Here is a 72,089-nt window from a genome sequence, read left to right as displayed (position 1 = left end):
CTAACTCATAGCGAAGAACAGACAGAAGAGCATGCAAGAGGTAACAGTTGCAATCATGCGCAGAACATGCAAGGGGTACCAGCTGCAATCACGAACTCATACCAGTGATGGCTGTCTGCACTGAGTCTGCACCACAGCGGCCCATCAGTGGTCAGGCTGAATGAGGGAGGAGCTCAGAGGTCAGCCCTCGTAATTGAACATAGGGTTAGGGTAGGTTCCAGAAGACAAGCATTATTTCCTTCAGTTGTCTAGGCATCAGTGAGCCCACTGTAGTCCAATGGTTTTTTCCAAATTGTGACCAGGTAGACAGCCCTGGTTAAGCACAGTGTGTCATAAAATGAATAAAGGAGATGGAAATCTGAGAAAGGGAGATGCAGGGAGGAGGGGGGAGTTTGTAGGGATGGGAGGGGATAAAGGAGCGTAAACAGAATGCATTATATACATGTATAGCATTGTCTAGGAATAAGCTTAATTAGTAAAAAACTAAAATGAGGAGCAATGCTGGTCTAGTTTGGGAGGTGTTTTATAGAACATTGGAGCACACAGGAGATTTAGCAAGAGGTCCCTTCAAGCCAAGATGTACAAATAAGAAAGAGGCAAAGACAGAAACAGCTCATTACAAAATGAAAAGCTATCGTTGGGGAACAATGAGGTTCCAATACACAGGGTAACAGGCCAAATCCTAGATGCAGCTTTGATTAAACAGGTCCTGAAACTACTAGGCAAGTAGAGCTATATGAGGAAGGGAAATGTGTGGGTAAAAGTGACGGGAGAGCGTTCCATTCATGTCCTATAGAAGAAAACCAGCCGATGAACTCTAAAAGAAAGACACAGAGAAATGTTGACTGAATGGAAGGAAACAGGCCAAGTTGAAAGTGATCAACTTGGAGGCCTTAGAAACTTGATTGGAGATATGGATTACAGAGAAATTGGATGCTCAGATTATAAAGTTTCCAGGGTTTTCATTTACTTCTTGGGAAATGGGGGTGGGCGCTGGAGAGATTGCTCTGGAATTTAGAATGCTGCACTACGATAAGCAAGTGCATGGTAAAGGGACCACCAAGATGTCCACTCCATAATTTGGTGGGAAAAGTTTTATTGGAGGTACGAGAGGGAGACCATCCAGAGGCGTCTGGAAGAGTCCAGAGTAGAGAGAAAAAGAAACAGACTGGACAGGGACAAGGCTATCTGTGAGAATAGTAGAGAATAGCAAGAACGAGAATCGGGGGAGGGGGGAAATTCTTATCATTTTAAAGAGAGTAGGAAGTGAGCTATAATCTAGAAGACGTAGTTTATTGGAGGAGGAGATAAGAAGGACCAGGAGGCCAGCAGGGGCTGGAAGACGCGTAACAAGTACAAGTGAATACAGATTTGGTATGTGTCAATAGGGAGCAAGATGCCTCATCTACCAGAGAAAGGAAAAGAACAGGGAAGTGGCTCTTCCAGGCAGACAGAAACCCATTTCCCAGGTTCCTGAGGAATGCTTCAAGTATTCTCCAGCAATCCCATAGTCCAGTGTGCGCTGAGCCAAGACTGCTATTTCTAGACATATGCACTGCCCTTTGGAGTGTGAGACCTAGCAATAACCAGCCAGGTGTGGTTCCATACAGGTGTGTAAACCAGCGCTGAGGGAGGTAAGGACAAGAGGGTCACTGAGCCTTACTGGTTTTTAGTCCAGATCGGGGGAAGAAAAGAAACAAACTGTGAGCTTCAAGTTCTGGGGGAGATCCCGCCTCAAAGCAACAAGACAAAGTGAAAGAGGAAGACACCTGAAGCCATCCCAAGCCATCCTCTGGTCTCTCAGAATATAGAGCTACACCCACCGATATATACCACACATAGATAAACACACATGCACCCACATAAACTGTACTTACACAGATACAGATACATGCCCACACATACACATGCACAAAATAAAGAAATAAATTAGGGGCCGAGAGAGGACTCAGCAGTTATGAGCAGCTGTTGGTAGGGGACCTAGGTCAGTTCCCAAGCACCTATCTGGTGGCTTGAAACCATTTGTAACCCCACTTCCAGGGGATCTGAGGCTCTCTTCTAACTCCTGAGGGTTCCAGACCCACATATGGTGCACATACATACATACATGCAGGCAAAACACCCACACACATAAAACAAAATGCATAATTTTTTAAATTTTTAGTTAAAGAAATAGTACTGAATGAAAATAAAATAGAATAAAAGGAGAAGTATTGCTGTGGAATAATCTTTTTGTACACTATGAAGATTTGTCACTCAGATTGGCTTTATAAAAAAAGCTGGATGGCCAATAGCTAGGCAGGATTTGGGGAGCAGAGAGAAATCTGGGAAGCAGGATGGAGACTCGAGAAATTGCCAGCCAAATGGAAAGGAAACCGTATGTTCAGAGTAAAGTTGATAAAGCCACGAGACAAAAGATAGATTGATAGAAATGGGTTAGTTCTGTCATAAGAGCTAGTTAGAACAAGCCTAAGCTATTGCCTGAGTTTTCATAATTAATAATAAGTCTCTGTGATGTGATTTGGGAGCTGGCAAGCAGGACAGAGAAAGACTAGCTATAGAGTATGGAGAAAACTTTTATTACAGATATAAAGGAGAAATAGCCAGCAGACTATACCAGACCATGAGAGGAGAGAGGTAGAGGGAGGGCAGGAGAGGAGCCGCCAACCAAGAGAGATGGCTTGGGCCAAGACAGCACAGTAGCCAAAATGGCTGAGTTACTTAGGGCACAGGCTGAAGGAAGGAAGCAGAAGACTATCCTTTAGGAGGGAGTGGTTTAGGGTAGGGGGCAGAGTGTGAGGAGTGTTGGGAGGAGCCACTGGTACTGAGTAGCACTGGGAGCTGGGAGGAGCCTCAGGCACTCAGTGAGACCTGTCCTGGGTTTGAGACCTAACAAATACCATGCACTATATTAAGAAAAATTTTAATTGAATCAAATAAAATGCAACGAGAAAGTTAATGAAATTGTCAGTGCTTGAAGGTTCTGTATGAGCAAAATTAAGAAAAGAACTATAGCATTCACAAATGCAAAGCACGAATATTCTTAAAATTGTTTAGGCAGGACCTGAGACCGCTCTTTAAGCCTGCATCAGAACCTTCGTTTTCCTTCCCACAATCCTCCCCTACTTAGATCTGAAGGTCCTTTTCCCACAGGAAAAGGACTGTGCTTCACAGTTTTGTGATGTCCTCACCAAAACAGACATTAGCAAATACTCAATGACCATCAGATGTGTTGTAATTGAGTGTCAAATAGCCATGGCGTGGTTGCCATTTGGTGTACATGCTACACTTGAAAAATCTAAAAAGTGCCATCTAAAAAAACAGGGATTGTGTGTTATGTATATTCTGCCCCGTGCAGAGTCTCAGTAGAAGAGTGGGCATCCCCACAGTTGACAGGGATCCTTAAACTCGCCTGTGCCACGTCTTCTTTTTCAAGGTCATTTCTCCCAGAAGAGTCCGATTTCTACCAGGCACAAATCGGAGATGCCATCTATTCTGCGGTCCTTACGATCTTCTTTTTCTACAAAGGCTTTTTAATTTGGCTTGGGGACTTAATAACATTTTATTGACGGATTGTTGTCACAGAGACAGTCGCTCTCCCTTTCCACTTTTATACTTTCTATTTTTTGAGTGCCTTGTCTCCGCCCCCACTTTATTTTGAAAGAGAAGCTCCTTGTGTTTATAACAGCAAAGAAAACCACCCAACGAAATGCAATGCTTTCCATAATAATCAGGGCACTCGAGCTTCTAAATTATGTAACTCGCCTTAACAGCATTTAGCATGCTGATGATAATTACCATAATAGTCCCAATTACTATTATAAGTATATCTTAAGAAGAGACCATCTTTGTGTTTATATCCTTGAGTCTGTATTACACTTATCGGCTAGAATAAGCATTTGTTGATGTCAGCTCTTTTCAGATTAGTCGTTTGAAGAGCCGCAGGCATGGCACTGCCAGCTTTTTTGGTTTGCATAGAATAGGTTTTTGTTTTCTTTGGCTCCTATGATCACCCCAAGGTTATAGTCTTAGCAGAAATTTGTGATGAAGTTCTCGCTAGCATGCCTGAAACCCACAGATGTGTCAAATGCACCGTTTTCTAGGTAGATCCTGTTTGAAAAAAAAAATTATTGAGGCATAATTTATATGCAACAAGTAACCATTTTTGATTGTACCGTTTGATTACTCTACCCTGGCTAAACCTGGGAACATTCTCATTCCCTAGGACCTTCTCTCAAGTCCTGATCTCTTATAAACAATCACATAGCTTTTGAATTTTCTAGCATAAAAATCTAGGAGCAAAATTACCAGGCCACAAGGCAGATATATGTTTAACTTTGTTGGATGTACTACCAAACTGGTTTTCCAAAATGGTTTTCTCATCTTCTTTTCTTTTTAAGATTTTTTTTTTTTAATTTTATGTGCACTCATGTTTTGCCTGCATATAGGTCTGCCAGATCCCCTGGAACTGGAGTTACAGACAGTTATGAGTGGGTGCTGGGAATTGAACCCAGGTCTTCTGGAAAAGCAGCCAGTGCTCTTAACTGCAGAGCCATCGCTCCAGCCCTGATTGTTTGTCTCACTTTTTATTCTCCATCAATAATAGATGAGAGCTTCATCCCAGTCAACTTTTTTTTCCATTCTAATCAATCATGTGTTTGTGTATGTGTATATGTGTGTACTGATGGAGACTGAAGCCAGGGCTTGCATGAAATAGAGAAACATTCCACCATTGAGCTACATCCCAGGCCCTTAATTTTTGAGACACAGTTTCACTGGGTAACTTAGGCTGGCCTCAAATTCAGACTCCTGCTAGCAGCCAGCTCCCAAGTGCTGGGATTTCAGGCATATATCACCACATCTAGCTTTACCGTCCATTTGTTTGAGTCTAGTTATTACAGTGTGTATGAATGGTATCAGCTTTGTGTTTTCTTGATATTAATGATGTTGCTCATCTCTTAATGTTCTTACTAGCATTTGCATATTTTCTTTGGAAAAATGTCTGCTCAAATTGTCACTTGAAAAGTGTCCATTTTTGTATTGGGTCATCTATTTATTGACTTGTGTTCCTGGGTAACAGCTGGTCTGAAAAGAAGTCAGTTGGAGTTCTAATTGCCGTCACGAGTTTATACTCTGCCGTTCCCTTCCTTTCCTGAGGACAGCTGGCTGATCTAAGCCTCGGTGGCAGCAGACGCTTGTTCACTGACTTTTGTCTTGGACACTTTGTTGAACGAAGAGATGAAAACTCTTCTTTGAGAGAGGTCAAAACAAAATTTAAGAGAAGGTAAATAAGTGGCTATGACATAAATTTAATGTAAAGGAGCCATAAGGAGATATTTAGAAAACCAAGGTACTAATTCTTGCTAATGTGGTTTAGCAATGACCTTATTAAAGGAGGTGGGCTTCAGAAGGGAGTGACGGTGCTTAGGTGAGGAAGGTCAAAGGGCACACTAGAAATCCATGACCACTAGGTACAAAACATAGCATTTGAAGGACTCTCTGAGATCACATTGTGGAGAACCTGATCAGATGAGGAAGAAGAGCTGGCTGCAGGGTGTCTGTGAGGACATTAGTTGTAGCCGAAGAACCCTTTACAGGGTGTGGCCCTCGTCAACTCACCCACACACCATCCTTTCTTTGCCTCTAACCCTGGCTTTATTAGTCCTAGGTATTCAGTTCTAGCTCTTCTGGATCTCCTAGCTTCTCATAAGGGACTGTACCTCCCTCAAAGGAGCGAACCTAGCTCTGAAAACCACATCGGCTTGGACCCCATCTTTCTTTCTGGGCTGCACAGAGGAACGCCTGTGGTAGTTGTCTTGGACAGAGGAGCCTCCTAGGGATTCAAGGTTAGAGGATGTTAATCTGACAGGCCTCTGTGCTTACTGACTGTGGCAGTGTTGCAAACCCAAGACCAACAGATCTGTTGCAGTGCCCGACTCAGGAGCCAAGTTGCTGAGGCAACGGCTCGAGTACCTCATGCCTCTTAAGACGCAGCCCCACCTTCATGGTCACAGCAAAGGCGCTGAAAGAGGCTCATGGAAGTCTTTGGAGAGCAAATATCAACAGTTAAACATCCTGCACTGTGTACTGGCTTCTGGACAAGATCCAGGGATGGACAACGTCAGCCCTAGGAATCTTCAGGTCAACTGGAGTGGTACTAGAAACTAAGGAGACTGAGTTTCCCCCAAACCCTCATTTATTAATGAGATCTCTTACTACTGTAGTCACTGACATGGGGAAAAAATTAATATATTAAATCACAGCAGTCTACAATGCTAGCATTGCTTTTTTTGTTTTTGTATTGCTTTTGGAGACAGGGTTTCTCTGTGTCACGGTCCTGGTTGTCCTGGAACTAGTTCTGTACAGCAAGCCGACCTCAAACTCACAGAGATCCACCTGCCTCTGCCTCACGAGTGCTAGGATTAAAGACGTGCACCACCACCACCCGCAACTTGCATTACTCTTTAACAACTATTGAGATATCATTCGCAAAGTGGACACTAGCTAGTGGCTTCCTTGAGAGAGGTGATGGAGTTAGTGTGAAGATTCTCAGAGTCAGACAAATACTTGTTTCTCTTTAATCAACTAAAAATATAACCATTCCCATTCTCCAAGAGGGGAGTTTTTGTTTTCTTGTTTGTTTTTTATCTTAAATAAAGAAAAAGTTCACTAAAATCTGGGGAATTACTGCCCTAAATCTAGAGATTCATTCAGAATAAATATATGCTAAATGCTAGAATAAGGTTTTAGCTCTAAGAAAATAATTTAAAAGTCATAAGCTCTCTTATAGCACAATTTAATCACAGTTTATTGTTCAAGTAAAGGGTGGTTCTGTGTTTGTCCTTTAGCATGTTAAAAAAAAAAACACAGTACAGCCAGGCAGTGATAGCACAAGCCAGGTGATGGTGGCACACACCTTTGATCCTAGTACTTAGGAGGCAGAGGCAGGCAGATCTCTGTGAGTTCGAGACCAGCCTGATCTACAGAGCTGGTTCCAGAACAGAGAAACCCTATCTTTAAAGAATGGGAAAAAAATGGAACATGAAAAGTTTTGTTGAATAAACCCCAGGAAAATAAAACTGGCAAAACATCCTAAATGTGAAAATGTCATATAGATTCATAGTTTATTAGTCAACATTTTTAAAGATTTATTTATTTATTATATATAGTGTTCTGGCTACATATATACCTACTCACCAGAAGAGGGCATCAGACCTCATTACCAATGGTTGTGTGACACCATGTGGTTGCTGGGAATTGGACTCAGGACCTCTGGAAGAGCAGCCAGAAGCCAGTGCTCTTAACCTCTGAGCCATCTCTCCAGCCCAAGTAGTCAGCATTTGTTTACCGTGATCTCTCCACAGTGATGAACCTGAAGAACAAACAGTACACTTATGTTTTTCCTTCCCCTGTTTCATATCTTTAAATACAAAGAAATCTTTTTGTGAATACCAGTGAGACTCTGCTAAATAGGCTTACACAAACTTTATTTTGTACTTTCAATTTCAAAATATGTATGGCCTTTCCATCACCATTCGTCTCATAAGTTTTGATTGTTTTATTCATATTGATTCAATGACTTATGTTTAAAAGAATTGAGGATGCACAGGACTTTGTAGCAAAGGCGAAAACAATCAAGCGAGTTACACTGTGCAACAGCATTTACTCAGGATACCACCATTAACCAGACAATCCTGGCAGCCGGCTAACTGACAGGAGAGGTGGGTCTATCCGGATATTATTATCTGTAATAATATTATTATTACAAATAAGCCACGAATGTAAGTACAACATGGAGGTTTTAGTTCATAGAATTATGCACATGATTTGCCCCATGCAAACATGGGTAAATGCCAACTTCTTTGTCTCTCTTACAGTTCTTTTCCTATACTAGTGGAAGGAAAAAGGAAGCTGTGGGCTTTCACGTGGGCACACTCTCTCTGACAGGACATAGAAATCCATCTTGTTCATTAAATTGTGACTCAGAGGCCCTGTGTTCTCATCTCCTTGTGGTAGGGCTCTTCTCTTGATTGATCCTCGCATGTGAGAAATCCTTCATTGTAAGGTCCCTAATGCAACAGGAAACTTCATGAGTTCTCATGGCACAAATTATGGAACCTGTGGGCTTTAACTGTCTGCTGAATGCGTAGTTGTAAGTAAGAAATTACACTAAGGAAATCTAGTATGCAAAGTGATCAAATTAAAAAAAATGGTGTAGGGAAGACAAGATACAGCTTCAAGTACAATAAAAGAATCCTAAGTTGTTAAGCTTGAGGATTTTCTTCAGACTAATGCTCTTTCTCCATCCACACCAGAGCCGGGAGGCTGTCTGCTCTAGCTCGGCATTTGGAGCATTGTCTAAGCTGTTGAAGAGTCCACATGCCCAGCAGAGTGGCGGCCAAAAGGAAAAGATGATAGGTTGAACCTATGCAAAGAAGACGGTAAGGGCGTGTCCACAGTCTGGAGAGTCACCAAAGAGAAAGGCAGGGGAGAGGGGAAGCAAAACACAGAGATCTCCCAGGGAAAGACAGAGGCAACAGTCTTGCTCTGCCCAAATCTGTGGTTTAGAGGTGATGTGTGTGACCTCTTGCTGTCCCCATGTTAGAGACAACATGGAACTAAACGAAGGAGGACTGGCTGAATGTGTCTGTCTAGTAACACTGACCCTCTGTGTTAGTTAGTTACTCTCTGTGTCGCTGAGAAAAAAAATCCCCTGACAAGCAACCTAGGGAGAGTTTACCGTATTGGCTCCTGGTTCAAGGGTATCCTCCATCATGGCAGGGAAGGCGTGGAGATGGAGGCGGCAGCTGGTCACACCGCATCTGTAGTCAGGAAGCAGACAGGGATGACTATATGTGCTCGGTGAGCTTTCTTGTTTTTCTTTGGTCCAGGATCCCATCCCATGGAATGGCTGGCTTTCTCACTTTTAGGATAGGATTTCTCACTTCATTTAACCCAAACTCAACAATCCCTCATAGGCATACACTCCCAGAGACTCATCTCGTCAGTGATTTAGATTCTGTCACGTTGACAGTCAGTATTGATCATCGTACTCCTTAACCCATTCATGCAAAATGCTGGCATCTTAACATAGCCTTATTAGAAGTTCAGAACTTTAGATTTCTCTTTTTTTTAGTCTCCTTTGTGAAGCAGTTAGAAAACAGGGAAACAAAAATTAAATTAAATTAAAATTTAAAAAAACAGGGAAGCAAAAAAGACACCATAACCTGACATTTTATAAATACAATATTTTCATTAATTCTTTGGCAATTTACTACACACATCCGATTTATTTTTTTATTCATTCCCCATTTCTCCCCCTAACTCTTCCCAGAAACCTCCCTTCTCCCTGCCTCCCTCCCAACTCAGTGTCCTTTTGTTTTTAAAAATAATCCAGCGAGCCCAATTCATGCTGCCAAAATATCCCTGCATGTGGGCCATTTGCTGGAGCGTGGAGATCTACCGAGGCCACACCCTTCCAGGGAACTGATTCTCCTCATTCCAAAGCCACCAAGTATCAGTATGTCATCAGCTGGTGTAGGGGCTCATGTGCCCCCCCCACCCCATGCTGAAATATAACCCTGACATTTTGGAGTCATCTTTCTTTGCAGCTGCCCGAAAACAAAGTCAGCTAGCGGCCAAGCTCACTTGTAAGTGTTAATGAGTAACCACGGGGCACCAGGGCAAAGAATGCTTCTACCAGGAGAGCTCAAAACCCAGGAAAACAAATGGGAAAGGAAGCCTGAAGAATCAGACCCTGCAGAGAACAGCAAGGCACTCACTTTTCACAGAGCAATAATTAGTGACCTGGTAGATCTGATAAGACATTTCATCCCCCACAACTCTATTGAGGACGCTGCTGCTAAGCGACCATTAGTAAATGAGGAAGTCAGAAATCATACCTGAATTTCAAACTTAATCCTCTGTATTTGTTCCTTTGCCTTCCTAAAATCCAGTGTGGTTATATCCACATTCATTAGCATTGCACTGGGTTTTGCAGGTCATCTTATTACCAGAAGAACGAAAGAACAAGAAAGGCTCAGAGAGGTTCTCTTGCACTTGACAAACCATATCGCAAGCCTGAAGTCTAAGTATCAAAAATACTGCTCTAAACAGGACAGAGTACAAGCTCTCTCAAAGCTAAAGTGAAAAACTCAGGGCAAGAGATGGGCAATATGGTGAAGGAATTCTACTAGAAGACTACAGAGAAGCAGGTGAGAATCACAAGAAAAGAAGGAAGTGTGTCTGGGGAATACAAGACGTTCCTTTTCCATTTCCTGGGAACTCCAGAAAGGAGGAAGAGAAAATGGGAAAAATGAGTCTTCCCAAGAAGAGTTCCCAGAGAAGAACATTTCCTAACGGTTCAGACTAAGCAGGATCCAAACCACTGTGTCTAGAAGAAAAAAAAATGGGAAGAAGATTCACAGGGTGGCACAGCTTTGAGAACTCTCACACTGAGGATAAAGAGAAGATTCTAAGGACTTCTGGAACGGGGGCTTAGAATGTCAACTGTAGAGGGTATAAAACTTGAGTTTAATCACCATCACGTACATATGGGCAAGTACACACACACACACACACACACACACACACACACACACACATAGAGGGGAAAGTGAGAGAGAGAGAGAGAGAGAGCAGACAGAGAGAGAAAGAGAGAGGGAGCAAGACAGACACACAGACTTAACGCTAGTCCAAATAATAGGAACTTGAATGGCATCCTATTTATGAAAAACAACAGTAGTGTTAGACTATAATAAGACAAGTAATTTCAATTTTGAAAGAGGGATTTTTTTAATAAAAGTTTGCAACCCAAAATACTAGCCAGGCAAAGAATGAGACCTACAAGCAAGCTGAAAATCTCTTTTCTAGCTGGTCTTTCTAAGAAGTTGTTTGAAAGTGTGGTCTAACTGAACGAGAGTGAATATCAAGACAGATGACAGAGTTTAGGGACAGTCTCCCTGTGGAGGGAAGGGCAATGCTCTTCTGAGCAGCTAAGTGTCCTGAAGGAACCATGACTTGCACGCTGCTGCAGCAGTGTGGTAAGATTATGTTTTTGGGAGAGCATCCTATTCTAAGTGTTAAGGCGGGGGGATCATTAGATTTCCAGGAGACCGTGACATTTTTGCAAAACTCAGATAAAATGTAGTTGAGACCTAAGCTATGGTGGTAGGAAGGGTCACTGTAGCACTATTAATAAAAATAAAGAGACCAATATTGGGGTTCAACCTGAAGGTCAGAAAAGCAACACAGCCAGACGGTGGCTCTTATCTCTACCTCAGTCAGATATGGTGATCCTGTCTTCAGGATCCTCAGAATGAGACTGTGTGTGAGAGCTGTCTCCTCCCATCTTATATTCCTCTCTAGTGCTGGGATTAAAGGCGTGAACCACTACCACCACTATGGCAAACTAGTGTGGTGACTGGGATTAAAAGTGTGTGCCACCACTGCCTGGTCTGTAAGGCTGGCCAGTGGGGCTGTTTTACTCTCTGATCTTCAGGCAAGCTTTATTTATTAAAATACAAATGAAATATCTCTACAGGTCACAAGTATATGGGCACATGGACAACTGGGCCGGTACCTGATGACTGGAGGGAGCTCAGTTTTATTTTACTATAGATCTTGAGGGCATGAATGTAGAACAAGGGTAAAGGAAACCACATGAAAGAACTGTAGCTTCAAACCCCGGAAGCTGGTGTATAAAAGGCAGGAAAGATTCCCTTTGATACCGGAAAGAAGGAAGGGATGATCCATTCCAGTCATACTATTTTGAGTAGAGATGACTTGTGGGGTCACCTGGGAAGTAGAAAGGGGCTGCTGCCTTTGTTTCTGATAACATTCTAGTGTCTGCTGAGAACTTCAGACCTTGGCAAGACAGGGTCAGTTTAAAGCACGGATGAGGAAAAGAACAACAAACCCCATTTGACTCTGACGACTTGACCCCGTGAGTGTGGATCAGAGTGGGCGAAACAACCTGCTTCAGGAGAGCCCCGCCAGGACACCTGAAGCACAGCATGGACAACAGATGCTCAGAGCTGCATCAAGGAGCCTTCCACTTCTGAGACCAAAGTTGGAGAGGTCATCAAGGACCAGAGCTGCGAGGCCTTGAGATAGAGCATGGATAGGACACTGGGGAACCACTGGGAAGTTAGGTGGGAGAGTGACATTACTTGATTCTCAAGACCGTTCTTGGTGGTGTCTGCAAACATATCAGAAGGAAAAAAGAGCAAATATGAAAGTGACTGCAGCTGGACTGAGAGGGCTGATATCTGAGAGGAGTTGATTATAGGATCCAATAAGAATATCAAAATTCAGACTGATCAAATCCCTCATATAAAGTGGCACTGTAGTTGCATTTAGCCCACATATGTCCTCCTTTATATTTTAAACAATCTCTAAATTGCTTATGCGACCTTATGCAAAGTAAACGCTATGCTCTAGCACCATAGTTTATTGGGGGAGTAACGATGAGAAAAACTCTATATATATTCAGTGCAGATGCAGCTTTCTTTTTTTTCTAAAGTTTTTGACATCAAGTTGGTTCAATGCAAGATGTAGACGCCAAAGGTACAAATTGCTGGACATACCTGGATCCGAGAACTTTTGAAGTTTAGCCCACAGCTCTTGGCTATGTTAAATCTTGAAGCTCGGCCTACTGGGGTTACTCCAAGTTTGAGCAACTGAGCTATAGGAGTACTGGGTACTCTGGCAGGGAAAATGGAGAATAAAGAGGAGGGGTCGCAGTAGCTAACCCCAAATTACTGCCACCCCTCAGTTTAGCTCTGTTTAACTGGAGATGTCTGCGAGGCATGCAGGGGAAGGCATCAAATGAGCGGCCACACAGACGACTTCAGCTCCAGGCTCGAGCTGTGTTGACCGCATCCTTTGCTTTGAGCTCAAAGTTGAAAAGGAGAATGAAGATTCATTGAGTTCCCGTAAATTCCAAACGCACATCATGCCGCAGAGGTTACTCATGCCCCAACACCAACTCTGTCCATGTCTGCTGTTAGAGTTACCATATGCTATGATGAAATATCATGACCAAAAGCAAGCTGGGGGGAGGGAGGATTTCTTTGACTTATGCTCCCATATTACTGTTCATCATAGAAGAGCGTCAGGACAGGAAGTCAAACAAGGAAGGAAACTGAAGGCAGAAGCTTAAGCAGAGGCCGTGGAGGGCTGCTGCTTACTGGCTTGCTCCTCCTCATGCCTTGCTCAACCTGCTTTCTTACAGAACCCAGCAGCACCAGGCCGGCGATGGCACCACCCACAATGCCAAACCAAGTCATAAATACAAAACAAAAAAAAGCACACATCTCATAATAGTTTCAGCCCATTTACAATGTTTGTGTGGGGCCACATTCACATGCTGTGCCAGTCACACTTGCCAGGAAGAGAGCAAGGCAGGGCAAAGGAACTAAAAGATGCTATCCTCCTTTAACATGACGGACAGACGGATGAACCACAGGGTAGAGATCCTAACTTGCTCCAAGACAAACTAGAACTGAAAGATGGCCTGACCTTGAAGATAGCATGGCGGGGGTGGGGGGGATGGAGGGTGGGGGAAGTAGGGAGTGAGGGGCATCCAAAGGATAGGAGAGACCACACTTCACAGCTGTTCTAAAGGCGCGTTCTCCTCCCTCTGCTCCTTCCCCAGCTGCAGGATTATTTATGCCAGTTTCCCAAACATCTTGCGCTGGTGTTAATCACCTGGAGAGCATTCAGGGACAAGTGCCAGAGTTCATTCTCGCTAACAGGCAAGGTTGGAAAACACAGAACCGTAGAATTTTAAATAGAAAACAAGCCAAAATAACTAATATGACACCTTCTCCCACAAGAATCGCAAGGATAATATATATGAGCTTTATATTTGTTTAAAAAAGAGGAAGAAGAAGAACAGGGGCTGGAGAGATGGCTCAGCAGTTAAGAGCACTGGCTGCTCTTCCAGAGGTCCTGAGTTCAATTCCCAACACCCACATGGTAGCTCACAACCGTCTGTAACTCCAGTTTCAGAACATATGACTCTCATACCAATGAAGATAATACATAAAATAATAATGTTAATAAAATAAATTTTAAGAAGAGAACAGTATCAAGTTCTGGCAGTCTGAAACCTTGATGATAAAATCCCAGCTAAATCCAATTGTAATGGAAGAGCTGACATTAGATTTTATTTGCTAAGCAGACACTACTAATTGTTTTTTCTTCTTGTTTTTCTGTAATTTTTTTGAGATTATAATATAATTACATCATTTCCCCTTTCCTTTCCTCCCTGCAGACCCTCACATATGCCCTTTCTTGCTCTTTCAAACTCGCGAGCTCTATTTTTCGTTCAGTATTGTTACACGCATATATGCACATGTATATACCTCTGCATTTGTAAACACAATTAACTGTAACTTGCTCCATCTCTAAACTGTCACTCATATGTATGTTTTTAGGGCTGGCTGTTTGCTATTAGATACCTAGTTGGTGTGTGTTTTCCTGGGGAAGATGACGTCTTCCACTCTCAGCTTTCCCTAGTTGCCTGTAGTTCTGTAGTTTTTGCTGGGGCCTATGGGCCTTCCCTGTACCAACATCAGCGTGTCTATTGTTGGTGTCCTTGTTGACCTCTCATTTAGGAAGGCACGATGGTGAGACTTCATGGGTGGACTTCCTGCTCCTCTCACTCGCAATCTCTCTGCTCCCTCTTCTGCAGTGATCCCTAAGCCTTGGGTTTAGGCATTGTTTTATAGATGTATATTTTGAGACTGGGCTTCACAACTCTGTCCTGTGACTGGTTGTGGTCTTCTGTGCTGGTTTCCATCTGTCGCAAAGAGAGGATTCCCTAGTGAGGAATAAGGACTAGACTTATCTGTGAGTGTAAGACGAATATTTAGAATGTAGTTATGGATAAGCTGGTTTAGTAAAGTGACGTTGTAGGTTCTCCTCCAAGGTCCATGACTGCACTAGCCCTGTTAGTTGGCTAGGTTTCCAGTAATGAGTATGGTTTCCCTCTTGTTAAGTCAGACTTAAGTTCTATTGGAGAGCTATTGGTTACCACATAGGTATATGGGCAGGGTTTCTTGTAGTCCAGGCTAGTTTGTATTCATTGTGTAGCCAAGGATGACCCACCTGCCTCCAAATTCCAAGTGCTGATGTTACATATGCCACCATGCCATGTTTATATTATTTTTTCAAAATATAGTTTTGCCTTTTCTTTTTGAGACAAGGTCTCACTATGTAGTCTTCGCTATCCTAAAACCTGCTATGCAAACCAGGCTGGCCTAGAACTCTTAGAGATCTACCTGCTTCTGCCTCCCTTGTACTATAATTAAAGGCATAAACCACCACACCCATATTATAATCAATATTCTAAAAATAAATATAAAAGCCTTGGATAGGGAATGCATGGTGACTATTTTAATTGATGAAAGTAAAAGAAGAGAGAAGGCAGGTTAAATATTCATTGCTTTATTTAAGCTATTTTTCAATGCAAGAAAAATCATCAACAAGACACACAGTCTCTACTCTGTATAGACATTATCTGTATATATATATGTGTGTGTGTGTGTGTGTGTGTGTGTGTGTGTGCGTGTGTACATCAACAAGACACACAGTCTCTACTCTGTATAGACATTATCTGTATATATATATATATGTGTGTGTGTGTGTGTGTGTACATCAACAAGACATAAAGTCTCTACTCTGTATAGACATTATCTGTATATATATCTGTATATACATCAACAAGACATACAGTCTCTACTCTGTATAGACATCATCTGTATATATATCTGTATATACATCAACAAGACATATAGTCTTTACTATGTATAGATATCATTTGTATGTATATATATATATGCATATTCATAAATAAGACATACAGTCTCTACTCTGTATAAGCATCATATATATATCTGTATATACATCAAGACATATAGTCTAGACTACATACTATATACTCTGTATAGACATCAACAAGATATATAGTCTATATCCTTTGGGACTAGAGAAGAGAGAATTGTTACTTAAAAGTAAAAAAAAAAACCATTCTACTTTAATAACTAGCATTAATATTAACAACCCCTAGCCCCACCACATCTCCCTCCCACAGTTTTCAGAAGTAATGTTAGAGTTAATAAAATAGTTGGCTTTTTAAAAATAGGAATATATTTACAGTTTTCTAAAAAAAAAAATTGTTTTGGGGAGAGTTCTCTTAGCCATGACTCACTATGTAACTATTGACCTCTTCAGTTCTGCATTTAATGGAGAGTATTTTCATAATATTGATGCTGATCCTACAAACAAGTAGTTTATGTGTCTCCAGACATAAGCCCCCACTCCCAGAAAGTGGTATGAAGTTCGGTGTCATTGACCTTATTTGATTTTTTTCTGGAGATCTTTTAATAGTTGTACCGTGTCATTTTACAAAATAACGTTCTTGTCCTCTCTGATTCCAAGAGTTTATCAAAAGAATAAAATATTTATGGAGTTATGCTGATTAAATACAAGACTTCCATGCAATAAAAAACAGCAGTTCTAGGCTGGTAAGACGGCTCACTAGGTAAAAAGCACTTGCCATCATAAGCACGAAGACCTGAGCTCCATCCCCAGGACCCACGTAAAGATGAAAGGAGAGAGCTAACTCCACAAATCTGCCCTCTGACTTCCACAAGCATACCATGACATGTGTGTACTGACACACACACAATATGCATACACACAACAAAGATTCATGAAAACTTAAAAAAAAAAACCAACAACCAGCAGTTTCTTGTAACCTTGACTTAGACACTCACATCTGCTCTGGACCAGTGGGTGCAGGTAATGAACTCAGATTACACAGTCCGTGTCATCCGGAAAGGAACGCGTTATCTCCCCATCAGTCTCAGGACTGTGCGGTTTGGGGGGCGAGGGGTGGCAGAGACTAAAAGGCCCTGGCTGCTCACTGCCTGTCTGTGTCGTTTTGTCCCCCGAATCCCAGAGATGTGTCTTCCACTAGTGTCACCGCCCTTCCCTCCAAAGGCCTGGAGCACCTGAAGGAACTGATCGCCAAAGACACTTGGACTCTCAAGAAGCTCCCTCTGTCCTTGAGTCTCCTCCACCTCACACGGGCTGACCTCTCTTACCCAAGCCACTGCTGTGCTTTTAAAAACCAGAAGAAAATCAGGGGGTAAGTAGCAGGGGCCTGGAAAGAGCAAGGAGAGGCCACGACGGGAGTTGGATTCGTTTTAGATTTGGAGACGAATGTGATTTAAAACCGAGGAGGGAAAGAACTGTAAGCTTCCCCACGAGCAGCCGGAAAGCCCCAGGCCTAATGGCTGTGGGAGCAAAGTGGGTGCAGATGAGAAGTAAGGCCAACACTGTTGGACTGCGGCGGGGGAGGGAAGACAATACGAAATGATGACGTGCAGATAGGGTTCACTGCGCGGCTACCTTGTGCAGTGTGCAGGAACCAAGAAGCAGGTTTGGCTTGCATCCCAACCCTATCAGCTTCTAGCTGTATCATCTCGGCGTTCGGGGTACTCATCCAACTACCCTGAGCTTCTAAGGTTCGAGATCATCACGTCGTCATCCATAGAGGTTTTGAGAAGATAAAGCAGTTTACTGGGAAAGACCTGGGATTGAATATCTGGCATGTCACAAGCAAAATGTACTAGCTATGACATGTATTATTTCAGTAGCTGGCTACTTGCAAGAGTGCCAAGGAGAGATACTCCTTCACGCTTCACACTTCAAGTTGTCCCTGATTCTGGCTCCGACCTATTTCCTCTTGGTCTTGTGCCACCTCCTGTTCTAACTCGGCCTTCGTTTGTCTATTTCCATCTCCTTTAGTTTCTACACAGGGATCTACTAGATGACTTTCTACACTCATAATTTTAACCAGGAAAAAAAAAATCAGGACCTAATCACAGAGGCAGATGCAAAGAGGAAGGTTGATGAGCTAGGTGAAGGGGACTGTCACAGCCATAATAGCTGCATGGGGCGCAGGGTGTTGCTACCTGGTGCTGTTCTAACACTACAGGGCACTGAGTGCAAAGGATCCTGGATGGAATGCATGGTTAGAGAGACCTCACTGGCAGATCTAGCTCTAGCGATGTAGTAAAAATGCAAATCCTTCCAGTTCCAACAGATCCATCTACAATATAACCCCTGCACCTAAGGCCTAGGGATCACTGAGGAAGAAAGGATGGAAAGATTATAAGAAACAGAGGAGCAGAGAGTCTGCTGTGAGACTGTATCTCCTAGGAATGGCAGACGCCACACCCATGGAGATTCACCAACACAACTACCAAAGCACGGGCTGAACAAGGACAGCAACAGACATGCTGATGTTGGTACAGGGAGGGCCTGTAGGCCTCAACCCTACACAAAGAACAATAGGCACCTAAGGGATGCTGCGAGCAAGAGCTAGTCTTCCCAGGGAAGAGCACACCAGTTTGCTCTCCAATAGCGAATGGTCAGCTCTGAAACCATAAACATACAAATACCCCTATACAGGCTGGAGAGGTTGTATTTATGTATTTAGGCATATACACACATAATAACAACTACAATTAATGAAAAAAGTCATGAATTTGAAAGAGAGGAAGGAGGGGTAAAATGGAGGGTTAGGAAGGAGAAAACAGGAAGGGGAGATGATGCGATTATATTATAATCTCAAAAAAATAAAAAATAAATTGAAAACGTAAATCTTATTTCTATGAGTATATCTGTGTGCTGTGGCCATTTATTAATTTGTGAGCAAATATCTGGTGAGCATCTCCTGTGTGCCTGGCATTCTCGTAGCCACAGCAGGAGCATGAGGAAGCTTTTTGCCCATAGTTTATAATCTACTGGAGGAAGTCAACAAACAGAGATGAAAATGTCAGTCAGGGCTGGAAAGGGGTGAAACAACAGGGTGGAATGGTTTATTTAATAGACCAGGAAAGACTCCCATGAAAAAAAGCGGCTATGTCTAAAATTGGATAACGAGTAAAGGTGGCCATGAGCTTCGAGGCAAAGGGAGTGTGGAGTCCTGGAACTGGGAACAGGGATAGTGTTTAACAGCAATCACAAACACATGCTCCCGGTTCTGCTGTAACAGCTCGGAAAAGCTACTCCTCTGTGCGTTCAGTGCTCTCATTCTGCTCACAAATGAACGAGTTTCATAGACCTACCCAACGTGGCACAGCCAGTAACCACAGGAGTCGTATTCTAAGTGGGTTCCCATGTCCATGATTTTTGATCATGATTTTTCTTCAAGTGGCTCAAGACGGTGAGAAATAAGATCAGTGTCCTTGGTCACAATAGGAGAGGTGAGGTCATATTAATGGACATGGCAGAGCATGGGAAAGAAGCTCAAAGAGGCCTGAGTTCCCATCCCCAGCAACCACATAGTGGGAGAAGAGAATCGACAACCACAAGTTGTCCTTTTGGAGAAAAGAAAAGAAAAAATAATAATAAGTATCATAGAGGATTTACCAATGTTTGCTGAGAAAATACTAAGCTACACAGAAGTAGAATTTACCTGAAAAAGTATTGCCTCCAACACAACTCTAAGACAAACAGCATGCTAACCAAACTTAGAAAGTATAAAATAAGGGAGGCAGAGCTGTACTAGTACAGTGAATTAGAATTCAGATTTCCCCAGGACGTGTTTCTTTAGAACTGGCTCATAGCGAGCCCCTCTTCTCATCAGCGAATGCAAAGAGAAAATGGCCTTGGCTGTCAGCTGTTCAGACAGCAAACCTTGTTTGTTTAACAGAGAGCTGCATCTTCGTTTTGGTTTTAGAAAACCCACCTAGTGAGCCGGGTGGTGGTGGTGCATGCCTTTAATCCTAGCATTCGGGAGGCAGAGGCAGGCAGATCTCTGTGAGTTTGAGGACAGCCTGGTCTACAAGAGCTAGTTCCAGGACAGGCTCCAAAGCTACAGAGAAACCCAGTCTCAAAAAAAAGAAAGAAAGAAAGAAAGGAAAGAAAAGAAAAGAAAACCCACTTAATTGCTCAGAAAATGTAGCTTGGAATGAGAGCTTAAAAAGCCCGCTGCAGATGAATGCCTATGTAAGGTTACTATGTTATAGCTCAAGATTCTGAGCTGTAGACGATTTCTGGTCATGGCCGGGGATCCCATAGACTTAGCCAGATTCTGGATGCATGCTTTTATGAAGGTGTTTTTGTTGATGTTTGAAGTGCTTGGAGTGATTTCTGACTAGGAAGGTTTAATTCTACCATTGCACTTTGAACTCCACACCGTGCTGTTGTGCATGCAGCCTAACAAACTAAGTCAATGTTTTAAGTGACGAGGCAGAGGCGGGCCCATCCAGATCATGAAGCATCGGTAGCACCGAAACATCAGAAGAAGTAACCTGCGTATCTTTCCAGGGCTTAAGGGGCTCCAAGGTGGACTTTAAGCAAGAGGTGACTCATATCTGTTGCCTTACAGAATCCTGGAGTCCTTGATGTGTAACGAGAGTAGCATCCGGAATCTGCGCCAGAGAAAATCGGTGAATGTGCTGAGAGGTCCCCTCTACCAGGAGTATGAGGAAGATCTGAGTGACAATGGTGTTGGGTACAAACAAAACCCCAAGTTCCAGGAGAGCTCGGGCAACTCTCATTACTACGTATTCTTTGAAGAACAAGAGGATGAGATCCTTGGTTTCGGCCAAGAGCTCAAAAATCCTCAGGAAGAGACTCTGCTAGCCTTCGACAGCCACTATGACTACACTGTGTGTGGGGACAATGAAGACATGGTGTGCACCCCCAAGTCGGATGAGTTTAACCCCTGTGAAGACATCATGGGTTACAAGTTCCTGAGAATCGTGGTGTGGTTTGTCAGTCTGCTGGCTCTCCTGGGCAACATCTTTGTCCTGTTCATTCTCCTGACCAGCCACTCCAAACTGACCGTGCCTCGCTTTCTTATGTGTAACTTGGCCTTTGCGGACTTCTGCATGGGGGTATACCTGCTTCTCATCGCCTCTGTGGACCTGTCCACGCAGTCTGAGTACTACAACCACGCCATCGACTGGCAGACTGGCCCTGGGTGCAACACGGCTGGCTTCTTCACCGTTTTTGCCAGCGAACTCTCGGTGTACACACTAACCGTCATCACCCTGGAGCGATGGTATGCCATCACCTTCGCCATGCGCCTGGACAGGAAGATCCGCCTCCGGCACGCGTACACCATCATGGCGGGGGGCTGGGTTTCCTGCTTCCTCCTGGCCCTGCTCCCCATGGTGGGAATAAGCAGCTATGCCAAGGTCAGCATCTGCCTGCCGATGGACACGGACACGCCTCTTGCTCTAGCCTACATTGCCCTCGTTCTGCTGCTCAACGTCGTTGCCTTTGTCATCGTCTGCTCCTGCTATGTGAAGATCTACATCACAGTCCGGAATCCTCAGTACAACCCTCGAGATAAAGACACCAAGATCGCCAAGAGGATGGCCGTGTTGATCTTCACCGACTTCATGTGCATGGCCCCAATCTCCTTCTACGCCCTGTCGGCTCTGATGAACAAGCCCCTTATCACCGTCACGAACTCCAAAATCTTGCTGGTTCTCTTCTACCCCCTCAACTCCTGCGCCAATCCATTCCTCTATGCCATTTTCACTAAGGCCTTCCAGAGGGATGTGTTCATCCTGCTCAGCAAGTTTGGCATCTGCAAACGCCGGGCCCAGGCATACCAGGGTCAGAGAGTGTGCCCAAACAACAGCACTGGTATTCCAATTCAAAAGGTTCCCCAGGACATGAGACAGAGTCTCCCCAACATGCAAGATACCTACGAACTCCTTGAAAACTCCCACCTAACTCCAAAAATACAGGGGCAAATCTCAGAAGAGTATAAGCAAACGGCCTTGTAAAGTGACTCTGCACTCTCCGCAGTGGGACTTTAAAAGCCTGGTTTCTTGAACGCACATTCTAATCTAGGATATATGGATGCGTAGCTTCAGGCAGGTGATGTTTCATAGGGACACAGTTGATCTCTAAAGAGTATTGTCTCCAAGAAGGGAGAGAAGCTAGCAGCCTATCCAAGTCCCAGGTAACATGGAAATAGCCCATGCTCTCCAGGGGACATGCTCGTCTTTGACACTGGGCGACATACTCCACAAATACCAACGAACTCTTCCCCAACTGCCTTCTCTGCTTATGTAGTGTTGTTTAATACTGAAGAGCCAATAGATCGCCAGAGTCCAGTTACTTAATCAGCTTCATGCTGGCTCCCCTGATATAACCAAAGAAAGTTTTTGTCCCTTAAAATTAAAATGCCACACTTGAGAGGTGGAGGCAGGGCAGATCCAAACTTCATCCTTAGCTACAGAGTGAGTTCCAAGCCTGTCTAGTCTACATGATAGCCCATCTCAAGACCCAAAGAACTCTGGAAAGCCAAATACGACTAGATGTTACATAATTGCTTCCACTAAACATGAAAAGGGGGAAGTTTAACTGTGAGAGGTTTTTTCTAGGCTCTGAAACAAGTGTCACTTCACCAGAATCTACCTGCTGTGACTGACCCAGCTGTCCTGCATTGGTTGGAGAACCTGCTGAGATTCCATCTTTTGTTGTTGAGCAATCTAAGAATTATCTTCTTGTAGAAGATGAGAGCTCCGGAAGACATTTCTAAGCAACATGTGGGAATGAGGTCAGACCACACTTAGTCACCTGTTGAACAATGTGACTACACACCAGTTAACTGCTGGGCTTTGAGCAAGTCCCTGGAATTTCAAATTGGATGGAGGCACTTGTTGCCTCTTCCATTTTAAAAATTCTAGGTATCGCTTGTCTTTAAAGATACATTTTTATGTATCTTTAAACCTGGTTTTTCTATTTTGCAGAGCTGCTGTCTACTTTTTGGAACCATGCTATGACCCAAGAAGATTTTCCTTTATTTTGTTTTATTTTGATTATATCTAAGCCAAAAATTCTTCTGAGTGACTATATGGAGACTGATTCTAATTATTCATCTAATTATTATGTCTATACTGCTGTTAAGTCCAACAGACTGACATTTATGCAATAGATTAATAATACAGCCTGGCGTGATGGCGCACACCTTTAATCCCAGCACTTGGGAGGCAGAGGCAGGTGGATCTCTGAGTTCAAGGCTACCCTGTTCTACAAAGCAAATTCCAAGACAGCCAGAGCTACACAGAGAAACCCTGTCTCAAAAAAACAAAACAACAAAATATAGACTAATAATGGAGTTATTATGCGACTGTGTAGACTCACTTCCAAGCATTTACCTCATCCTCACAGGTTGGTTACTTAGCACTCAGCAGTTCACACCATACTAGCATTGTCAAGAGAGAAACCTTTTCATCTGACGCTGCCAGATTCTTTCTAAGCCTGCCAGTCACTGACATAAAACATTTATGGCCAATAGTGAGCTTGCTTCAAACGGCCAGGAGTTCGTGTCTACAGGAGTACCTTCCAGGTTTCCTGACTGGAGAGCTCCTTACTACACTGTTCTACTGCCTCACCTCACCCGCTAAGCAGATCTGGCATTTGCTTCTCAGTGTTCACGACCCAAAGCATACATACAATAAAAGGGTTTTTGTCACTTTAAGTCTGCGAAGTAGGGTTTTGTGGGTCCTTATTTAACTGCCCTGGCATGTCGTCACAGTCCAAAAGCATTGGCTTTCCCGACAGTTCACTCGTAATTACTGAAGTTAAGCAAATGTGTTACCCATGACACGAGTTTCTCTCTCATGATGTCTTGGTACCACATCTGGAGTGATGATGTGCTTCATTTCGAGTAGCTGATCTAGCGCTTTGAAAACGAAGTCCTAGAGGAGTGACTCGAACAAGATTGTTACCAAAATTCACAAGGGCAAAATGAAATACATTTTTTTTCCTGTACTATGGTATATGGTATTTTTTTAATTTGTTGATTTCTTTTGAAATTAACATTATATGTGTATGTTAAAGTCAAAGAGGAGAAAACACTATGCACAGTTGCTGAGACAACCACATTGATTGATTAGCAACTCCAAGAATGTTAATTAGGATTCATTAGTGGGCGTCGATGGATAAGAATAGAAAGATAGTAAAACAAATACAGACTGGGATTTCAGCTCGTAGAGAGGTGGGAATTTTGTAGGTTCGGAGACTAATTGCTTAACTTGGGTTTAGCTTTAGCCCCTCTGGGACAGCCCTTCTTTGTCCCACTCTGTATCTGAACTAACTAACACCTTGTGGTAGGTAATAAATAAAAACCTCTTAGAGGTTTTAAAAACCTCTGCTGTTAACTTAGCAGAACACTAGCTTCCACCAATCCAAGAGCTAAGGCTACATCAGATGGCCTCTGTGGTCTCTAGAATAGCTCCCCTATCTCATTGCACCTCCCTCTCTGGTGGACCCACCAATGAATTTTTAATTTACCTTAATTTATGGTTTTCTTTGTTTGTAAAACTATAAAAAAAAAAGACTTTGTAAAACTGTTTTCATGTTGGAACATAGAATTTGCAATAACCTAAATAAGCCATGGTCACTCATAATGGCTCCAGAATAAACTATCTCTTAAACCCTATAAGATGAGAGCTACGGTTCTTATATAGGCAGGGGCTTGCTTACAGTTTCAGTGGGTTGGTCCATTATCATCATGGCAGGGAGCATGGCAGCAGAAAGGTAAGCATGATGCTGGAGAAGTAGCTAAGAGCTATATCCCGATCTGCAGGCAGAAAAAGAGACTGGGCTTGGCATGGGTTCTTCAAACTTAAAAGCCCGCCCCCCAGTGACACATTTCCTCCAACAAGTCCACACCTCCTAAACCTTCTAATCCTTTCAAACAGTTCCACTTCCTGGTGAGCATGCATTCAAATATATGAGTGGCTTATTCAAACCACTACAACTACCATGTGATCCAGAAACCTGTCTGTGGGTAAGAAACCCAGAATCCTTACGTGAGCAGAAGAACTAAGGCGCTGAAGGGATGGCTCCGTGGTTAAGAGTACATGCTGTTCTTGCAGAGGACTATGCACCAGTTCCTATGCCAGAGGCTCTCAAACCCCTGTAACTCCAGATCCAGGGGCTCAGATGCCCTCTTCTGCCCTCTGAGGGTACATGCACCCACATAGTGCACCCATGCACAGATACATGCATATATGGTCATCAATTCAAAATAAATCCTTTCTTTAAAAGATTTGCATTTTCATGTTCATTGCAGTATTATTTACAATGATGAGACCACACAGACGCCTAGTTAAGAAACATACTTTGAAAAAGCATATAGCTTTTAGGCAAGAAGGATTTTGACAAAAACCTAGCTGTAATTTATTCTTTCTTGAGATTCAATGTTCTAAAGACCCTAGATACTGCATCTACAGATCAACCTTAAGGGGAATTACAAAAACCCTCATTTTCTTATGATGCTTTTCAAGTTTTTCACCAAGATCCACATTAAAGAAATAAGGTGGTCCCCTCTCTGCCCATCAATGCCTGCGGCAGTTGGGAGAGTGGGCCCTGAGGTCAGAAGGGCTGAGAGCTGCTCTCGCCTGTCACCAGCTGCAACACTTGGAAGAGCAGGCCCCGCACCTTGCCTGGGCAGCACAGTAGAGCCAACCCCATTGGCAGAGGTGTGGGTGAGCCTGTCCTGATACTGTGAGCATGAAAGAGCTGTCCCCATTACTCACCTCTCCTGTGATGGCATGGGTGGGAGAGAGATCCCCCCACCTGCCCATCAATGCCGGAGGATAAAAGCTGGCCCTGAAGTCAAAGAGTGGTAGATCTAGCCCTGTCCCTCATCGGCTGCAGCACTCAGTAGAGCTGGTCCTGACGGTGTCGATGTGGGAGATGACACAACCCTGGGGACATGAAAGCAGAACCGGCCTCGCCCCTTGTTCATCATTGCAAAGAGCAAATTCGCCAAGGCAATGCAGGAGAGCTCAGTCTGGTGGTGAGGACAAGGGAGAGCTGGCAGGCTGACCACTATCCAGGCCCAAGCCACGGTTATGGGTTGGCCCACCCCAATATCCACCCTGCCTTGTGATCTGCTGGAGGAAGTGAAGGGACCGGTCCTATAGACCCGAAGCTGCAAGATCTCAACAACACAGGGCAGCAGCAGGATAGCCAAGGGGAGCTCCAGTAAGGGCCCAGCATGGATAGTGTAGCAGAATCTGGGGTGGGGGAGAGCTGCAAGGGCAGAGGGTGGATACGCAGGGACAGGAAACGAATGGGATCAAGATCCATGATGTGAAGAACACAATAAGAAGAAAGTCAAAACTATAACATCAACAAAAAAGAAAGGAGGTAAACTGTTGAGAAAAGCAAGACTATTTGCTTTTTTTTGTAGGTTTTGTAGGAAATCCAAATTTAAAATTTACTCCATTGGATCTCAGTTTCCTGACAGCAGGCTTTAGGATGATAAAGGTTATAATTAGAAACTCACAGTAGATATTGATAATTAGTCCATGGGTCTACGCAAACATGGGACTCACACAATCACATTCTATTTGCCGAGGTGCTCTTCTGCTTTCTCAAAGAGTTCCTTAAGCACTCAGACAGAAGCAGCACTAGGGTAAGTATTAATAGCTTCAACAAATGTCAGAGAAAAGGGATACCCTGCCAGTCAACGCCCTGATCCAGGGGAAAGAGGAGATGGCTCACATCGTGTCTGTTTTCACCATCTCAAAGCCAATTGTGGCGAACAAGAAAAGCTGACTATGGCTATGACACTCATAAGTCCTCCCAGACATGCACACTGATGCTTGGCTTCATTTTAGTTAGTACAGGGGAGCCAGTAGTGGGAGAGATACCTGAAATTCAAGCATGTCCTTCCATTTAACCGTTTGTCCATCTGATCCAGAGAGTAATCATTCTCTTCCAGCCTACTAACCCTCATCCTGTGCTACAAATGGAAAATGTGCACACTACACTAATCCTCCCAGAGTACACACGTCTGAATTATCCCTGCCAACCTATTCCATTATGCCTCTGTCCGTGTGTCTGTCCAAGTGGATGTACTGGGACCCCTTGCCCCAAAACCACCACAATGATTGAAGCTGTATCTAGAAGAAACTGTAAAACTTTGAAAGAATCATTCTAGGTGGCATTGGAAGCAGACAGAGAGTGTGTGCAGTGATCATGTGATAGGAATGCTTCAGCACTGGAGACCTTAATTATACCATGGTTAGTTTTAACTGTCAACCCGACAGAGCCTAGACTCACCTAGAAAGAATCTTAGTGAGGAACTGTCTAGAACAGGTTAGTCTAGAGCCATGTCTGTAGAGAAATGTCTTGGTATTTGATGCAGGAAGACCCAGCCCACATTGGATGGCACCATTGCCTAGGCAGGTGGGATGGGCTGGTGGTGGTGGTGGCAGTGGTGGTGGTGATACTATAAGAGTTACACTCTTATAGTAGTTGCCTTGTAGGAGCCATTTCCAGAGAATAATTCCTTAACTTTTTAGCAAGCTAACAGCCCAGCTAGCGGTGGGAAGAAATGCCCAGAAACATCTAGCCCATTTATTTCCAGAAGCAGTTCTCAATTTCATCCTTCACAAACTGAGGCAGGATAAAGAGATGGCATGGGGGAGGTAGCGTGTAAATGAGAAGCAGGAGAAGCCCTCCCTCTAGAGTCTGGTTGACGCCTCTTGCCAGCTGAGAATCAGCAATTTCAACACATTTAAGGACATTGGCTTTTCTCCCTTCACAGCTACAAACCTGTAAGCTCCTAGAATTCTCACCAGAAACCCCATCTATACTACTAAAAAGGTGGTCTACACCCCATGGGCAATGAGAATCCTGACAAATATACCGTCATCTAGCGAGGTCATCCTTTTCTGTGAGCAGCCCTGTTTGGTTCCTGAGGTCAACATTTCTTCCTCGTATGCATAATTTCAGAATATCACATCTCCAATCATTTTGGACACCTGCCTAGTCTTTGGAACGTGGTTTTACAAGCAAAGGCGTCATACACCTGCTTATAAGAGATCTCTCATCAATTAGAGGTTCCATACCTTTCAACGTCCCATTCAGTTGTCCAAATACATGCCTAGTGCCCGAGGAGCCAGAAGACAATATCAGATCCTCAGGAAGGATTTACAGAGTGTTGTGAGCCACCATGTGGGTGCTGGGAATTGCCCCAAGATCTGCTGAAAAACAGTCAATGCTTTTTTACCAAAGAGCCACCTCTCTGGTCCCTCCACAGAAAGAAAGAGAGAGAGAAGAAAAAAGAAACCAGAAAAACAATAGGATCTCTCATTGAGTCAATTAGGGTAGACCCAGTGACCATGAGCCCCAGTGATCCACCTGTCAGTGTTTCCCCGGTTCTGGCACACCCATGCCCTGCTTCTTATGTGGGTTAGGGAACTGGACTTGGGTTCTCCTGCTTGCATGGCAGGTGCTTTATCCACTTATCCATCTTCCCAGCTCCAACTGAGTGTTTCAGGAGACTACAAGAGACACACTCACGCAAGGGGGCCTAACCCACGACCTGTGTTACAGACCAACCCAGAGTGGTCAAGAAACAATCATTTCAGTCTTGCACGGGGTCTTGCTGTGATTTCTTCTCTCTAGTCTGTGAAACGACAGTCGGGAAATTAGCCATATCGCAGTGTGCTGGCTGCGAGAGTGACATCCAAAGGTCTAGGAGACAAATCCGCTGTGCACAGGACCACAGGGAGATCTGCTCCTCTGTGCTTCTGTGCTGCTGTAGTGGGAAGAGCGTATTCTGTGCAGGCGAGGACTTGGTGTGTAGCTGTGAATAACCCAGCAGGCACCTAATGCTTTGGCAAGAGCAGAGTGGAGAAAGATGTATTTCCAAGCAGTTCCGAGACGCCTGTGCCTCACCCTTCAGGTCAGAACTACTTAACTTTCTACCTTCTTCTCCTACTTCTGTTCCACTGGTTGACAAGAATCCTTCAGTGTGACTTAGTTCTTGACCTCATTCATTGACCCGGCAGGCTGCTGAGTAAGTGTCTTTACTAAGCACCTGGTGACGCAGGTGTATTTCACTAAGCCTCTCTTTCTGACTTCTCTGCTGTCTTAGTTAGGGTTTCTATTGCTGAAAAGACACCATGACCATGGGAATTCTTATAAAGAAAAACCATTAAATGGGGTGGCCCGCTTACATTTCAGAGGTTCAGTCCATTCACATCATGGTGGGACATGGCAGGGTGCAGGCAGATGTGGTGCTGGAGAAGGAGCTGAGAGTCCTACCGACATCTTGCAGGCAACAGGAAGTGGTCTAAGACACTGGGCAGTATCTTGAGCACATATGAGACCTCAAAGTCCACCTACACAGTGACCCACTTCTTCCAACAAGGTCACGCCTACTCCAAAAGACCACACCTCCTAGTAACACCACTCCCTTTGGGGGCTATTTTCTGCCAAAGCATCACATCCGCAAATGTCCTTTGTAGAATGGCCATTTGTATTTGGCAAAGAACAAAGGAGTTATCACTTAAGACCATGTCAGCCTTGTTCACGTATGGAGAGCTCCAGACCTGGCCTCATTTTGACGTTGAGGTTGAGACTTTGGGGTCCTTTTGGGGATACCATGGCAGAGCTGAGTCTTCCTACAGCTGATCTGTCTGGGACACAGGTGATCATTCAGATGCTATCACACACAACCTGTGTTTACCAATGTCCTGAGAAAGTACCTACTTCACTGATGGGGGACCCTCCCATGCTTGCTTTACCTGCGCAACAAAGTAGAATTTCCCATTGATTGCTAACAAAAAGCTAGTGCAGATTGAATAGCCAAAACACATGACAAAGTGAGACACTGCACTTTAAAGATGTTGCTTCTGGGTAAAAAACTGCAGCTATTTCTCTCTGAATTAAACAGACAGCCTATGGCTATGATATTCTGTGCTTGTGTGTGAGGGCAGAGGCATGTGTATGTGTCATTCCTCAGGTTTCAGCCACCTTTTTTTAATTATTATTTTTTGAGACGAGGTCTCTCATTACCCTGGGACCTGCCTAGTAGACTAGACTGGCTGGCCAGTGGGTCCCAGGACTCACCAGGTTCTCCCTCTCAGTACACACTACCAGGCCTGCCTTAACATGGGTTGTGGGGCTCCAGTTGAGGCCGTCATGCTTCAGGCTAACCATTTTACCAACTGAGGCCATTCCCTGTCCCTAATATATTTTTCTATCGTCTGTTTTTGAAGGTAAGGGGTTGGGCTGGATAAAAGAGTAAAGACTGTGTTGTGGTGAGTGGTAGTGAGAGGATGAGTCTAGTTCTTGGTAGCTCAGTTACAGAAGCTAAGAGTAGATGCCTCAGGAAAATAGGTCATCAAGTGTGGCCAAATGTTCATGAGATCCGTTACCACTGAGGTAGATCCTAAGGTTCCATTGCCACACTAGACACTGCGAATGAAAGACAGCAGTAGATACAGTTTTTAACAGAAGGCTAGACTATGTATTAAGAACCATCCGGCAGGACTGGACAGTGAACATGCCAATTAAAGAGCCCAAGAAAAGAGTGTCTGCCAGAAAGATACATAGGTGCACAGCTGGAGAAGGCTGCACACTTCCAGGGGAATGATGAGAGAGTTAACAAAAGCTCTCGCCAGTTCCTTCTTAGGTGTGGATGGCCCAGTCTTTGTCGTGACTGAATTTTGGGAGCTTAGGAGGTTTTTCAGATTGAAGTCATAATGCTTCCCAACTCGAGGACTGAAGACTCAATAAACAGGCCTTTTAACCATCTCCCCCCACCCCAAGGAAATGGTACAAGGCAAAAATCTTTTCTCACAGTCTTTGGGAATTTATGGAAGACCAGCTGTCCTTTTCAACTACAAAGGATACCCAACTATGTCATAAAGCAGATAACGGCCAAACAGTTTTCTATTTATTTATTTGTTTGTTTGTTTCATGGGTTTTGCCTGTGTATATGTCTGCATACCACTTGTGTAACTAGTGCCCAAAGAGGCCAGAAGAGGGCACCAGATCCCCTGGAACTGTAGTTACAGACAGCTGAGAACATTCATGTGGGTGCTAGGAAATTGAACCCTGGTCCCCTGAAAGAGCAATCAGGGTTCTTGACCACTGAGTCTCCAGGTCATTTTCAAACATTTCTGCTGTACCAGAATTATGATAGTATAGTTCGACGGTGTTTTTTAAGTGCTGGCTGTCAATTAAACAAATTGTGACCACAAAGGGTGATATGCTATTCAATTCAAATCAAACAAATATTATTGAGCATCTGTTATGGGCCAAGGGCCACTGTAGTCTCTTGGATCTGTCAGTGAATAAAGTCAACCCAAAACCTTCTCTTGTGGGGCTTGCATTTGGTACACAGCCTGTTACATGACAGTGGTGTAATAGAAAAAAATATAACATTTGATAAGGGGGTGAGGAAGCAAAAGGGGTCAGGGCAGGTCTCATTAACCCTTGCTATTTGGGCCAGTGTTTGAGGCAAGGGACTCATTCAGCTACAGGAAGAAAAACATTCTAGAAAGCAATGAACAAACAGCTGCATTCTGGGTAGGAGTACGATCTGGGGATGGGAAGGCAGCAGCTAGAATGAAACCACAAGAAGGAGCTCTGTAAGAGATAAAAACTAAGAGGCAATTGACAGCATCCTATACACCTCACTTAAGAGCCCTTTGCTGCCAGAGAACTGGAGAGCCATTCAGAGGCTTTGGGAAGAATGGCCTGAGCGACTGGAGTGTTGACAGAAACACTTGGCTTGAACTGTTGAGAAGGCACTGGTTGAGACATTGATCTAGAAAGAGCAGAGTGTAGCCACGTCGGACACTGCGGGCTGCACACTTCTGCCACAGCTGTCCACCTCAGCTGTTACAGCACAAGTCTAGCTGCAGAAAATAAGAAAATGAGCAACTGATTGGCTTCCCTTGGAACGATTTAAGAGTACTAGCATTGAATGTCATGGTTTGTCTGCCAAAATAGTCTATCTCCTTTTATTTTCCCAATCATTTAAAAATATGAAGCTATGGGGCTAGGAAGATGGCTCAGTTGATAAAGTAGCTGCTGCCTGTGTATTACAATCTGAGTTCAGATTCCCAGGACCCATGCAGAAATCCAGGGGTGGTGCCCTGCTTCTATAACCCTAGCATTGTTGGGGACTGGGGGAGTGATGAAAGAATCCTGAAGCTCATGGGCCAGTCAACCTAGCCTAATCAATAAGCTCCAGGTTTTAAAATGCTGAAACATTGTCTCAAAAACAACACACACACACACACACACACACACACACAGAGAGAGAGAGAGAGAGAGAGAGAGAGAGAGAGAGAGAGAGAGAGAGAGAGGACAAATTGGGGAGCAAGTGATTAAGGAGCCATCTAGCATTCTAATGCTGACCTCAGACCACACACAGCCATATCGATGTACACACGCAGTCACATACACACATGTACACAAACACACACACACATGTCAAAAAAACCCACAACCTACTGTTAGCTTCTAGAAAATACAAAAGTAGGTAGACAGTGGCCCAGCTTGGTCTCTGGGGAAGTGTAGTTTGTCAACCCTGGAACAGATTGTGGTGAGAGACAAGAGGAGAAAAACAGATCATCAATAGTTGGAGGGGAGCAGTGATGACAGGCTGGACCAGGACAACAGCGGTGCATGCATAAGAAGTAGCTACCGTCTAAATTTGGCAGGTGAAGCCACAGATATTTGGTGGTGGTTTGAATTATAATTTTTAAGCATTTAAAATTTTAATTGTGTGTGCCTGAATGTGTCTGTTTCTGTGTTTGGGTATGTATGCACATGAATGCAGGTGCCTGAAGAGGCCAAAAGAGGGTGTTAGATCCACCAGAACTGGAGGTACAGGCAGTTACCAGTTGCACAGCTTAGGAGCGAAGAACCAAACCTGGGTCCTCTGAAATAGTAGTGAGTGCTCTTAACTTTTGAGCCATCTTTCCAGCCCCAACGTGCTTTGAGAGGATAATCAAGAAGACATCTTGGGTCTTAGCACATTAAAGGTTATATTGCCAGTGAAAATCTTAAATGCAGCCCTCACTTAGAAGGGAATAACGGCAGTGAGCAATAATTGGCTATAAAAGGACTGAAGATAGAATCGTAGGCAACAGGACCAGAGATGTGCTCAGTGGGTAAAGGCTGTGAACTCCAAAGACCCGGGTTCTATCTGGGACATGATGATAGGACGGAACTAACATCTGAAAATTGTCTTCTGCTAAATGAATGCTGTGGTGTGTATACACACACACACACACACACACACACACACAGAGAGAGAGAGAGAGAGAGAGAGAGAGAGAGAGAGAGAGATAAATGAACTGGTTTTGGAGAGATGGCTCGGTGATTAAGAGCACTTCCTTCTCTTGCAGAGGACCTGGGTTTGATTCCCAGCACCCATACGATAGCTCATAACCCTCTAACTCCAGGTCCAGGGCACTCACTCAGCATCCTCTTCTGGCCTTTACGAGCACTGCACACACATGGTGCACAGACACTCGTGCAGACAAACCACCCATGCACATAAAAACTAAAATACTTTAAAACGGTTTAAATTGCCATCTTAATTTTAAACATGCTATTCAGTATTATTAAGTATATTCATATGGATTTTTTTCATTTTGCAAAGCTGAAACTATATACCCATTAAGCATTTCCTTACTTCCCAGTTCTTGGTATCTGCAATGTTACTATTTCTAAGTAATATATATATTACTTAGAAATATATATATAATATATATTTATATTATATATATAATATATATATAATATAAATATAATATAAATATAACAATGTTATATTTCTAAGATAGTATTTCACTATCATAGGTGCCTCATTCAAGTAGATTCACACACTACTTGTCTTGGATATTGCCTTAATCATTTTTATAAAACTTGAGAAAATAATAGACAATATAAGTAGGATTAAAATTCGCCATTGATGTATTTAACATCGCTGAGTTGTATTAATAAAAAATGGTTACGTTTTATGTGGGCTCATATATTAAAAAAAAATTAAAGCCCTGAGTGCTCTTGCAACAGGGAATTAGAAGCTGCACTGCTGAAAAGCACCAATCCCACTTGAACCCAGGAGGTAACTAAAAAGCAAGAGAGGCTGAAGAGAACTCAGTTGGTAGCATGTCTGTCCAGCATGCACCAGGCTTTGGTTTGAGCCATAGCACCACATAAACCAGATGTGGCAATACACATCTGTAATCCCAGCACTTGAGAGGTAGAGGCAGGAGGATCAGGGTTGTCCTTGGCTACGCAGTGAGTTTGAGGCCAGCTGAATGCTCATCTAAAAAAAAAAAATGTTTTTGATTAAAAATAAAATAAAGGCACGCTGAAAGCTTGGCAGCTGTGCCTGTTGTTCCTCGGGTCGGATTCCCGCCACACTGCGTTGCCGTGATAATCACTAAGGACTGTCCACCAACCCTTTCCTTTCCCAGTCAAAGCTGACTGCACAAAAGTAGGTTTGTCCTGAATCTGTAGACACCTCGGATTCCAGGAACAGAAATCCTGACTAACCACCTCTAAGCTGAGAACAGTATCTGAGGTAAAGAGGCTAGACCCCGGAGCAGGGGTTCACCTCACTGGAACCAGACTGATCCCCTCTGGCAGAGACAGCACTAAGCGTCAAAACACCTGGTAGAATACGTGCCGAGACAATCAGCCAGACCACACCTTGACCAGACTGCCTAATCATGCCCAACTGTTGACCCTTGCCTCACTGAAACTGAAAGTTCTATCTAAATAGAAAGTTCATGGCATACCATGATTAAGGGTTTAGTAATCACCGGATCCCTGCATCCATCTTCCCAATTGTCTTTATGTACTGGGACAGGTGGCTGAACCTACCCTGTTGAGGCTGTTTTTGTTTGTTTGTTTGTTTTTGTTTTTTGCCCTAAAGCTCCGTTACACTGTGGCAACTAAGCCTGCTGGAACAAATAATTATTTCTTAAGAAGAGGAAAGTTTTTCACAGGCATGATGTAGGATTGGTGGAACTTCCTAAGAAACACACTGACTAGCATTTTAATTGTTTATATGTGCTTCCAATAGTCTCTCCTCTCCTTGCCTGTTCCCAGGACAGTGCACGCCCCTTACCCCAGCACACCTCTGCTGCTAAACATGCCAAGTGAGGCAGGATTTCGCGCCTTTCTCTGGCAGTAATCCAGGCAGTGGGATCTACTGCTCTCGCATATTTGACTTTGAAGACTGGAGTGTTTGTCTTAGTTTGTTAGAGCTACAAAACTTACAAACAAGCATTCAACTGTTCTAGAGGCTGGGAAGCCCATGCTCAAGATCCTGGTAACGTAGCCTCTTCCAAGAGACCATTCTTTGCTGCAATCTCACCTGAGAGGTTAGCTGACTCTCTGAGGCATCACGTAACAACAGTGATGACCTATTATCCTCCTAAGTGGAGTGATCTCATGACTTTTTGGAGGCCCAACCTCAAATATGACTACTTTGAGGATTAGGACTTCAGTATAGGAATTTGAGAGAGACGAGACTTTCAGATTGAGATCATAGTAATGACCTAAAAATGTGCTACACACTGCTTTAGAAGTCAAGACCACTTAGTTAGTTACATTGGGAAACTCAAACATGAGCTGAGTGTAGATAAATCTCCTTTGGGCAAACAGAAATCACTACCCGCCCCCACGCACACACACAAGCCCTCTTTTTCTTTAATTCACGTTACTGCTGTGAGGTGCATATACTTCAGCTGCACATTTTGTTGACTCTCATACGAATGATCAGCAGTCACTCTGCCCTCATGCTCCCAGACTGTATGACTTCACTTAAGATCACATACTTATAGGAACTGTTAGGGTTAAAGACTGGGCCACCTGTCCTCACCACGCCAAGTGAAGAGAGCAGGATTACTGAAAGATGTATCCAGCATGGCCACACTGGGAAGAGTAACAACTCAAGCGATCAGTGACACCCTGCCAGGCCAACATCTGGGGTCCTGACTTGAGTTAGAGAGCGAAGGTATGCACTAAGTCGTCAGGGGCAAGCTGTGCTGTACCCATCAACAGACTCGTCATTTTGGCTTTGTCTCCTCCAAAGTGGTAGGACATCTCTCTCCAGGAGACAAGCTCCCCTCTCTCCCATGGGCTGGCATCCAGATTCAGCCTTTCCCTTTTCCCAGCAAGAGACTCGGGGAAATTCTAATTCCTTTGGGGACTACTGTTTCAACAACTTGATAGCCAAAAGCAGAGACACAAGTGTCTCTCTTTAGAGATCTTCCCTCCTGCCAAGATGATTGAAGGAAAAAAATCTACTCACCTCATAAAGAGAAGATCAGGCAGACAGAAGGAGAAATTATTTCCATGTCCAGCTTGGTGAACTCAAATTAACTGGGCTTCCTTATAAGAGCACGGGACTACATCATTGACGTCTCAACCCCCAAATAACCGCCCAGCTCTTATATGCTCTCACCCCTGCACTAACACCACCTTAGGGGCAGGATGATGTGCAGCTCAGGCAGAGGGTGTAGTGACTGCAATCAAGGGAGGGTATCCTGACCCTTCCCATTCCTACAGGGATACAGCAATAGTCTCATTACCATTACCTTCTAACCGGCAGTGGGTATTGTTCTGCTTATTCTGTCATTATGGCTGCCACCCAGTGTCTTCTCTAAGTCCTCATGGCAGTTCAGGTTCTTGGTAACAGACACACGAAGCAAATAGTTACACTATCCACTGGGCGATGTTTTTATTCACTGCCTTGACTGTTGAAGGACACGGAGACAATGAAGACTGCAGAAAAGACCCTGCAGCTACAGCCCACGGCCTCTAACAGGTCTAGCTAAAATGGAAAGCATTTGTTCCTGCAAACTGAGTCAAAGGACTATCCCATCTGTACTGAGCCTGCCTGCCCTGCTCCCACTGCACCCTCATTTGGGGGGACGACAATCATACACACCGAGGGGGAAAAAATATAGTTCTCTATTAACTTCAACTTTGAAAAACAAATCTATTTCAGACATGTAATTCAGGGCATGAAGTCTTCCCACCCTGATGCCCAGCCTTTCCTTTCCCTCCTCTGCCTTGGTCTGCTCCTAGTAGCGGCAAAGATCCACCAACTCTCCTGCTGGGCTGCTTTGTGAACAAACATTTGGTCTCTCAATCACATGATTTTTTTTTTATTTTGATGATTTACTTTTTTTATACTAATTTTAAATTATCCAAATAACTTCATACTCAAAACCTTGCCACTGTTATTTCACAGATATGAACTCAGGTCACATGAATTAAGATCATAATGTAGGAGCTTGAATTAAACTGCAAAATACAAGAAATGCTGGCAATAAATAAAATATCTTTATTATGATTATTTAATAGTTAAAATCTGCATGTTTCCTTAGATAAAGTAGTTTATAACAGGATAAAAAATTACAAAAGGCAAGCTCTTAATGATTCATTTGAATTAACTATAAAATCAAAATACTGCTAGTAATTTAATATCTTCTAAAGTAACACAAAATATATTCAATATGTAATACAAACCTCAATAATCCAAATCTCCTAATAAGCAATTATTTACAAACTCTGAACTGAGAGAAAACAGTTTAGCCAGACAAAGAAATGAAATGATGTTCTTAGTAACTTCATCCTAAGCAATCTAAGCTTTTGAGTAGAAATACTCTTCCAATACAATGTTAATTATATTAACCTTAATTTACATTTAGTTGGTGTGAATTTACCCATCCTAAATACCTCTGTGCCTGGAAAACACAGCTTTTAAAAGCGCTTAAGATATCTAAGACAGTTTAACAATTCAGTCTGGCATCCCAAAACCACTACCTTAAAGGTACAGAATTTAACTAAGGGTACAGAATTTAACCATATCCCTATTTTTGTTTAACTTTTCCTGTCTAAACTGTATGGTTTTAGTCAGTTGTCCATATGCCAATGTCATAGACTAGTAAGCAAAGCAAGCAACATTACTTTTTTTTAAATAACATCTTTAATTAAAGTTTTTGCAAGGTAAAATATTAAACTTAAAATAGGTCTTAGTACATCAAAATACTAAGCTCTTTAATTGTATTCCAAGATGGTCTTTAAAACCTAACAACCCATATCACAGAAGAGCAACCTTGATCTGCAAGTGTACAGAATGAATTTTACAAACATAATAAATATATTTACGCCCTTACACATAACAGTATGTACAACAGCAGTCGACAATAGTAGCTCCAAAAAGCTAGGGATTAACCCTCCCCTCCCCGATGCATACCAGCCTGATTTAAGGAAGCTTGGCTGAAGGAGTAATTGTTGATTCAATGTTGTTTTGTTCTCTCCTCAAAAGGGAAGCTTTTGTTCCTCAAAATAAGCAAAAAAAAAAAAGAAAAAGAAAAGAAAAGAAAAGAAAAGAAAGAAAGTAAGAAAGAAAGAAAAAAGATGCATTCTTCCTTAAATCATGCATGCAGGAAAGATGACAAAGAAAAGACAGAGGCAGGTTTCCAGGGGGAAGACTACAAACCAGGATCATTTCCATAGGGATAACAGATCAAAGTCCAAGCCTAACGGTAAACACATGAGAAAACACAACAAAACAACCATTTTTAAAACAAAAAATCAGTATCTGCTACAGCTGATTCAAACAGGTAGGCAGGAAACACAAAATGAAAATGTACAAAGATCAATAAAATAGCACATTGCACAAAAGCTCAGTTCAAGATGAAGTAATCTGAGAATTTAAGAACTTTCTCAAGTGGAAGAAAACGCTGTTATAAGGGGGTTGCTAAGAGGAGATATGTCTGTTTTCTTATACAAGGAATACTTACCCTCTAATATGGTGACATTATTGCTATAAGATAATAAAAAAAATATTCTCAGAGGGAGACAACTCTGCATTCGTCCAGACAAGCCACCAAAAGAAAACTCCTAGATTTTCAATACAAGAAAGAAAGCCTCTATATAAAAACTAGTATATTTTACACTGTTTTCTAAAGCCAGACTCTGTTAGGTTTGTCCAAACACATTTCAATCACTGTCCATGCGTGACTTAAAGGCAACAGTGTAAATGTGATGCGGAGTCAACAGAAATGTGCACACTTCAAACATAAACGCCCAACATCAAGATCCCCTCCTATCACATTTGCCTGCACAGACCGCGCGTGACAAAGCTGTCACTCTAAGACATCGCACGTGCTCTCGGGCATTCCCGTGGTCTGAGAGTACAAATGACACAGGCAAGAGTTCAGACACCGGAAGGCACACATCTCCACTTCCGTCATTCTGTGTAAATTTACCTTAGCACTACTGGTATGATGTTATGCAAAAGGTGCCATCACTACTGATACAAATCTAAACAGATCATCTTCTGAAAACACCCTACTTCAGGATTCCCAAGTCTCAACTATATCCACTTTTTGGATAAACATGCTACTTAAAATTCTGCAAGTGGGATCCCCTTGCCTTTCCAAAGGAATGACATTTTAATAGAACCTAATGACATGATCTGTTAAATGTAATGGCAAAACATGATTAAGAATTCAAAGCAAGTGACATTTACATAGCAAAAGCTAGTGTAATTAAAAAAACACAACACGCTACTTGATTTTAAAAGGAACACACTATAACAGCGTATAAGAGCACAACCTGGTGTGCAGGGTTGTTTGAACCAGCTTTCAGAATTTTTCACATATAAAAGCATTTATCCAGGAGGCCACCATTAATAGGCAATACAATAGGTGTAGATACAAATGGTTACTTCCTGCTTCAAAACAACCCTATGTGTCACTCTGAAAGAAGTGGTTGTTCATGTTTGAAAAAACAAGCCTGTGTACAATGCTAACCTTCAATATGTTTGACTACACAGAGAGCCCAGGGTCATGTGCTGAGTTTCAGTAGCAGAACAGCTACTGGGGAGCCCGAGTTTCACTGAAGCAACACTGCTCACTGCCATAGGTAGTTCCTCACTGTTCACTGAATAAACACAAATCTTCTACAAACTATACCGAGGGACAACTGAGAACAGAACTCATGGGATTTTACTCCCTCTGTACTCCAAGTGTTAAAATTAAACAGAACTGCATGTGCTTTGAGAACAGAGAAGAAAGAAAGTTTCCCCAAAAGGCTGTATTAATAACAGAACAAGAAACTGTATTACCAGTTATGGGATAAAGCAAAATCTAACTACTATCATGTTAAGACACCACCACTGATACCGAATTCCACAACATAAACTGGTTCAGTGGGGTGCTAAGTGGGGAAGGGGAATCAATTGCATTAAGAAATTTAAAAATATGTGCTTTAAAGAAGCACTATATATATATATATATATATAACTCACAGTTTTTCTTTTGTAATATATTTAGTTCATCTGTTACTTCTGGAACTACATAAAGTCAAATTAAAGGAAGACAAAATTGGAAGACAAAAGAACCAACAGGCAAGGTAACTTGAATCAAATGTTGTTAGTCACTAGGAGAGAAGGTGAGTGAGCATTCCTGCAGTTCCCAGGAAGCTGACCCACTGCAGCGCCACACCGTTGAGAGCCCCTTACAGGAACGAACCAGAGCTACACATTCTCATCACATACAGCGAAGATCTAGAGTTTTTAATATACAAGTCAAATCTCTATACTTTCTTTCCAATGTGCAAACTGGAGCCCAAGTCTAGATCATCAATGGCCTGGAAGGGCTACCCAATGAAAGAGAGGTAAATTTGTATTTAGTGGCCCACCTCCCTTTACCCCCTCCACCCCCAAGCATTCCCCTCAAATTACAAAGTGTTTTAAAAAATTTGTTCAATTAAAATAATTTCTAAAATTCTTTACTAGGAAACACAAGAAACTTTTATAATTACTAAATTGTTTAATAAAAATCCAGTCCTCACCACCTGCCCTTATGCTTCTTAGATCGATGTACAGAATGCCATCTCAGTGTTACATAAAGACTAAATGAACAGCTAAGCACACACTGTAGCCCAACAAGAAAAACCTTCACATATCGGGTGTACTGTACAATTTCAGCTCGGTGGTACCTTTGTGAATAAACATATTCCTGAGGAGCCAATTTGGGGTCTCTTAAAGTATGTGACTGAGTACAGTTTTTCTATATGGAAATCAAGCTGTCACTTTAATTCTACTCAACACAGGTAAGACCCAAGTCTTTAAGTTACATTTAACAAGTATGAAAACCTAATTAAAACAAGCCTCCATTCCTGGGTCGACTTTGTTTCCAAACCATGACCACTGATCCTTTCTTTAAATCTAAAGTAGATGTTTCAGACAGCAGGGAAGCAAGAGGTATGTATTACTGAGGGAGAGTAACAAGTAAAAATGTTTAAGACCTATTATGAGTTTTAAATCTTCTTACACAGTGAATTAAAATTCAACACCATAATTCTTGCCCTTCTGTAAAAAGTTCACACGCAATTTGTACCAAATATAACCACATACAATAAGCAGTTTCAGTTCAATCTATCAAAAGGGAAATTTCTTCAGATCATTCCAACAAGTATCTTCTGACTGAGCCAAACTTGGAGAAAGTAATATAAACAAAGCTTTACATGCTAATTACCAATGGCAGGTTCCTGTATTTAAAATCGACAGTTACAGTTTCCTACACAACCCCTCCCCCCGCCCAACAACCCCAGGTGCTACAGCTCCATGGCTTGCCGGTTAGTAGTGTCTATGTTGTCAAGGTCTAGCTGTGTTCCAGTAGCTTGGCGTCTACTGCGCTGTTCTGACATGCAGAAGTGAAGTTTGGTTGATATATGTCCCAAGTTTCAAACCGTCCATTTTAACTTTTAAAGTTTCTTTTGTCTTACTTATAAAAGGAAAGAAGCAACTCTTCACCACTCTGCATCTCCAATTGCTTTGGAAAATATATAATCTCTTCCATTAAGATTCATAATGCCATCCTTGAGATGAAATTTCCATTTATTTTTACTTCTGTGTATCTAAACAAAAATTGAGAATGCAAAAGATGTAAGATGTTGATGTAAACACAACAACAACAAACCCAACAAGTTTGTCTCGTATAATTACTCTATTTGGAAATTGATATCTTAATGCTTAGTAAAAAACCTGTAGATTTAAAATTTTCTTTAATTCATTAATAGCTCTCAGTAACTTGTATTCACTAAAATAGTTACAAGCTATCTGCAAGCAATACAACTGGGGCCTTCTTTCCTTTGGTAAAATAAGCTTAGTGTTCTCAAAACCTAGCATGGACCTTTCAGCATAACGCAGAAATGATCAGTAGATAAGATATTTCTGAGCTCTCAATTCTAAAATCCTATGACCTATACTCTTAGCACAGACACCCTCTGGCATATTTAGGATAAATTGCTGTTCAATGTCTACCTGACTATAAGTAGAAGTTTATCTGGACTTTACCCTGTTCTCAAATCTGTTTCTTCTACCTTTCACTTACTGATCCTAGCGCTGCCTTTTGATATAAAAATCATGTTTTATGCATTTCACTTTCAATGTTTCTGCTCTAGATTCAAACTTTTGTTAAAATAAAACAGATAGCAATAATGTTAGAAGGAAGAGACTCTCACATTCAGAAATAAGTTCAGAAATTCAAAGGTGAGTTATGTTGAATAATAAATGGTATTTCTATTTACACAAAAGTATAATGTAAAACTTTTAAAAGTATTCCTTTCCTGGCCTTAAGTCCTTCATGAACACACTAAAAGTCAACAGAAAGGCCTTTTTAATGTCCAGTGAAAATTTATTTAAGTGAAATGAGCTATAAACAGGTTGAAATGTCACACTAGATACTGTTTTCTCCATGTCCCAACGGTCCTTCAATTACCTAAACCTGTCATCCTGCTAGCATTTCAACTAAGACATGCTTGTCTGGCAATACAGACTGCATTACTCCTTCTGTGCTTGTCTTAGAATAGACTCACTACTGAAATACAAAGCTTAGGCTTCAAAACAAAATTCCTAAAGCTCAGGTTGTCCCAGATTACATTTATCCTCATTTTAACTAACCACAGACTAACTCACCTTTACAGTCTGTCAGAGCTCTGACTATACTTTTCATCTTTCTGATTCTTGAAATACAGCTCTGAAAACTATGAAATTGTTTCACTAAGCTACATAACCAACCCAAGTCTCTATTAGTTTAAAACATGAGCATATCTGTGAGCAAGAAAAACCAACTTTAATAACATTTAAAACACTATATAGCTTATCAAGGAGAATACTCTCTTACAATAGGAAAATACTTCGAGAGATATTCTGTAAGCAAGTTCTCATCTGGTAATTTGCTATCATGAAATTATGTACTGGGTATTTGGCTACAAGCAGGTCCCTTAGGACTTCCTGCTGTTCTAACCTCATATACCTTTTTCTACAGATAAAAAAAAAATTCCATTTGCAGTACTGTTTGTAATCAAGGTTGTACAATGCATAAAAGTATATACTATCAGAATATCAATAATGTGTCTGACTTTATGTATGTAACTGGCATGCAACTGGCCTTTTACTAAGTAAGATCCATTACACTGGCATTCTTTCTATAGATCTGTTTCATGTAAGCACTACTTATATTCATTATAAAAATTTAAGATTTCTTTCATCTAAAAGATACAAATAATCCATGTTCATTCATTACCACAATCCTAGTCCCTAAGTACTTACTCCCTGCTACTCAATAAACATTTCTTTAAAAAAAAAAAACACACACACACGGTTACAAAGAAAAACTAATGTAATATGTGAAAGTGTTATAAACTTCATGATAGACAAAAGAGCATATTGCTTAATGACTTACTTAACAAACCTCAACAAAAAATCTAATACGATGGTTCTCAATCTGTGGGTTGCAACCCCTTTGGGAATCAAATGATCCTTTCACAGTAGTTGCCTAAGATCATTTAGAAAACATGATATTTAAGCAATCTCTTAAAGCTCATCTGTTTGTTGGGCTTTGGTACTTCTTATTTTTCTGCTCTTCTTAGTAATAAAATATCAATTAGGTCTTTCCAGACTCAAGGGTGCTGAAGTGTGTGAAGGTAAAATTTTCTTTTGAGTTTGTGTCATTGAAAGACAAGTGGCTGTTTACAGCTGATGTAGAATGAAAATAAAAACAATCATCTTGGGGCTGGAGAGGGGCTCGGCGGTGAAGACACTGGTTTCGCTTCCAGAGGACCCAGGTTCCATTCCCTGCACCCACATGGTGGCTCACAACTGTCTTAACTCCAGTTCCAGGGAACCAGACACCCTCACATTCGGGCAAAACACCAATCTGCATTAACCAAAAATAATTTTTTTTTTGTAAAAAGAAAGAAAAATGATCATCTCTCACCATTTTACTCACTACTTACTTTTTAAAGGTAACACTAAAGAGTTCATTTAGAGTTCAGATCATCTCTGAAACAATCACAATGCTTTTTTACACTGTCTATAAAAGTGAAGAAAGCCAGCTGCACAGGGTAGCACGCACCTCTAATCCCAAGTTGAGGCAGGAATACAACTGACTATGAAGTCACCCTGACTAGCCACCTACATTGTTCCAGGTCATCCTTGATTGTTAATATACTTGATCTCAGAGGTAAAACATAAAATTAAAATATAGACAGTCATCGTCTCCCTAAACCTTTCTGTAAGATTGAGAAGATGGTTTAGAGGAGAAACAACAAAAATGTCCATAACTGAAAATGAAGTCCGTACCTTATCATATTGGCACACAACAACATTTTCTGTGTCAAACAGTTCCTGTCCTTCCTCGTCACTTACGTCATCTTCACTGTTGAGGGGCTCCTGCAAATAAAAGGAGAATTTACACATAGATCTCATGGATTGCTATAGTGTTTCCCATAACATATAGTAAGAAAAAGCATGACCTTGACGCTCTTTGAGTGTTATCAGATGTGTCTGCACACACTGAATGTAGTGCTGTCAATACAGGTTTGTCGAGGTTATTTCAGCAAGAAATTCAGTAAAAGTTAAGCTATAGCACTCATAAAAATCAAAAGGGATTAAAATATTTTTTTTTCGGGGCTAGAGAGATGGTTCATTTGTTAAGAGCACTGTCTGCTCATGCATAAGACCTGGGCTCAATTTCCAGCACCTACATGGCAGCTCACAACCATTTCTAAATCTAATTCTGGGGACCAAATGCCCTCTTCTGGACTCCCTAGGTACCAGGCACTCATGTGGTGACCAGACATACATGCAGGCAAAACAGCCATACACATAAAGTAATTTTTAAAATTTTCTTTATGCTTGCCAGATGGTGGTGGTACACACCTTGAATCCAAGCACTTAGAAGGCAGAACCAGGTGGATCTCTTTGAGTTCGAGGCCAGCCTGGTATACAGAGAGGGTTCCAGGGCAGGTTCCAAACCTATAGAGAAACCCTGTCTCGAAAAATCCAATAATAATAATAATAATAATAATAATAATTCTTTATAATTACAGAAGACAAATTCTCACCAATAAACTTTTAGGTACCTAGAAATAAACCTGAGGAAATATGAAGGTTGTGTTGTGAGGTCAAAACAAAGCAAGCCAATAGTAACATCAGAGAAGCAGAAGAATACAGTAAGTTTGTAGGGTGGTCTTAGGACTATATGAAAGACCAAATCAGTACTGTTTGTCATTCTGAAGACATTATGTTGGAGATATAATAAATAAGATTTAAATTACTCTTAAATGCAGAGAATGAAATATCTCAGGGCCAAAAAGAAAGGGATAAAATAAGGTTGAACTTCATTTGTGGTATAAGACAAAAGCATTAACTCAGCTTTCTAATAAATAAGGAAGAAAAAGACAAGGCAAAACAGAGGTAGAAAGGAAAATAAGCAAGAATGATAAAAACCTAGGTGTATTAGGTGTATGCCACTCAAACATAGGTGTGTATAGATATTTAAATAAAAATATCTACGCTAAGTGGGGGGAAATGATAAAACTTTAACCCTTTCAGTTGCGCCACAGGCATTCCTAATGGAATCATGACTGCTCCGTGGCTGCAGAGCACTTCATGAACCACACCCAGAAACTACCACTCTACAGTCTCTCCTGTCTCCCGGCAACCACCCATCTGTGTCTGACTTCATGAACTTGCCTATCCTGGAAACATACATAGAACAATACAAATTGTGGGTTTTGTACTGTGCTTTCAGGTTGTCAGTGTACTCAGTTCTTCATGCTTCTTTACAGCTAAATGCTATTTTGTTGTATGGCTATGACACGTTTTATTTGCCATTCAGAAGATACTAACAGACACCCAGATGCTTTTTCTGTCTGAATAGTCAAGGGGTACTGCCATGAGCGCTCATGTACACCTGATTGTAATTCTTCCCTACATGTACTTGCAAGTGAAATTTGGCAAATCCTCACCAACACACACACCACACACACACACACACACACACACACACACAATTACTTTTAAAATTATACCATCCTGGGCTGGAGAGATGGCTCTAGCAATTAAGAATACTGGCTGCTTTTCCAGAAGACCTGAATTCAATTCCAGCACCCACATGGCAGCTCACAACCATCTATAACTTCAGTTTCAGGGGTCTGATGCCCCCTTCTCTGGCCTCTGTAGATACTGCATGCATGAGTTACATGGGAACATATGCAGGCCACCCCTAACTGTGGTTTAGAATTGCATTTCCCTAATGACATGATAATGTCATCTCAACCTTTCATTCAGGTCATTGGCAGAACTGAATTGCTTAAAGCTTTAAGAACAAGACCTTACTTTAGTAAGGGTTCTCATGAGCTGAGGGATAGACAGGTCAATGGCAGAGCAAAGTAACGAGCTGTAATAATACCCACAGAGGCTGCAAATGGTGGCCCATACCTTTACTCCCAGCACTTGGGAAGCAGAGGCAGGCAGATCTTGGTGAGCTATAGACTGGCCTGGTTTATGTACTGAGTTCCAGGACAGTCAGAGCTACATAGTGAGACTCTATCTTAAATTAAAAAAAAAAAAAAGACAACAACAAAAATCCCACCAAACCCCAAATTTAGCCAGGCATGGACAGTCGTGCACAACTTTAATCCTAACGTTTAGGAGACATAGAGTTCCAAGCTGGCCAGGGCTACATAAGACCCTGTCTCAAAAACAACAATAAATTAATAACGACAAAAACAAATACATAAGAGATTCGCATGACCTTTAAAACAAAAAAGTCCAATTTCTTTCATAAAGGTTACTATTAACATGAGAACCAGTGAGAAGCTTATGAGATAGAAAAGAAGTTACAGAAGCACTTGTGCACATTGATGCAAAACTTGTCAATGTGATTCTGGCAGTTACACAGAGTACAATGTACGGGCCCTCAGCTAGTCATATCGGGAACTCAAGACTGGTTTGTCAATTAAGATCAATCAATGAAATTCATAAATGACATTCTGAATCAGACATTGTGACTATCAACTGGTTGCAGAAAAGCAGTAAACAATAAAATAAAATACATTTCCTTATAGTTTAAAGAGAAAAAGCAAAGCACTTGGTTAATTACAAAGAAATTAATTCCTTCAGCCCTAAAAGACATCTACAAAAGACAACAAATTATTTAATAATAACAGACCATTAAAAGAAGCTCCATCTACATATAAACAAAAGAATCAAAAAAAGGCATTTTTACAAAAGGCATCAGCCTAGCTCAATGATGACTATTAAAAGTTCTATGCACATCTCTAACACCGACATGCAGGAGAAAATGAAATAGAAATGTCACTGAGAGAAGGACCAAAACTGGAAAAAGGAGAAGGATAACGCTAAGTACGCACTTCCACATAATAAAAATACAAATAACAAGTAGATATTGAAAAGAGGCTGAAGCTCCTAAGTATTTGAGGAAGTTCAAACTACAACTAAATTAAGACACCATTTTTCTGCCAGACTGGAAAAATTCAAGTCTGCCAATATTAGGAAGTGGTAACATGTTGACATCTACAAATTAGACAAAACTGGCAGAATAAACTCAGTACAGCTAAGTTGACAAGTCCATGTTCAATACATGTATGAACATGTATTGAGTTCCCAGAACTCATGTATTGAGGGAAATACATGTATGAGTTCCCAGAAAACACATACACTATTCTAAAATGCAGTAAAGAACTAGCCTGTTCCTCTAGTTCTCAAAAGGATAATCAAATAATGGTACAGTCAACAGTAAAAAGAATTACAATTATATGCAACAACCTGGTTGAACCTCAGGATTATCATTTTAAGAAAAATTAACAAAAACTACATTAAAAATATTGGAGTTATACTATTCATGGACAAGAAAAACTCAAGCAATATTACCTTTGGAAATATAAACAGATACTGAAATACAAAGACAAGTTAATGATTAAGTCTGGCACAGATGCTTTGAAAGCAGAAGGAAGAGGCTGTAACTGGGGAGGGAACACCAAAACACTTAATAGAAAAAAATTTCACCTAAATGGTAGCTGCCAGGATAGTAATATTTTAAAATACTTTATTCTCTTTCATTCCTTAAATATTTAATAGCTATCTTTAACTAAATTATTCATAAAAAATATTTAGATCCAAACAATGACTCATACCTATAATTCCTGGGAGGCTGAACCAGGGAGATTAATACAAGTTCAAGGTCGATCTGGACTATATAATGATTTCCACTCTAGGTTACAGTGTGAAACTGTCTCCAAAAACATCAAAATAATAATAAACAAATATAAATAAGTAAATTCAAAAGACTTTAGTATTAAGATTTAAAAGAAGGAAGACTCCATTTTATGCCAAAGCAATTAATCATGAAAACTATGGTGGGCCAAATAGTCACCTTGGACATAGTAACTATCCTGGAAGAATGGAGAAAATGGGGCCATGTTTACAGACATCAAGAAAAAGGTATGAAGACCAATTACTGAGGACCTGGTATGGAACAGAACAAAAAAAGGTCAAAAGACAGCTTTGGCTGGAGCCATCACATTCAGCTTTTCTCCTCAAATACGGCCATGCCTTTTTAATCACAAAAGATCAATTACATCCATCTGGTCTACCAATATCTTATGTTTAAGCCACATTATAAATAACTCGTGCAAGAATTTGATTTGTAGTATCCCTAGTAATATAATTTCCATTTCATAGTCATACCTTTAAGAAATGCACCTGTCATGGCTGGCTACTGCTAATATCAACCTAACAGGCTCTATAATCGCTAGGAGACAAACCTCCAGGCACACCTATGAGGGACAGGTGATCTAGCTCCTGAGAATGCCTATGACGGTCTGTAATGATGTGGTTAACTGAGGTAGGGAGACCCACACTCAAAGTGGCTAAGACCTCTCCCTGGGGTTGGGTCCTGGGCAGTATAAAGAGAAATCTAGTTGAGTCCAAGCATCCTCCTCTCTCTGCCTCTGAAGACATAGCAGGTCATTTGTCTGTTTAACACAAACAACAGTAAACGATGAGTGGCTTCTCTTCAAGTCTCTTTCCTTTCTACTAGAAACTTACTTCTTCCACCTGCCCATCTTCAGCTCCATCTTTCTCTTTGTCTTCCTCTTCATCATCATCATAGTCTTCTTCCTCATCTTCATCTTCCTCAGATGATGTGTCCCCTGTTCCATCAACCTGCAGCACCAATGGAGCCTGCTGCTGAGCAGGCTGGGCCTGTGGCTGCTGCTGGCCAGGGGCAGGTAACTGTGCTTGTGCTGGTGTGGGTGCTGCCACTGTAGTAGGGATGACCTGAGTTTTATTTCCTGTAAATAAGATCTGCTGTGGCTGGATGATGACACCTGTCTGTGGTGAAATCCCTCCAGGAAGTGGGGCTAGGACCTAGGGCAAACAAAACCACTATTAGGAACTGGTAAGCAGGATCAAAAAAACAGAACCAAACTAATAATAATTCAGTTTTAAACATAAAAAATGTAAATTGGGGTCAGAGGCATAATAATAATGATGACGGTGATATTATAACAACAACAACAATAGCTCAGAATAAGATTGTCTTGACTACTGTGCACATGTAAACTTGTGGGGGAAAAGAGTGGGGAACCACACAATAAATTCCTACAGCTATAGCAGCAGATGGATCCCCGGGGATGGTTAACATTGCTTTACCTGCTGGATAACAGGAGCTTGTACTCCACCAGGCTGCATCTGTGGTATAACTTGTTGTTGTAGAACAACTGACTGAGGAGGTTGAAAGATATACTGGGCACCATTGGCTGCTCGAACCACCTGAAGAAGCTGACCTAAGGCAAAAAAAAAAAAAAAAAAAAAAAAAAAGAAAGAAAAAAAAGGAAAAAGAAAAATATAGTCCAAATTGCTATTTCAGCAGCAATATACAAAGAAATGAATTTATATTGTTCTCAAGCCAAAGAACCAAAACCACCAAGTTAGAAGACTGACCATCTTACGAAGGACTATCAACTATACATGATAAACTACAACCACTGTTGTTCCCAACTTCCCTCTATGTCCTCCAAAAGTTTTCCCATATTTATTATCTTCATTATAACATGCATTGGTGTTTTACCTGCATGTATGTCTGTGTGAGGATGTCAGATCCCCTAAAACTGAAATTACAGACAGCTGTGAGCTGCCATGCAGATGCTGAGAGTTGAACCCAGGGACTGAGCCATCTCTCCAGTCCCCTTCATTAGTTTTTTTTGGTTTGTTTTTATTTGTTTGTTTTTAACCAATAAAGCATTAACAACAGACTGTTAAGAGTTATTAGGATACTAGCGAGATAACGCAGCAGTTAGAAGCACTAGGTGCTCCTCCAGAGAACTGGAGCTCCATTCCCAGCACCACATGGCAGCTCACAGCTCTAACACCAGTTCCAGGGAATCTGACAGCCTTTTCTGCACTCCAAGGAACTTCAAACATGTGGTGCACAAACAAGCAGGTAAAATAGCTATACATATAAAGTATAAAAAATGAAATAAAAAAGACTTAAAAACAGTCTTAATTACTTTTGCTCACATGGTAGGAGTCTATATAGTAAACAGTATTAGACATTTCAATGGTTGCTTTTAAAATTTAAAGACACAAAGCTATAGCATCTTGTTTATATCTTAAACCAAAGCACAAGGCTTTGGTTCAAACTTTCAACAAGCAATGAAAATTTGCTAAGCCAATTAGAACTGCTCTAATTTTGACTCAATAACATATACAGAATATGCTCCTTAAGAGTGAAAAACAATGCAAGCCAATGTGGTGGTGGCACACACCTTTAATCCCAGCACTTGGGAGGCAGAGGCAGGTGGATCTCTGAGAGATCAAGGCCAGCCTGGTCTACAAGAGCTAGTTCCAGGGCAGGTACCAAAGCTACATAGAAACCCTGTCTCAAAAAAAAAAAAAAAAAGTGAACAAATGCATGCATCAAGACAAAATCCTAATTGATTCCTCACAAATTTAGAAAGTAATTAACAAATAAAATAAAAATGATACACATCAGTCCATATAGTAGTCTGTGTAAGTCTTCCAAAGATAAGATGAAAAATATGCATTTGACATTAATGCAGAGACAATATGTCTAAAAATACACTATGAATTGGCTCTTCCAGTCTGTGTAATTTAACTTGGTTATTACAAATTAATTCACACATTTCATTTAGCTTATTTGGCAAAACAGATGCTTAGTTTTTTAAAAAAGCCTCAGTAAATAATCATTTCTAAACAATCCCACTTCTTCGGCAGAGTTCTCATTCACAGAACAAAAGATCCATCGTTCCCATTTTAATTTTTTTTTTTTTTCTGAATCAGGGTTTCAGCTGGGCTCCCACTCACTATGCACTCAAGGCTGACACTGAAGTTCTGATCCCTCCCTCCAACTCCCAGCTGCTGGTATGTGTGCTACCACACTGGCTACAATTCTCATTTTTTTTCAACTGTATCCTCAACAAAGATTACAATTCTCTATTTTAAAGCCCTTTTTTAACAAAAGCTAAAAACAATTGTCAGTATTGTCTCCCTTCAGCAACAATAAAACACTAAGAGCTACTTGGTGTTAATTTCAGAACAATATTTAAACCTGCTTCCTTTGTTCTAATTACCTGAATTCGTGAATATCTGTTGAACAGGAGTCACGCCTGCAGGGAGTGCCAAGGTGGCAGCCGTAGCAGCAGCACTCTGGAATAACAAAAACCAAGGGGAAATCGCATCTGTACGTGAACCTAATGAGACCGTAGCTCATGTGCAGCAGACTTTACAGTGCATGGGAGAACGGACTGAAACACCACTGAAGCTCCGTGTGGCACACGAAACAACCTTCTCAAGTACCACAGGAAATTACAGGTCTGATTGTTCGCTTCCCCTAGAGAATTTACTCTAAGCAACCTCACAGGGACGTGTACCTGATTCAGTTGTCACAGCTTCGGCCTAACCGTATGTTTTTAGAAATGCATGCACTAGCAGCCATGCTGTCCACAGATTAGACACCATTCCATGACTGCCACACTCTCACTTTTTTACATCCAATTTCCTGCTTCAGTAATAATATACTAAAGGTCAAAGTCAAACCATTCTTGTTTCTTCATTTTGTACATTTCTACCAGAATCAACATGTCTCCCTACAAAACAATCTAAAGAATTCCTTTGTTTCTGTAACTGGCAATTCTAAGATGCCACATTATCTAAAAATGAACACAATGACACAATAGTCTAGGTAAAATATGTATTAAGCTGAGTGTTTCTTATTCCAAAAGCTTGGAGCCAGAACTATCTTAAACTTCAGCTATTTCCCCCAGATTTAGTACACACACGGACACACACGTGTACGTGTACACACACACACACACGTGTACGTGTACACACACACACCCTATCATCTAACCTGTATATGTGAACTCCAAGGTATATGGATGATATTTTTCCTACATGTACTAATGCACATCCTGAATATAATTTCATATTTTAGCAGCCTGTGGGTTTTTTCCCTTTTCTGAGAATAGTCATATGTAATCCTCTCTAGCCCGTAACTCATTACTCAGACAGATTGGTCTTCAACATGTTGATGCTGAGAATTGAACCTGTGACCTCTGGAAGAGCAGCAAGTGCTCTTAACCACTGAGTCATCTCTCTAGCCCTTTAGTCTTCTTTTTTTTTTTTTTTAAGACAGGGTCTCAATGCATAGTCCAGGCTGGCCTGAAAATGATGCTTCTCTTGCCTCAATCTCCTGAGAAATGGAATTACAAAAATGATGGCCCCAATGAGACTTGAGTTTTGACTGCACCAGGCAAAATTACTCCATTTATTTCTTCCAAAGATGTCATTTCTCTTGCTTGCCCCAAGAGGTTTCCAACTTTTTTAGCTTCGTTTTGTACTTTAAGTATTTTTATGCATCTAACCGTAACTACATTTAGGTAGGGTTTCATTCCGTTATGCTTACATACTCCCTAAGACATCAACCGCTACATACTCTGTTCAACCTATAAATTTTTAGAAAACTCACATCTGGATTAAGCTTAGGGAAATAAATAAATGCTGTGGAGAAACTAATGCCATAGAGATCAAAATGACTTTGTGCAATTCAAAAGCAGGAGAGAAGGCTCAGTGGTTAAGGGCACTCATTGCTCTTGCAGAGGACCTAGGTTCTATTCCCAGCACACACCCATGGCAGATTACTATCATCTGTAACTCCAGCTTCAAGGAATCTGCCAACCTCATTTGGGCTTTATAGGTAAGCACCAGGCATACATGTGGTTCACAAATACACATGCAGGCAAGCAACCATACACAAAGAATTTTTTAAAAAAATACAAATAAGTAAAAATAAAAATTGTAATAGCTAGTGTTGTGCAGCACTGTAAATATTGTCTAAGTAGGAATTAGCAAGACTGTACACAAGGAGTCATGTGACTAGCCTCTGACCTGCTTCTTATGTGCTTAAGGGTAGGTAGAAAAGAAGGGATAGATCTGGGAAGAATTGGAGTAGAGGGTGAATATGATTAAAATATATCATATGAAATTCTCAAATGACTAATAAATTAAAAAAGAAATAGCTACCTTGAATTGTCCAGAACAGTTAATTTTCAGCAAGTTTATAAATCTTAGCATTTTAGAAAATATACTCTTAAACTTAACTGATTTCTGAAACAGAACTATGGGTGCCAGCATATGTTTGACTGATTCCCTACAGTTACAATAACATATCAACCACAAAGTATTTTGGTATTTTTTAAGAAAAAAATTACATAATTTTATGAACTTTAATGTTTAAGATTAAGCTATTCTGCTCAAATCTTCCATAACTCTAAAACTGTTAAATACAATACACACAAATAATTGCAATTTTAAATTAAATAACTAAAGCCAATGTAAGCACCATGTTCAAGTCTTACCGTAATACTTGATGCATTCATATGCTGTATCAACTTAGAATCAGGAACAATAACTTGTGGTGCTGTAGCTAAAGATACAAAGGAAGAAAAGATATTTGCAAACAAGGAACCACAAGGGTACTTCACACTCACAGCAATGTTACAAAACAACAGAGACGTCACTCTTTTCATATTTATAATCCTACATTAGAATATTCTCAAACTATTTTTCCTTTCAGAAGTTTTTAAATTTTTCTATGGAAATCAAGAGCTGGGGTATATTCATTTTATACCGAAAAACATTAAAATGATAATACCAGGGCAGGCATGGTAGCGTATGCCTTTAATTCTAACACTCAGGAATCAGGCAAGCAGATCTCTGAGTTCAAGGCCAGTTTGGTCTACACAGTGAGACGCTGTCCAAAAACAAACAAACCAAAAAACAAAACCCTGTAACATCCTTTTTACCAACTCGAGAACTACACAATTGAGGCATTTTAACTAACTATTTAAAAAGTACAAATCAAATGTGTAAGTGCTTGCTGTCCCAGAATGAGGGCCGGAGTCTGAGTCCCCAGAGCACGAGCGCAGCAGCACTGCTCCATGCAGCAGACGGAGCAGAGGGTGATGACCTCGGCCGTCCCAAACACCCCAACTTGTCTTCCGACTCCATGCATGCACCATGTCCATGGGCACCTACATCTGCATGTGCACACATACATCACACACAATTCAGAAACAATGGCAATGTCAGTTAAAAAATGCAAATAATTGTTTGATCCCGCAAATTTCAGAGAATACACAGATAATCCCATTATCTTGATACTCTCTGAGTGAAAAAAATCAATTTTAATTTATGATGACCTAAAATCCTAGTGCCATGCCTAAAGGCAATAGGAGGAACAGTCATCAAAGATGAAAAGGATGAGATTATGTGGTACAGACTTAACACAGGTAAGAGCTGCTGAGGTAGCTCAGTGGGCAAAGGCGCTTGCTGCCAAGCCTAAAGAACAGAGCTCCACCCTTAGAACTCACATGGTAGGAGAGAACAGACAGATGCAAGCTGTCCTGACTTCAACATGTCTACCACTCCTCCACAAACACTAAACTAAGTAAATTTTAAATTAAAAAAAGATAATCAAAATCTCTTAGCTATAAACAATAAACCAGATCACATAGACTTTTCTACTACATATCACTACTTGTTTCGTATTTCACATACGAGATGAAACAAATGAGTCACCAAACAGTTACCATCCTAAGCCAAGCTTTCATGTATCCTGTTTCCTTTCCCAGTCAAGATTCATCTAACTACAATATTGAGGAAATTTTGTAACTGGATAGATTTTTGTCATATTTAAAACAAAAAAGTTTTATATGATGAATCAAATGCTTTCTTTTTCCCTGGATTTTTCAAGATAGTTCCTCAATGTAGGCCTGGCTGTCCTGGAACTTATTCTATAGATTAGGCTGGCCTTGAACTCAGAGATCTGCCTGCCTCTACCTCCCGAGTGCTGGGATTAAAGGCATGTGCCACCACAACCTGGCAAGATTCTTTCCAAGACCCAGATTTTTCTTCCACTGTGAAATATAGCTAATAGCTATTCTACAACATCCCAGTAAAAGATTAACAAACAGAACCTATAAAATGATTTGTATACTGTAAAAACCTATGAAGTCTATAAATGAGTTTTTTCTTTAAACCAAGCATTAAAATTAGGCTAAATTTTCTACTTAAATTAGACTAAACTTCCAGACTATCAAAGTTACGAAATTTCTCTAATATACATGGATAAAATAAAACGAACCTATCTGTGAAAGAACATGTTTCATAAAGAAACTGTGTGTGTGTGTGTGTGTGTGTGTGTGTATCTTATAGAACATAATGAAACCCTTCAGAAATAAGCCTCTATAGATCAGAATCCTTTTTTTTTCCCTTAAACAAATACTTTCAAGCACAAACTCAGTCAATAGAGAGGACGGAAAAGAACAATCAGTGTAGAATTTCCCCCCAACCAAGTATTTATTTAAAAGCATGATACAAGAAACCCAAGAGTCAGAAGAATACTTTCCAAAGACAAGTGTAGCTTGTAAGCCATGACAGAGACCAATCTAGCTCTTCTCACCTTGCTGTGATGCAGGAATAAGGACCTGTTGGGTCTGTGCTTGCTGAGGTACCGTTTGCTGAGGTTGCGCTTGCTGGTGGTGGTGGTGGTGGTGATGCTGCTGCTGTTGGGGTTGATGTTGCTGCTGAACTTGCAACAAAAGCTGCTGCTCTTCTGAATGAAATCCATCTACTGCCCTAGACTGCATTAATTTATTCTCCCACAACTAAGACAAAGAACAGTAAAGGCTTCTCAGTGAGTCAAAGAACTCTTGACATATGGGAAAAACATTTATTAGATGTTTATAACTTTATTCCATTTTAAGAAATGATACAATCGTAAAAAATAGCATGCAATTCTTATACAAGTTTTATATAAGGAAAATAAACCGTTATCAAACTTCATCTTTAATAATGAATTTATTTTTTACATTCCAAGAAACGTTCTATAGTAATGCCTTAATTGGCAGGAGTTGCTTAACCAAGAACCAATACCTTAAAAATCACAGCTTCTCTTTTCATTTCAAAACCTTTATTAAATTACTTTTATAGAACTTTGCTCAATATGTATTTTCTATCTCATCAGGTGGTGGTGGCGCACACCTCTAATCCCAGCACTCAGGAGGCAGAGACAGAGAGATCTCTCTGAGTTCCAGGCCAGCCTGGTCTACAGAGCTGAGTTCCAGGACTGCAGGACTACACAGGGAAACCCTGTCTCAAAAAAACAAACCAAAAAACAAACAAACAAACATCCCAAATTTTCTATCCCTTAGATAGCAGTCAACAGTCATCTCTCCTTCAGTAGAATGAGAAGTAGAGGCATTCTAAATTAAGATAGACAACTTCCATTGTCTAATCTTATAAGGAAAAGAAATTGAGGCCTCAATGGCCATTGCAATCCTCTACACCTCTTGAAATTTCCTTTCTAGCAATATGCCAAAGATTGACAATCACTTCCTACTTAGTCATTTCTATAGACAAAACATACATAACCTAAAATTTCAAATTCTGCAATATTCCACAATCTGTACTTCTGACATGACACCACCAGTCGAAAATTCCACCTGATAAAATTTTACTCTAAGCATAAAATTTAAAATAGTGTGTAAAATTAGTTTCTAGCAATGTATACAAGGTATATATATAAAACGTAAGTGAACTTTACTGCATATTATATGCAAGTATTTAAAAATCTGAAAAAAGTGAAAAGAAAATATTGCTGGGCAGGTGACACCTTTCAGATTAGGGATACCCAATCTGTATCTCCTCATTTCACTGCAGGGTAAATTCTATAATGGGAGGAGGAAGGAAAGCCGCCCAAGAAAGAAGAAATGAAAACATTTCCAACTATTTCACTAACATATTTGCTTTCTGTTATGCTTAATGTTTAATTTAGAGCCTTACTCCCAAATGAGCCTCTAAAATGCAAATGAAACAATTTGGTCATTTTCACACTTGCACGTCTACACATACTGCTTTTAACGCCAGGAACTGCTCTTGGGATACTGCTAATTCACAGGCTTCTCCAAGATCCTCTCAGATGACTACATGCTAGTGACAATTCCAGCATCCTTCCAATAGTGTACTGAAAGAATGAAGTAAAGTCAGATTTACAGTAAAACTATTTCTCTAGGAAGCCCAATACTTAAATACTTAAAAAGATACTAAATTCTATTCATAGATATCAGAGTTAGGGCCAGTGACCACTGAATACTGCTGTTATCACTACTGTAGCAGTGGTTTTAAATATGTAACAGCATTACATCACAAGGTGGAGAACCAGTTAATCCTGGTTTGTCTACTACTATGACTCAATCATGTAACATTCTTAGACACTTTCCTCACCTAAAATTAAAGGAAAATTGATTTACATTACTCCTAAACTTCTAGCCAGTAATAGAGGCTTCTACAAACCCCACACTAAAAACAAGTGGTTTCTTCCTGTAGCAATGAAGTACTACTTCCTAAGGGTCCAAATTGTGTCTGGCTGATCTCCGCAAAGTGGGATAAAAGCAGGTCAAAACAGGTACCTGCATGACAAGTAAGACATGAGTGTACTATATAAGTTTCTCAAATATACTAGTCACCTGAACCTCCTGTTTTCCTCTTTTTCAAACTCAAAACCTAGTTTCATATGAGTCAAAATCAAGGTGAAGGGGTTGTTGAGATGGTTCGGGGGTTAAGGCACCTGTCACTAAAATGATAATGGGTTTGATTCCTGAGGCCCACACAGTAGACGAGAAAATCAACTCCCACAAGTTATGACTTCCACATGTACATGGTGGTTCATATCCAATACATATATGTGCATGCATAATTTTTTTTCTAAAAAAATCAAAATGTGAAGTAAAAGAGCAATTGATGTTTAAGAAAATGGTTTTTAAGGTTTTTAAGCCAGGTGTAGAGGCACATGCCTTCGAGGCCAGCCTGGTCTACATAATAAGTTCCAGGACAGCTACAGTTACATAGTGAGATCTTATCTCGAGGGGGAAAAAAAGGTTCTTTGCACCACAATTTTCTAATTGAGATGAGGACGAGGATCCAACCTAGTTCTTTTTGTTTATTTTTAATTTAATTTTTTTCATTTTACATACCAGCCCCAGTTCTCTCTCCCCCCATTCTTCCACCCTACTACCTCTCCCTATCCTACCTCCCATCCACTCCTCAGAAGGGGAGACCAACCTAGTTCTTAAAGAACATGTTCTAACACTGACCAGTCCAAAACCCCAACCTATCATACTTTAAAAAAAAAGATTTATCTTATTATTTGTATGTGAATTATATTGTGTGAATATATGCCACATGCTTACAGCTGCTCTCCCTAACCAAAAGAGGGCTACATCCCCTGGAACTGGAGTTACAAGGGGTTTGGAGGCCCCTGAAGTGGGGTCTAGGAACAGAACTCAGAGTCTAGTCCCCCCTCACACCTTTCTAAATTCATGTTTCATTTTTATTACTATCAAGTGGTCTACCCACTGGAATGAGAACACATCATTCCAATGAAGCCTCTGATAAACAGAAATATTTCTACATGTAATATGCAATTGAGTTTTGGGGAATACTATTTTTCTGTTGGGGAATATTATTTTAAGGAGTGTGACTTTTGTTTATGCTGCTTGTAACTCTGTGAAGCTGTGATTCTTTGCCTGTCTAACACTTAATTGTCTAATAAAGACTTGAACAGGATAGCAAGGCAGGAGCAAGGATAGGCGGGGCTGGCAGGCAGAGAGAATAAACAGAAGGAGAATCAGGAAGAGAGGAACAAGGAAACAGAGAGGAGAACATCAGGCGTCAGCCACCCAGCTACACAGCAAGCCACAGAAAAAGAAGTAAAGAAAGACATACAGAAACAGAGAAAGATAAAAACCCCGAAATTTTTGGTAGATGGGTTAAGAAAAGCTGACAAGCCGGAAAAGCAAGATATGAGGTAACAAGTCATGAGTCTCATGGTAAAATGTAAACTAAAAGACATGGGTTAATTTATAGTTAGAACTAGCCAGCAAGAAGCCTAAGACACTAAGACATTGGCCAGATAATTGTAACTTAAAAAAAGAAAGAAAGAAAAGAAGAACTGGCAAGAAAAAGCCAATGTAAGATAAGACCAGGCATTCCTCAGGACAAGAATCCATGTATGATTTATTTTTATTTGGGAACTGGGTGGTAGCCCCCCAAAAGCCAAAAGAGTCAAATATCACAAAACAGCTGAGTGTATGTTCAACTCCCCTACTTTCCCATATCAAGAGCCTATCAATCAAAAATCATAACTGAGGTTGAAAGTGTACTTCAGTGGTTAAGAGTGCTTGCCCAGTTAGCATGAAATGAGAACCACAAATTCAGAACAAGAAAATAAAGAAAAAAGAAGAAAGTAGGGCGGAGGGGAAGAGACAGCAGCTGCAGAACAGTAAGTAATTCTGAGGAGTGATCCCAGACCTCCACTATCAGCAGGTTTAGACGTGAGCCGCAAGAACTGACCACGTTATTCTGTAATGTTTCCCAGTGAAAGTAGTTGAAATCGAAACCAATGCTTTTCAAATTGAGGACTGAAACCCATTAGTGGATCATTAAAAAGTCAATGGTGAATTTTGTATGAAAACCAAAATGAAAGGGAAATGCAGCATAAAAAATAGCTTCTGTATTTTGTTATATTTTCTGCCATGTTAACAGGATTAGTTCTCTGAAGATTACAAACACATCTTCTGCATAATTTAACCACAGTAAATCATAATCTGTAGGTTATACAATATGCAATATTGTATATAATGTAGTATATGTAGCCTATAATATATTCACCCTTATAGTTGAGAAAATAGTTCATGTTCCAACTGGAAGTCTAAAACTATACTCGACTCAAATATGATACTTTTCCCTACATACATACAAACCCATGATAAAGCTTGATTTGCAAATTATATACAGTGCAAATAAAATTAGTGAAATATAACTATAAGGATCTCCTGTGATAAATCCTATGTGACTGATCTCTTTCTCAAGCACCTTACCAAATAAACTGCAGTCTTCTTGTGGGTTGGTGTGGGAAGTCCTTCTGTCTATGTTTTGCTTTTATTGGTTAACGAATAAAGCTGTTTCGGCCAGTGAAATACAGTGCCTACATGTTAAGATAGTGAAGCATACAGATACTTTGATGGAACAGCTCTACGTAAGGTTACCTGAACATAAACACTACGGCATTGCAGCAGGGAGTCTGACAACTGGGTGGACATGAAGTGATTAATGGATGAGCTGCATATGCAGAATGAATAAGCTGGACAGAGGAATGACTCACAACCTCAGCTATGCAGCTGGCTGGGGAGATTTCACCACTCTAGTCAGAATGCACACAACTTAAAACCCACAAATTGCTCATTCTGGAATATTTCATTTAATATTTTTCTAATAAAGCTGACCAAGGGTAACCAAAACCTCAAAAAATAACAACAGGAGTTGGAGAGAAGGATTAGTAGTTAGTTAAAAGAACTTCTGCTCGTTCAGAGGACCCAGGTTCAACTAACAGCACCCACCATGGCAACTCACAATAGTCTGTAAACCCAGTTCTCAGGGATCCAATGCCCTCTTTCCTGCCTCACAGGCACCAAGCACATGGTGCAGACATACATGCAAGTAAAATACCCACACATGTAAAATATATTTTTAAGAAAGAAGACTATAGATAAGGGGAAACTAGTACACTTATTTTGAGGAACAGCGGCTTGGTCTCGTGCTGCTACCCACGCCATTTAGTCGGACTCTAGAGCAGAAGCTTAGGCAGTACAGCCTGTCTGCCCTAGACTAGCTGATACTCAACTTGAACTATAGTTTTATAGACTAAACTACTTCCAATGAAATAACCCTAGACTGCTTTTAATCTGCAGTCTTCTAAAATGAAACATCAAAGTACCAAAGCCTGAAAGAAAAGCAGTCACTTATGCTACCCATGGTGGTACGTGTTTTTAACCCACAGCACTTGGGAAACAGACACAGGTGGACCTGTGAGTTCAAGGCCAACCAGGGCTCCACAAGGGGGAGAGGGTATGGTAGTTACTTCCTGTGTATATTAGAAACAATTTTACTCTTGAATGAACTCCTTCATGAAGAAACTATTCTACTAAGGACCTAACAGATAACTAAGAATTTACCAGTCATTTAGTATGAAATTCAAACAAAATTGGAAAAATAAACTGTTTTCTATTTTCTATATAGCATGCTACTGCATTTTAGACAGAGTATGTCTGTATCATTCAGCATGGTCCCATGGGAAATGCAACATTCCTAGTTCTTGCCTACTAAATGTCAAAGGTGTTGGCTAGTCTTGACACATGAACAAGGTCCCATATATTGCCAAAAGCTCTGCAGGAGCTGAGCTAATCAATCAAAAATCAGGACTTAGCCAGGTGGTAGTGGTATACACGCCTTTAGTTCCAGCACTTGCAAGGCAGAGACAGGCAGATTTCAGTGAGTTCGAGGCCAGCCTGGTCTACAAAGCAAGTTCCAGGACAGTCAGGACTGTTACACACTGTTACACAGAAACCCTGTCTCAAAAAAAAAAAAAAAAAATCAGGACTTAATCATAATAGGAATAACTAAACAAATATAAAAATAATACCCTACAACTAAGCACCAAGCTTATATCATCAAGTAAAATTTAATTTATTCAATGCTTATCTTCATTTTTTAAAAAAGATTTATGCATACAATTGTTTTGCCTGCATGCATGCATGTGTGATACCCACAGAAGGCACTGGATTCCCTGGAAAATGGGAGTTATGGATGGCTGTGAGCCACTGAGAACTGAACCCAGGTCCTCTATAAGGGCAGCAAGTGCTCTTAACTGCTGAGCCATCTCTCCAGTCTTCTAATTTTACTTCAACACAATTTTAACTGTATCAAGAAGTTCCAGGTTCTAACTGTCAGTGGTTAAAACATTGTTTTGGCAATAGTAACTGTATTAGTAAAGCTGAAAATAGGAATACCAAATTGTAAACATTTCTTCTGCTTAGAAAACGGAAGAGCCTTTCACTTTATTATTATTCGCTCCCTTTCCCACATGTAACTATTGATTCTGGTAAACCCATACTTCAGCAGCTTTTGCCTAGGCATCTAAAATTGAAATGAAAAACATTAACTTCTGTTCCCAAAAAGACTGAGGTGTAAAACTGTGTGTTTGTGTTACTGAGACAGTTTAATAACTAAACTTTATTTGGTTCTATATAAGTACATATGTAGACATTATCACCTCCTTTAGAGAAAAAGAACCTGAAGAAGTTAGGCAAGTTATTCAAGATCAACAAATAATAGAAGACAAAAATAGGATAATTAAAATCCAGAAGTCTATTTCAGTGTCTCTGAATATTGTATCCTGGGCACTTCACTTGCCTCACCCTAATGCTAGCTCTAATCCACACTTCTCATCTAACCACACTGTTACTGCATCTACTGTCTATTTCGTTTAGGAAAGTGGGTTCCCTAACAGCTTTTGGAAGCTCTGAAATGATTAGTTGTACACTTTATCCAGTAGCCAGATATTTTGTGGAAACAGAAGAGTGGTTTAAAATGTCTAGCCCAGCACGCTGCTGGAGAATGGGCAGTTCACAGTGGGATTCAAAGTGAACTCTAACCATCCCGTGACAAGGGCACTTAGCTAACAGATGGTGGAAATGTGAAAGGAGGGCTTTCAGCTCAAGGCACACCTAGGTCCACATTTCTACTACCTACTATTGTCAAAGGACAGGAAGTAGGTAATTATTCAATGTATACTCTAGATATTTATATCAGTGTATCAAGTATCTATGTACAATTAGCGTATGTTTAGGAAAGTGGTTCTCAGTTTGGGGTGATTTTGCTACTAATTCCTTAGGGAGACTAGCAATAAAGACATTTCTGAACATAACTACAAAGTGCTATGTAGTGAGCAGAAGGATCTGCTACGATCCTACATGCAACAACTAACCAATCATGTCAACATGTCAGAAGCACCAAAGCTGAGGCCCTAAGAGACACCTGGAACCTGAATTTTCAGACTCATCGCTAACTGAGGAATCTATTTTATCAGCACAGAGGCTTAGTGGCAGAGCACTAGCCTGACATGCACAAGGTGCTGCATTTAATCTCCAGCAATGATAGCAAAAATGTATATATTTCAAGTTGTACTTACTATTTAGATATGGGCAGGTCTGACAAATTGTTTTTAATCATTTACTTTAGATTTCTGTTTGTTTGTTTTGAGACAGTCTCACTATGTAGCCCTGACTGGGGCCTGCCACTGAACAGACTAGGTTGGCCTCACATTTGTGCAGACTCTCCTACCTTCCCCCTCTTAGTCGCTTATTACTCACTTTGAGAATTTCTAGTGTTCTTACCACCCAGTTTAAGGGGATCCACAATCCCATTAAATACAAGTTTATCGACAATATCTTATGTCTTCCCTAGTTCCCACATCTAAGTGAGCTCCTAACACTTAAGAAATCATCCCAAGAACTGGGCTGAATTTTTTTTTTAAATCATGACATTACCTGCAGTATCCAGTTAACCTTTACATTACAGGCATCCTCACCATGTATCTCAGGTCATAATCTAATTTCCCACTGTATCTGATAGCCTTAGCAACCTTTTGATAATCTCTGTTAAACAGTTAGAAAGGGAGAAGGGCTAGTGTTAAATTAAAGTCCATTATAAATCATAAAATATACAATGACTGTTAACCTTGTTAATGAGAAAATCTGTGCGGCTCACTGTGGTAATCACTAGCCACATGTAGTGATTTAAATTTAAGTAAAATTAACAAAAATGTATTCCTCGGTTGCTCTAATCACATTCCAAATGCCTAACAGTCAGATGTGGCTAATGACTACCGCACAGTAGACAACAGACAGACACAGAGCATTTCTTCCCATCACTGTAGACAGCTGTCCCCTGGACACATTGCGAAAACTAGGGCACATCTGAAAATTCTAAAGAGGTCCTAAAGAAATTTAGTACAGAGAATTAAGTTCATTCTGATCTAACAGCTTTAACTCTTATTACAACCCAAGATATAAGAGTATGCCCCACTTAATAAAAATAGCGTTGTTAAGATTCTGGAGCCAGGGCTGGAGAAATGGCTCAGCGGTTAAGAGCACTGACTGCTTTTACATGGACCTGGGTTCAATTCCCAGCACCCACATGGCAGCTCACAACTGTCTGAAAATCCAGTTCCAGGGGATCTGATACCTTCACACCAATGCACATAAAATAAAGATAAATAAACCATAAAAAAATTAAAAAAAAAAAGATTCTGGAGCCACAGCTGCTATTAACCACTTCACTAAATATTTAACTGAATGCCAGCCACACATGGCAGGTATTATGGTAGAAACTGAAGATCAAAAATTGAGTCTCTTTCAAATGTAAGAAGCATGTAAATGCGGATACTTGATTTTTCCGAGACAACTCAGTTTCTCTGAATAGAATGTCTTATAGTTATGGGGACCAGTCAGAAGATTGAAGTGTCAAGACTGTAAACTTACAAAAGGAGCAATTAATAAAGATCCTGAATTGACCTCTACCGTAAATCAAAGTCTTTAAACCTCATTTCCACGCCTACAGAAATGTCTTCTACACAAAGTCTGTATAAAGTTACAGAGTGTAAGAACAACCACTGAGGACAGCAAAGCACTTAGTCCAGTAAACTATGGACCGTGCTAAGCTTCTCCATTTACTCTCCGTGTAACGTGGATGCTTTACGCTGTTCCAACTCCTGTTTCAGAGGAGGTTCTCTAACACTAGCATCCTTAAGCATCAATACATTTCCATTTCTCTCCCACTAGATATTACTCACCTCACTAAAACTTACATTTGTTCCTTTCTCACATCAACAAATTCTTACTGAATATTCTAAACGTTAACATATTAAGACATATTTCATCTCCACAATAAAACTCAGATTTACTTTAAATGAGTGCTAAATTCTAGCTTCCACATCTGAATGGAGAAGACCACAGCTAATATCCCTAGACATTTATTAGCTGTGATAATTTCAACACACCTCTAAAGGAACTGCTTCCAATTTCTAAATCAATAGTTCTAATATCTTGTGATCTCAAGTTCCTTATCTCTTTATTATATTGTGAATGGATGATGAGGGTGCATATACCATGCACGGAACATGGAGACAATTTTATGCAATCAGTTTCTGCTCCACCTATCTCTTTTCAAAATTACTGAGAACTTCAAAAAAAAATTTAGGTCTATGTTTATATAAATGACAGCAATTTTTCCAGAATTAACAACAACAAAAAAGGTAGTGGAAAGGACTTAAAAGAAGCCAGATGCCCCATCTGCCTCTGCATTTTGCTCTTGTTTTGGTTCAAGAATAGAAAGAAAATTTTCCCTGACAGTTACATAGTTGAGAAATCAAAAGATATTTTAAAATATTTCTTAATAGTTCAGCAATATATCTCAACCTATACCAATGAATTTTTCATATTTAGAGTAAAATCTATTAATATATATTGTATTTTGAATGGATCTTCCAACATTCATCGAAAATAAATTATGCATATCTTTCGAAAGTTAACACATTTCCCTAAACAGTGAGTATACGTCCTCTTTAAAATAGTCATCAACAAAATAAATACACCTAAAGCAAGCCTGCGGCTCTAAAGGAAAGGGTCAGTAAGTACTGTGCACACAAGTGCGAGCTGAGCTGCCGGCTTCTCACTGGACAACTTGTGTAGGTATGCATGTGGAGCCTACAGAAGGATGTTAAGTTTTCCTCTATGACTTTCCACCTTTGCCTGGAGACAGGTGTCTCATTAAAACCTGGAGCTCCAAGCTTCAGTGAGCTCCTGGTATCCAGACGTCTCTATCCCCTAAGCACTAGAGTGACAGGCATGTGGTGATGGAGATCTGAATTCAGGTTCTCTTAATTTCAGAGCAAGCACTCTTAATGTGTCATTTCCCCAAACACACTAGATATAACTTCAAAATTAAAGAATGATAAACTATGAAATTTCCAAACTTGGGTACTTAGTCCAGCCAGTATAAAAATACTACAGAGTTCCATGTAAACAAAAATGCTATCGTTTTAAAATTTATTTTTATTACGTATGTATGTGTCTTGCCTGCATGAATAGACATTGTGTGCTGATGCCTGCGAATGTCAGAAGTGAGCACCTCCTGGGACTGTAGTTACAGACTATTGTGAGTCACCATGTGGGTACCAGGAGTTGAATCCAGTTCCTCTGGGAAGAGCGGTCAGAGCTCTCAATCACTGGGCCATCTCTCAGTTCCCACATAAACGTCATTTTAAAAATCTAAGTATATTTGCATAAATTTAAGATAAAAACTAGCTCTCAATGTTTAATATATAATAACTGGAACACTGAGCACACATAAAGGAGTTAACTCTAGTGCCTAAATTCTTTTATCATAGTAAGGATTTGTTCAATCCCTGTAGCAAACAACTTTTAGAACAGAAATATAGTAAGACTACAAAAACATTAAAGCTGTTACTGAGATGTTAAGTAATTGAATCATAAAACACTACATGTGAAGAAGAAAAGCTATTTTGGGGCATTCTGGTGGGTATCTCTACATTTACTGAATTTAATCCTGAGAACAACTAGCTGTTAAGTCTGTGCTACCAATTCCTGTTTTTGAGGAAAAGAAGTTGAAATACAAGTCCTCTGCCCGCAGTCAGAGGGAGATGAGATGGTACAACTGGGGTTTAAAACGAACACCCTTCACTAGACTAATACGTCTCTTCGTCTCTCCTTAACGTCGAACATTCAGACTATGGAAAAGCTACCTCTTGGTGACAAATGAAATGGGCTTTCTTGAGGGTGATATTGTTTAAAAAGAGTCAAACTCACAGTTTTTAGTTCCATCAGGACTTGTTCATCCACTCCATCATCCAGAAAGATGTCTCGTACATCATTAATAACATCTTCAATCACAGATCTATATAATTTAGGCTTTAAAGGAAAAATAAGGTTCAATAAAAGACTGATTTCAAAAGTTTAACAGCCTTTAAGAAATTCTTAAATACAAGTCATTTGGCCAACTGTCTAAAATTTACTTTAAATTGTGCCTTTAAAGATATGGCAATCCTAAATTAGACTTATCACTCGGGAGGCAGACAGGAGGATTTCAGATTTCCAACCTAGTCTACAGAGAGACCTTGTCTCAAAAACAAAAAGCAAAACAAATCAAAAACAAGCAAACAAAAAATATATTTTGGCCTCATTAAACTGGATTTAATAATTACATATTTTATAGAGGCATAAGGCTAGGCAATGCAGTTCATAAACCAAAGTTCTTTATGCACAGGCAGCCCATACAAATTCCAGCTATAATTTCCTTGTTTGTGAGCAAAACAACAAACATCGTAATTAATAATTTATGATATCTGGGTCCTACTATCCATGCTTGGTTTAACCCCTGTCCTATCTCACAACCTTTCCAATTATTGAATTTTGGGGAACTTTCAGTTCACTAGCCATCTCCTGATCATAACCACAATCTAATCAGAATTTGATCATACAAATGCCATTGTCCCCCTGCCCTAGTTTGTCCTTCAAGCTACACCACTGAACTGTACATTGGCCGTGTACTTTTAAATTGGTAGGACAAATTTCCAGGAGACCAGATGCTTTAAGGTTTCAGAAATCAGTTATCCCCAAATCTTCTGAGGTTCAGACACTTAGGTACAAATCTGGTTTCACTATGGCTGAAGGGAAAAAGGGAAATGCTTAAATTCTAACCTTCTCTTGGGCCAGGGTTTGTCTCTACTGTATAAAAAGTCATTTAGATATGTCCTTTCAAAAGGCAATATTCCAAACTTTGAAAGCCGTAAATTAGAGGCCTCGTGTAGCATTATCTAGTGATTCACTGGAAGGTTCTTTTCAGAAAGTACTAATTTTCTGGCACAATATTATGTAAATTGTGTGGGTTGTTACACTGGACCCCATGTTAGCCACTGATACAATTAAAACCACCACCTAACCTTTAATGCTTAAAATTCAGTTTAGTACCTCATATATCAATGTATTGTAGGCAGAAAGATCTCTCGGGTGACTAAACTTCTGTCACTTCATATTTTGTGTGTTTGTATTAAGAAAACACGATAAAACATTAGGCGCTGTATTTCTAACATTTCCTGAATACCTGGTGAACAAAACACTACCAAACCCAAGTCCTCTGTGGGAGAAACATTTAATGTACAATATTTTTTAAACCGAGAACGTTTAAAAAAAAAGTTCAAGGGGACAAAAAAATCATATGTGGTCTAAAATGGTTTAAAAATTAAATTCTATAAAGAAAAAAATAAAACAATGCTGTAATTCTGGCCTACTTCCCACTACAAACAAAGGCAGCATACCCTAGCTTTTACAGGAAAACACACTCGGATCTGTGAAAGCAGCCTCCCGGCTCGGAAGCGAAATTTCGGCGTGAAAGGAACCTAGAAATAAATTGAGCTCCGCACGCGGGCGCCTCTCGCCTCGGGAGCACGCACCTCCCAGCCCCGCGCTCAGCAGCTCTCACTATTTAAAGCCGGATCTGGTGTTTAAATGGAGAGGCGGTGACGTAGGCCTGAAAAGCACCTTCCCATCCTGGCAGAGTCTATATTAGAGAGCGGCAATGGCTCTATATAAACAGGGCAGCCAAAGGGAGGAGGACCACAAGGCGCAGGCACTGAAAAGCAGGGTAAGCGGCCGCAGCCATGATGGATCGACCCGAGTCGCCAACGGTACGGTGTCGGGCGGCAGCGGGCTGCTCTGCGGCATTTGGGGCCGGGCAAAAAAGAAAGAAAAAAAGAAAACAAAATGAAACAAAAAAAAGAAAAGAAAAATAAGTGTTTTATTATAATTAAAAAAAATCAAGAGTTGGGGTGGCCTAGTGATCACACTGCATTTGGTGACAACGGAAAAGGTTATTTTTATGTGACTGCTTTTTGCAAACCTACGTGATCGCAAGGAACCAAAAAAATGGAGCAGCGGGAAGAAGTAGGCAAATTTCAAGGCGAATGCGGGGACACTTGGGCCACTCACTGTAAGGCTTTGTTTGTCCTGGTGCTTTTGCTAGTCGAAGTTACCACGGGGGTTTTGCTTCCCCTTCGCCATTTTACCCACTGGGGAGGAACCGAGATAAGTGCTTTCAAACCTTCATTTTTTTTTCTTGTCTTTTTTTTTTCCTTTTTTCGGAGGATTAGCAAAATCGGCCCCAGTGCAGGCTTTCCAAAGCACCACCTCCAGAGAGCCCCCGAAGGCACGCCGGACTTTGGCAGCGTCCGAGCGGGCACCCTAGGCGCGGGGCTCGACCCGCGGCCGCTCGGGGGCTGGCCGGGTCCGGCCCCCGCGTGGGGTCGCCGCCCGCCTGTCCTCGCCCCGGGATCGGCAGCCAGGGCCCAACGGCCTGCGTGGCCCGCCCCGCGGCGCTCCCGGCCCCGCCGCCCTCCACCCGCCAGCCCTCGGCGCCCCCCCGCCCGGCCAGGCCCGCGGCGGGCAGCGGCGGTGGAGGGCGGAGGGGGGGGGGGGACCGGGTCGGGAGCGCCGCCTCGCCCGGGCCCGCCCCCGCCCGCCCCGGCCGTTGCCTGCCGCCGCCGGAACCTTCGCTGCCCCCGCCGGCCACCGCACCACGTCCTTACCACGGTGTTTGTGTTTGCCGAGTTCGCCATTTCCACACACAACACAAACAAGAGGGAACGAGATTTAAAAAAAAAAAAAGAAAGAAAGAAAGAAAGAAAAAGAAATGAAAAAAACCCTCAGACCCGGAGGGTGACCCAAGTCACCCGCAAGAGTGGGCAGATTTTTCTCAACAAAACCGATCCCGAAGGAGTGAGAGGCGGGAGAACAGGAGGAGGGGGGCACTTCTCCCGCGGCTCAGCGCCTCAAGAATCGCCTTAAAGAAAAAAAAAAAATTGGAAAAAAAAAAATATAAGCCACGACCCCTCGGGGGGTTAGGGGGCGTCGCCCGCTCCCCACACGGCGCCGCGGAGGGAAACCAACACCGGTCACCGCTCCCAGCGCCGCCGCTGCCGCCACCGGCTGCAGCTCCAGCCGTCCGGTCCGCCTGCTTCTCCCCTTTATATAGCGAGCCAACAAGCTGCGCGAGCTGCCGCCGCCGCCGCCGCCGAGAGACAGGGCGGAGGGAGGGAGGGGCGGAAAGGGCGGGGGCAGTGGGGGGCGGGGCCGAGCGCAAGACACCGCGAGAGCCGCGTGCGCACGCGCGCCGGAGCCGAGCGCGCCCTGGCTGGGGCCGGGTGGGCGGGGCCTCGGGGGGGGGACTAGAGTAAATACGGCGCGACGCCGCCTTTACCCCCCCCACACACACACATATACACCCCAAGTCTCGCGTGATCACGTGCTGGGCAGACTAGCGGAAGCGATCCGGGCCGGTGTGGCGGGAGGAGTCGGCCGGGAGATGGAACTGGAGGAGGCTGGTTGTTGTGCCACCCCCTTCACCCCCGCAGAGTTCAAGGGTACCTCGTCCGACTTCGGGTGGGCGCCGGCCTCTCTGGAGGGACGGAGCGGGCTTAGGGGGCTCCCCGCTGTCTTGAGGGTGGCGGGCACGTCACGTGGTCCGGCTACCGGCCTCCGCGCGCTGGGGCTTGGGACAGTTTTTAAATGCGGAGTCATCTTTTGATTCGTGAGCTTAGGTCAAGCGGAAGGGAAAGTTCGCGCCTCTTGCCAAGGATAGACCTCGCGAAATTGTGTTGAAGTCTAAAGGAGACGAACGCTTTTGCGCTCACTCTATCTACAGTCCAGAATTAAGAACTCCTGAAGGCGTTTGGAGCTGTTTGCCTCTACAGATTTAGGCTGTAAAGTGGTTTGGCTACAGTATCCGCCCTCCCCCAAGATTCTGCACTACCATCTCTGGTATTTTAAATGACTGATTCGGATGGTAGAGATGACGGAAAAATAAGGCGAACTCATCCACTAGAATGTGGACTACCCGATAATTTTATTGCTTTCGTTTTGTAGTGTTATCAAAGTACTGTGATTTGCACATTGGCCAGCGCATAGTGACTAACACATTTGAAACCCATGCCCCTGACTCACCAACTTGCCTGACCTTTCACAAGAGGTCAGGCAGAGTGTCCGGATCTTGGAGTGTAATTTATTAGCAGTTTGACCTGTGACATCCAAGCAAACCCTGCCATGGCATCAGTATTTCATCAGTAATAGACTCCAGTTCCGTAGGCAGAATTTACAGTGCCACTTTTCCTGGTCCTAGGGATTGGGGAAAAATAAAAGGTAATGTGGAAGTATGAAGTTTATATTCAAAAAGCAAATCCAAGCAAACGACGTCATTCTATGCCGGTGAAGCCAGATACATGGACTATCGACTAGCAGAGCAAAGAAAGGATACAGCCCGTCTCCTGGGACTTCGGGGAAGGGATTAGAAAGGACTGAAGGCTGTGAATACTGAG

General features: G+C 41.4%; 2 protein-coding genes and 1 non-coding gene across 4 annotated transcripts in view; 1 reads left to right on the top strand and 2 right to left on the bottom strand.

Moving 5' to 3' along the window:
- Nucleotides 1–24,493, top strand: part of Tshr (thyroid stimulating hormone receptor) — a 126,288-nt gene extending 101,795 nt beyond the window's left edge. The window contains exons 9-10 of the mRNA XM_087911589.1: nucleotides 16,970–17,158; nucleotides 20,411–24,493. Coding sequence (XP_087767715.1) covers nucleotides 16,970–17,158; nucleotides 20,411–21,824 — 1,603 coding nt within the window. The 3' untranslated portion in view covers nucleotides 21,825–24,493. The remainder of the gene's footprint in view (nucleotides 1–16,969; nucleotides 17,159–20,410) is intronic.
- A 12,664-nt stretch (nucleotides 24,494–37,157) lies between these two features.
- On the bottom strand, nucleotides 37,158–70,759 carry Gtf2a1 (general transcription factor IIA subunit 1). 2 transcript variants are annotated; one of them, XM_085697797.2, is made up of 9 exons: nucleotides 70,305–70,759; nucleotides 67,531–67,632; nucleotides 56,208–56,412; nucleotides 54,103–54,170; nucleotides 51,817–51,892; nucleotides 49,877–50,010; nucleotides 49,271–49,591; nucleotides 44,498–44,587; nucleotides 37,158–41,769 (listed from the first exon to the last, which is right to left on the bottom strand). In XM_085697797.2, exons 1-9 carry the CDS (start codon nucleotides 70,332–70,334, stop codon nucleotides 41,662–41,664), a joined length of 1,134 nt encoding a protein of 377 aa, XP_085553923.1. In that variant the 5' UTR covers nucleotides 70,335–70,759; the 3' UTR covers nucleotides 37,158–41,661. The 2 variants fall into 2 exon arrangements, with proteins under 2 accessions (XP_085553923.1, XP_048305316.1); XM_048449359.3 differs by lacking the exon at nucleotides 70,305–70,759 and adding an exon at nucleotides 69,039–69,155.
- LOC125410133 (small nucleolar RNA SNORA79) lies at nucleotides 54,851–54,993 on the bottom strand. Its single transcript, XR_007234994.1, has one exon. It is a non-coding gene; the product is annotated as a small nucleolar RNA SNORA79 (small nucleolar RNA).
- Nucleotides 70,760–72,089: the final 1,330 nt, after the last annotated feature.

This window comes from Myodes glareolus, chromosome 11, assembly GCF_982192425.1.
Source record: "Myodes glareolus chromosome 11, mMyoGla1.1, whole genome shotgun sequence".
Taxonomy (NCBI): domain Eukaryota; kingdom Metazoa; phylum Chordata; class Mammalia; order Rodentia; family Cricetidae; genus Myodes; species Myodes glareolus.
This window is presented reverse-complemented; position numbering and strand designations above follow the sequence as displayed.

Coding starts and splice junctions, on each gene's coding strand:
- Gtf2a1 (XM_085697797.2), bottom strand. CDS start 70,334: ATGGCGAACTCGGCAAACACAAACACCGTG. Junction 67,633..70,304: donor CGGCAAACACAAACACCGTG/GTAAGGACGTGG, acceptor TTTCCTTTAAAG/CCTAAATTATATAGATCTGT. Junction 50,011..51,816: donor ACAGATATTCACGAATTCAG/GTAATTAGAACA, acceptor TTTTTGCCTTAG/GTCAGCTTCTTCAGGTGGTT.